General features: G+C 36.5%; 1 non-coding gene across 1 annotated transcript; it reads right to left on the reverse strand.

The window, feature by feature from the left end:
• Positions 1-44,238: 44,238 nt before the first annotated feature.
• LOC112423323 (U6 spliceosomal RNA) lies at positions 44,239-44,342 on the reverse strand. The gene has a single exon (XR_003013776.1). It is a non-coding gene; the product is annotated as a U6 spliceosomal RNA (small nuclear RNA).
• Positions 44,343-72,089: the final 27,747 nt, after the last annotated feature.

Raw genomic sequence — 72,089 nt, forward strand, 5'->3', positions numbered from 1 at the left:
TGTGTATTTCAAATTATTTCCCATTTTACCTTTATATCAGATATTGTAATATCTGCCATAGCAAAGGCTTGGTAGTCATGTCTCCTCCTCAATACCATATGGTAGCTATTCCTTTCAACAGTTATGCTTCTCTTTTTCACCCTATTTGTTACTTTTAAAATTCATCTGAGAGATTGTGACACTTTACATTAAAACAAGGTGGAATCAAGTAAATTATTCACCTTGTGGGAAGGCATTAGCACATGTTGTTATTCTTTTCAGGCATGTTTTCCTGAGAACACTCTCAAGATTCTTACATTTTTAAGGCATTACTTCTTACCAAAGAAATAAAGGAAAAAATCAAAATTATTAATAAAAAATAATTACTGTCTGGCAGGGGGGATAATAGCTCCTAAGATGTCCATTCTTAATCCCCCCAAACTGGAAATAGGTTGGCTAAATGAGATTTATGATCACAGATGGAATTAAGGTTGCTAATCAGCTGACTTTAAAATACTAAGCTTATCCTGGACTATCCAGGTGAATCCAATGCAATCACAAGACTTCTTAAAAGTGGAAGACAGAAGCAGAAAAAGTGAGTCAGTTTGAGACGTGACTATAAGACAATGGCCAAAGAGATTCAATGTTACTAAATTTAAAGATGGAGGGAGAAGCCATGTCCAAAGGAATATGGGCCGCTTCTAGAAAAGGCAAGAGAAGGCATTATTCCCTAAAACTTTAGAATAAAATGCAGCCTTAATGACAACTTAATTTTTTCCCATGTGATCCACATAAGATATCAAAACTAAGATAACATATTTGAATTTTTAAGCTGCTAATATTTTGGAAATTTATTATATTGCTATAACCCAATTTGTTGTTGTTGTTTGGTTTTTTTTGCACCCTGCATGAAAAAAGCCAATACACTGAGACAGCAGTGTTGCAGTAGAGAAAGATATTAATTATTGCAAGGCAGCTAAATGAAAGGATGGGAAACATTTCTCAAAGCCACCTACATAAAAGCTCAGAGCCTGAGGGTTTTTTTTTTTTCTTTTTGAGATGGAGTCTTGCTCTGTCAGCCAGGGTGGAGTGCAATGGTGAAATCTTGGCTCACTGCAACATCCGTCTCCTGGGTTCAAGCAATTCTCCTGCCTCAGCCTTCTGAGTAGTTGGGATTACAGGTGCCCACCACCACACCTGGCCAATTTTTGTATTTTTAGTAGAGTCGGGGTTTTGCCATGTTGGTCAGACTGGTATTGAACTCATGACCTCAGGTGATCCACCCACCTTGGCGTCTCAAAGTGCTGGGATTACAGGCATGAGCCACCACGCTTGGGCTGCCTAAGGTTTATTTTAAGGATAATTTGGTGGGTAGGGTGCCAGAGACTGGGTGCTACTGATTGGTTGGGAATGAAATCACAGAAGTTTCCAAACTGTCTTCATTCACTGAGCTAATTTCTGGGTGAAAATCTTAGGATCAGTAGTCAGCTTCTTAGTATGAGCCACAGGTCCTGCTGATATCAGCTAGTCCACCCAAATGCAAATGTCTGAAAAATATCTTAAAGACCAATCTTAGATTTTGACAATAATGATGACATCTATAGGAGCAATTGGGGAATTTACAAATGTTGACCTCTCGCTATAAGACTCTTAATAAGTAAGGGATTATACAAAGGCAAGTTAGGAAACAATGGCTGGTTATTATTTAACTGTGCCTAAACTTTAGCCAAATTCGGATCCTTGCCATAATCCTAAACTTGTGGTCTTTCATTAGTTTCACAAAAGCAATTTTGGTCCCAGAGCAAAGAATACCTTAGTTTGGAGAAGGGACTGTTATTATCTTAGTTTAAAAGTTAACAAAGGCAATTAGCTTGTGAGGTTAGAAACAAGAAGGAGCCAGTTAGGCAAAATTTCTCTCACTATTATAATTTTTTTTTTCTTTTTTGAGATAGATTCTCCCTCTGTCTCCCAGGCTGGAGTGCAGTGGTGCAATCTCAGCTCACTGAAGCATCTGCCACCTAGGTTCAAGTGATTCTTGTGCCTCAGCCTGCCAAGTAGCTGGAATTATGGGCATATGCCATCTTGCTTGGCTAATTTTTGTATTTTTTGATACAGACGGGGTTTCACCATGTTGGTCACACTGGCTGGTCTCAAACTCCTGGCCTCAAGTGATCTGCTGCCTCAGCCTCTCAAAGTGCTGGGATTACAGATGTGAGCCATCATGCTTGGCCCTCACTGTTATAATTTTTGCAAAGGCAGTTTCAATAGCAGTAACAGGAAAATAGTATACTATTCACAGTTAGATAATAAAGCAACGGTAGCTGGAGATGATACACCCTCAGAATAATGTATCTAGTTTTAAAAAATGATAGCAAGAGTTATTAAGATCTGTTATGATTTGTGTTCTCCAACTTTCCTGTAAGTATAAAATGTGAGAAATAATCCAATAGCACTTGATGGGCACTCAGGAGTATTATGATTTTTGAAAAGGTAAAATTGTGTTTTTTCAGGCAAAACAGAATGAGCAGAGTATCCAAGGTATTATTTTAATCACTAATTAATATGGGAACAAGGAAGACTTTATATCCTGCTAGAATAACACCTGTTAATTCATGATATTTAGAGGCAAATTAGCAAATAAATGTTAGAATAATGTTGCTGAGTTAGATGTAACCTAGTCAGTTTCCAATAAGCCATTAGTCATTTGGATCATCTCTTCTACCAAAATGAAATTAATGCATCTCTTTCATACAAAATTCTGCAATTTAACAAGTCACTCTACTAAATCTAGAACATTCAGTAAAGAATAATATGATAAACTATACTGTTCCCCTGACAGTCCTTTGGGGGTGCCTTTGCATCTGCATAAAAAAAATAACACAACTTTTGCTTTATTTCCAAGTTTAAGCTAATTGTTTCTAACAGGGCAATAAAACATATTGTCAGTTGGAAAACATGAAATATCAGATAGCTCTATTAAACTCAGGAATTAAAATAGAAAAAATTAGAAACATAATAAATCAACAAATATAGTAAATAGAAAAACAAAGTAGTCCTTTAAGTAATCACATGGCATAAGAAAAGGAAAAGATCTATACTAAAACTGGAAAGAAAAGGTTAATGGCAAAAATATTTTTATTCTTAAAATAATATTTTATAATTTGTTCTGGTTTTCAAACATACAAAAAAACAGAATCTTTGGACAATGGTATAGCTGAGATAAAAACACACATGATATTCCCTTATCCATTTTTAATACATAGAGATATTGATAAAATATTTTATCAAATATAAATATTTATCAAATATAAATATTTATCAAATATAAAATATGCATAGTAAGTCTTGAAAGTAAAAATATAAACAGCAGTGTCCCAAGGACAAAGAAGAATCCCATAGTGTTTAGTATAAATTGAAGTTAAACTGCCTACAGAGAAACTGAAAATAAATGTCAGCCTTCGGGACTAGGGATTGTATGTTTTTGTGGGGATGATAGTCAGTGACACAGAGGTACTACATGGAAAAACTCTTGGCAAATTAATAAAGGAGTTGAAAATGTACTTCCTCTCTGTAAATTAGAAACTCGTGATTCCTGCTTATCAGCGCAGAGACATAGTTTGAATAAAAATGTATACACCATACCATAGATGAAAACCAAATCAATAATTAAAGATTAGAATTCCAAGTCACAATTATATTTGTCTTAGAGGTGGGATGGCTGGTAGGGCTGAAAAATAAGCTGTAAACCTTAACACATTAATAAAAATAATCCATGCTGAAATGGGTAAAACTTATAGTGTTCAGGCAGATGTAACTATGAGGTAGTAGTCCTATAGGAAAATAGAAATGCCTCCTCAATCCAGAACAAACTTGGGTCTGTGGCCAATGATAATCTCTAATAGGACTACGACTATAGAAAGAAACATAACATTTGACAGACAGCAAAAGTCTATGAATAATGTAATGCCATTAACAGTTATTAAACAGATAAATTCCTGTGGGACTAGAGACAATAGATCAATCTGAAAGGGATAATTATATACTTTTATTTAAAACATTCAAAGAAATAAAGTAGGAAAGGCATCCATAAAAATGTCAACAGATGTATAAAAATAATTACACTGGAATCTTGGAAATGAGATTGGGCCAAATGGACCAAATAGACATTTACAGAACTCTCCACTCCAAAACAACAATATACCTTTTTCTCATCTGCACATGGCATATACTCTAAAATCAACCACATACTTAACCATAAAATAATCTTCAGCAAATTCAAAAAATTAAATTTTTACCAAACATACTCTTGAACCATAGCACAATAAAATTGATATCAGTACTAGGAAAATAACTCACAACTATATAATTACATAGAAATTAAACAACCTCCTCCTGAATGACTTCTGAGTAAACAATGCAATTAAGGTAGAAATCAAGAAATTCTTTTAAACCAATAAGAATAAAGATAGAACATACGAGACTATCTGGGACAGAGTTAAGGCAGTATTATGAGGAAAATTTATAGCACTAATTACCCATATCAAAAAGTTAGAAGTATCTCAAGTTAACAACCTAACATCACACCTAGAGAAACTAGAGAAACAAGAATATACCAACCCCAAAGCTAGTGAAAGACAAGAAATAACCAAAATCAGGGCTGAACTGAAGGAAATTGAGACACAAAATAAGACGCAAAATATCAATGAGTTCAGGAGTTGGTTTTGTGAAACGAGAAATAAGATTGATAGATCACTATCTATACTAATAAAAAAGAGAGAAGAATCAAATAAACACAATCTGAAATGATAAAAGGAACATTACTACAGATCTCACAGAAATACAAAAAACCTTCACAGACTACTATGAACACTTTTATTTCTATAAACTAGGAAATCTAGAAGAAATGGATAAATTCCTGGAAACATATAACCTTCCAAGATTGAACCAGGAAGACATTGAATCCTTGAACAGACCAATAACAAGCTCCAAAATTGAATCAGTAATAAAATGTCTACCAACCAGAAAAAGCCCAGGAACAGATAGATTCACAGTGGAATTCTGCCAGATGCATAAAGAAGAGCTGGTACCATTTTTACTGAAACTATTCCAGAAAAAAAAAAAAAAATGCAGGTGGAGGAAGTCTTTCAATTCCTTCTATGAGGCTAGCATCATCCTGCTATCAAACCTGGCAGAGACACAACAACAAAAGAAAACCTCAGGTCAATATCGTTGATGAACAGATATACAAAAATCCTCAACAAAATTCTAGCAAACTGAATTCAGCAGCACATCAAAAAGCTAATCTACCACGATCAAGCAGGTTTTATTCCTGGAATGTAAGTTTGGCTCAATATGTACAAGTCAATAAATGTTATTAACCATATAAACATAACTAAAAACAAAAATCACAAGATCATATCAATAGATAAAGAAAAGGCTTTCAATACAATTAAACGTCTTTCATGTTAAAAAAAACTCTCAACAAACTAGGCATTGAAAAAGTATACTTCAAAATAATAAGAGTCATCTATGACAAATCCACACCAACATCATACTGCATGGGGAAAAGTTGGAAGCATTCCTCTTGAGAACTGAAACAAGGCAGGAAGCCCACTCTTACCACTTCCATTCGACATAGTAATGGAAGTTCTAGCCAGAGCAACCAGACAAGAGAAAGAAATGAAAGGCATCCAAATATGAAGAGAGGAAGTCAAACCATCTCCGTTTGCAGATGATGTGATTCTATACCAAGAAAACCCCATAGTCTCTGCTCCAAAGCCTCCTGATCTGATAAATAACTTCAGCAATATTTTAAAATACAAAATTAATGTTCAATAATTAGTAGCATTTCTATAAACTAACAACATCCAAGCTGAGAGCCAAATCACAAACATAATCTCATTCATAACAGCCACAAAAAGAATAAAATACTTAGCCGTACAGCTAACCAGAGAAGTGAAAGATCTCTACAATAATTAGAAAACTCTACTCAAAAAAACCAGAAATGACACAAACAAGTGAGAAAACATTCTGTGCTCATTCATAGAAAGAATCAATATTGTTAAAATGTCCGTACTACCCCAAGCAATTTACAGATTTAATGTAATTCCTATTTCCTTAAGGCCACACATGTTCCTCTTCCAGAGTACAGTTTATTTAATGAGGCTATTTTGAAACATTCTCTATTTACTTTGAAACACTGCTTTTTAACCTATAAAAAAATAGTTATACATTGAAAGGAATTTGCAAAGAAATGTGTAGGCAGGTCCTGTGGACCCTTTCCCTCAGCCTCTTTCAGTATTAACATCTTATAGCAAACTACCTAAACATGAAATTAGCATTGGTATAATTCACAGTGCTTCTTTATATTTTACCAGTTACACATGCAATCATTTGTATGTTATTTTGTGTGTGTGTGTGTGTGTGTGTGTGTGGCACCCACATAGCAACTACTTTCCTTCTCCCCCTAGCCCTTGACAGCCCCTAATTTATTCTCTATATCTATAATTATTTCATGAATGTTATATAAATAGAATCAAACATTCAAACCCTTTGAAACTGGCTTCTTTTCCCCTAGTCAACCTAACTTCCTTGAGGCTCATTCAAGTTGTTGCATAGATTTTTAATTTGCTCCTTTTCATTGCTGAGTAGTATTCCAGGATATAAATTACTGCAGTTTGATTAGAAACACGTGTCTTTTTAAATTACCGTCATTCCTCCACATAACTTTTACTTAGGGCAGTGTTTTAAGTCCAAAACCATTAAGCATACAAAAAATATTGGAAGGTAAGAAAGAATTACTTGCCTACCATGTTTTGGTGTGACCCTAGAGTAGCTATTATCTCTAAAGTTTCAAATTCTATAATTTTCCATCCTATATTTTAGAAAAGTGTGTTAATTTTAGAGCTGAGTATTCTGGAATATCTGATTTGATGTTGTTTGAATGTAACCAAAATATCAAATTGATTGCTTTCTTCCTAGTTGATCAGCTAAATCCGTTTGCTTGAATGACCAATCTAATTGGTAGTAATAGTGATGGATCAAAGTCAAATTATCAGAAGTTGATTTGGTCAAGAAAATAAACAGAGTTATGGACACAAATTAAGTTTTCCAGTTCTCCATACTAGGTTTATCAGACCACAAAATCAGCCATTAAATTAGATTAGTTTTATTAGGTGGGTTTTAGCTCAGCAAACTTTTTCTATAAAAGGCCAGATAGTAAATCTGATCTTTGCAGGTCATATGGTTTCTGTCATAACTACTCAACCAATCATTGTAGAGGGAAAGCAGTTATAGACAATAGCAAGCAAATGTTCATAACCAGATTTGGCCTATGGGCCAAATAGTTATATATAGTTTGCTGAACCTGATATTAGGCTATTGCATTGTGCACTGTTAACTGCAATGGAAAACAAAAAGTTCTCTCACATAGTTTCCATATATTCTGACCTCCAATCTAATGTCATAAATACAGAAATGTTTATGGAGTGAATAGGTATTGACTGTGATATTTGAGATATTATATAAAATCTCATATCTTGTTATCATATTTACAATTTGTTTTTTATTTTTGCCTTTCATTAACTTATTATTTAATTGGGATGAAAAGATACAACTCAATTAAAGAACAGTAAAAGGTCAAATGATAATGCAGATAACAAGGTTTATAAATACCCAAGGCAGGGAGAGGTCAGCTATAGTGAATAGACCAAGGGACACTGAAATGAAAACCATAGCTTTGAGCTGGTCCATGAAGGATAAATAACACCTGGACTGGAAGAAAATATACAGCAGGCATTCTAGAAGGACTCTGGGTACAGCTGTGTGTAAATCTTGAAACAGTGCCTTGCACAAAGTTAGTGAACAAAATTGTGTTTTTTTGTTATAGTATTAATACCATGAATATGATAATTATGGAAGAGTGCCATCCAGTGCACCTAGAATTGAGTGTATCATAGGATAGTTGCTACTCCTATAGAACATAAACCCATGCATTTTATTCTCATTTCCGGTTCCCAAAAGGTCTGCTGTTTATTTGTGGTCATGGCTCACACCAGACAACAAGTTTACACAATTTATAATATCCTGTTTAGCATAAGATCCTGAGAAGAAATCAATGTAATTTTATTTGATTTAGCATGTAAACCTCATTATTAGTGACTTAATGAATTTATTGTTAGTGTACCATGCAAACACCTGACCACAAAAATCACATTCTTTCAATTTATCTACTTACATTTATGCTTTACATTATCACCAATTCATAATCCCCGTAGGTTTTTGTTGATTTTTTGCTCCCCTTCTTACTTTCTCCAGCAGAAAAAGCAGCTTACTGCCTAACAGAAGAAGCCTGGACTAGAGATACAGGGAAATAATGATGGAACATTTTTCCTTTTGGTTTACTGCCCTTGATTCCCTGTGCTTTGTTAGAACTCGAAGAAAATAAGGTCTTTCTCTTGTTCTAAGTATTCAGAGCCTGCATTAGTCCATATAATCAGAACTATGCCTCTGTATCTGTGATGGGAGGGCAGTAAGGAACATAAAATTCTTCATTGTGGACCTTTAAGTTTCATCCTAGACATAAAAATAGAAGGGCTGTGTACTTTTTTCATAGTTCTGTGTTTGTCTCAAAACATTACTCTTCTCAGTATACAGTCATCCCTCCATATTTATAGGTTTCATATCCATGGATTCAATCAACTGTGAATCAAAAATATTAGGGAATAAAAACAAAAAAAACCACAATGTAACAATAAAAATAATACAAATAAAAACCCACACAGTATAACAATAATTTACAAAGCATTTACAATGTATTAAGTATTATGTTATCAGTTTGTTCTCACATTGCTATAAAGAAATACCTGAAATCGGGTAATTTATAAAGAAAAGAAGTTTAATTGGCCCACATTTCTGCGGGTTGTACTGGAAGGATGGCAGTATCTGCTTCCGAGGAGGCCTCAGGGAGCGTTTCCTCATGGTGGAAGGCAGAGTGGGAATAGGCGTCTTACATGGCAGGAGCCGGACCGAGAGAGAGCGGGGAGGTGCCATATCCTTAAACAACCACATCTCCCGAGAGAGAACTCACTATCGCAATGACAGCTCCAAGCATGAGAAACTGCCCCCATGATCCATTCACCTCCCACCAGGCCCCACCTTCAACATTAGAGATTATAATTCGACATGAGATTTTGACAGAGACAACCATATCAGTTATCCAGAGATAATTTAGCGTATACGGGAGAATGTGCATCGGTTGTATGCAAATATTTTGTCATTTGTTATAAGGAACTTGGGTATCTGTGGATTTTGGCATCCACGGGGCTCCTGGACCCAATCCAGCAATGATACTGAGAGACAACTGTATACCTGTACCACCTCCTCTTCTTCCCCTGTGTAGTCTCCTTTGTGCTATCACCACCACCACCACTATAGAGGAGGATTATGGTTAGGAACCTAGGGATAAAAGATGCCTTAAGACTTGGTTTCTTCCTCCCCTTAAGAACTATTCAGCCCTGGTGTGAGACAGAACTTACATGTAAAAGATCTATTACAAAACAAGGTAACTGAGCTAGGTCAAATGTGTATTACAGTCAATATGTCAAAAGGCAAATGCCTGACTGAATGCTGTAACTGTTGGGATAATTTTATGCTCTTTTTTGACTCTCTGCCATTCCTTGGCCTAGATTACATTTTCTTTTTATACTGTCAATTTGATCTTCCTCCAAGAAGCTTTCCTTCTTTCCCTCTCTCTTCCCATTTATGCTAGGTACTACTCCTATGTTCTCTTACAGCACAATAGAAAGACCCCCATTAAAATACTTACTATTCCCTAATGTTTATTTATATGTCTTCCTGAATAAACGATAATATTTTTGAAAACAGAAATGGCAATTTATGTCTCATTCTATCCCCAGCACAGTGCTTCAGACTGGAAGCTACTCAATAAAGAGTGATCAAGTAAATGAAAGCCTTTGGATGAAGAAGAAATTTCTTTAATGTGTGGCTACATAAAGAACGATGAACAATGAATATTTAGCAGGACACTTATACAGAGAAAAGAGGGCAGTTATGCCTGCTGGACAAAGAGAACTGGGTAAAAGTAACACAGAGTAATGAGTAAGAGCTTTGAGTCTCAGATCATTTAGACTTGAGTTCAAATTACAGCTGACAATTACCAGGAATATGTAATTCTTCTAGAGGTAACTCCAAGGTCTGAGCCTCATAATCTCTATACTGAGAATAAAAATGATATCAAACCCATGCTAAATATTAAAAATGCCTTTAAAGTGCTAAGGAAAATATATGATGGAAAAAATATTTCACCTCTGTGGGTAAATAAGAACTTGTTCTAAGTCACATAGGCCATATGCCATTGTCACGACTGCATCCATATTGGGTTGCACACCCCTGTCCCTTACATGATGCCTCCAGCTAACAACTTCAGAAGGGCCTTTTCAGATTCCTTTATGAATTACAATGGATTCTCAGCATTTCTAAAATATCTGCCACCACACCAAGAAGCCCCATTTGAAGTACAGATTTCTGGAGCACACAGGTCATAGCTAGAGCTCCAAGTGGTACCAAGACAATAGTGATGAGGAAACAAAGCTTGAATATCTTATATTTAAGTTTCCACCAGTTTCAAAGAGCAAAGCCAAATGGTGAGAGACTTGGTGGGTGACGGGCCTAAGCAAGAAGGATGAGAGATAGGAGCCAAAATGCAATGTGATCATGCCCGTCAGTTCCTTCAGTACTAGGAGGGGAATGGTGACGGGCGCCAGGAAACAGGAGACATTGTTCATTTTCTGCACATGAAAAAATGGGAGTCTTAGCCTCCAAACACCTGTGCTTTCCCAGCTTGCTGTCAAAACTGGTACTGGATGAAAATCCCATTGTACACTAGGTTCGAGGGAAAAGTGGACTCAGCCAAGATTTCAGGCTTCCACACATGGTAAACTTTTGGCTTTCCTGCACTTTTGAAAAGAGTACTGAAATATGGAACAGATATGTCCAAAATGCATTGGTCCACCCTCAAAATTATTCAAAATAGAAAATTACAACAACAAAAGTCAGGAAACAGAATTTAGAGAGGAAAATGACTCCTTGATCTGTGTAAAGGCAGTAGGAATGAAGCTGCATGATTTGCTGAGAAAGCAGCCTGCTCTCAGCAAAACCAAAAAGCAATGTTGTATGTTGCCTTGGCCCAGGCATCAACAGAAGTTCATGGGTCCTCATCGATGCACACAGAACTATGCCTTTTTAACGTGGGTTTCAGAGGTGAGTGCTGCAGGAGCTCAGCTCAGGGCAAGATGGATGAATTCTGAGCAGCAATAATGGAATTAGACCCCAAGGGATGGTGCAGGTGAAACTACAGGGAGAAGAACTCCATAAGCACAGGATAACTTGTGAGAAAGCTAAGATAGAAACAAATACAAGATTTGTTTCCAGGATTGACTAAAAGCTGAAGAAGCTCACTGGGAAACTTTGGAATCCTGTTTGCTGCCCATGGGCACTTAATCTGATTCATCTCTTCCCTGACATTACACCTATTTCTTATAGGAACCAATAATTTTATTTGGATCACAACTTTCCCCCCCTACTTTGTCCTTTTGGATTAGTTTTGGACACTCACTGTCATTTTATTTTTCTTCAGTCAATATGAAATAGTGAGAGATCTGGAATATGGAACCTGAGACCCCTGGTTTGAGTATTGACTATGACTCATGTGCTGAATTCTCTGAAGTTCAGTTTCTTTATCTGTAAACTTAAACATATGTATTCTTAAAACATACAAGAATAATACATTCAAATATGTGTCAACCAGATTCAGCTCTGTCATTTAAAACCCAAAGACACTTAAGCAGGTTAATTTTCTCTTTGTTTAAATTTCCTCATCTATAATTTTGAAATGATAATATTTTCCAGTTTGTCTCCAATACTGGTTAAGATGACTAAATAAAATGATGCAAATGAAAGTGCTTTGAAACCCACAACATATACAAATGTATGCATCTACTTAGCACATTGACTTACATCAGTTTTGAGCCTCCATATCTTCAACTGTTTAATTCGTTGCTTGAAAGAATGGGTATTCCCAATACCGATTCCCCTCTTATCCACATGCCAAATCACAGCTCAGTGTACACCTCTTCCTTGATGTCTCCCTAAGCAGCTCAGAGCCCAGTCATATGTTACAGATGGATTCTTATAAGAGACCATGTTATCTTATCAGTTAACACCAGATGATTTTCTGTTTGTTTGTTTTGTTGTTGTTGTTTTAAATAATGCTTTACCTCCCTTCTTAGGAAAGCTGCTGTTTCTCTCCTTACATGCACCTGGGCATGAAGTTCACTGGCCCCTTGATCTAGTGACCATGTGGTCTGGGTAGTAGCTAAAGGAATGTCCTGAACTGGAGAGGAGATTTTCTGTGAGGTCCAAGAGGAGACATTCAGTCATTAGCATATGGTTTTCCTGCTGATTACATGCAGTCATGCTTTCCAGTAACTTCTTTGCACAGCCAGAGCAGTCCATACTGACTTGAGACAGAGTCTCCAGAGATTTAAATTATTTTAAAACACCCACATCTTTTATGCTTTTTCACTCTGTTTTTTCCTACAAATACCTTGATGTTGGTGAACGTCCACTTGAGTTTGCCAACTTTTCTGATTGTTGCTGCATTTTGTTTTTCCTGGTAATAGACTACATGCCCACAATTGCTTGCTACTTATAGGAGGGGTGACTTACAGGGTGTACACAGATCAGACAGTGGTTGAAAGTGGTCATTTTGATTTGCAGAGTTGCATTCAGATGGAAAAATAAAACTGGACCCTTGGAGATGCCTGCTTTAGGAATAAAGACTCCTGGGTTGTCCAGTGATCAGACACCTGCCCTTTGATCATTTCTCATGTGACTGCCTAAAGGACTCATGACAAATTAGTTGGAGACTCGGTAGCAGTGGTGGAGTTTGAGGGTCCAGGGAGTGCAACTCATTGCCTAGCTGACCCAGAACATCAACTTGATTACAGCTGACATAAATTGTCTTTTAATTGCATGGGATTCTTTTCAGTTAAAGAAATATAAATTCTCTCTTTTTTTCAAGACCAGTAAGTTAGTCTACACTGGAAGTTGTGCCTCAGATTCATGAGCTGGAAGAGAAACCTGTTGTCCTCTGGGAATGTGTCTATTAGAGGAAAATTAAACACCCAAGTTTGTGCCCAAATTACTTCTCAGCAGCTGCTCCTACACTGTGCACTCAAAGTGGGATGGCTCAAAGGCCCAGCATACCTGGGATTTCAGTCCTGGTGCACATCTTAAAAGTGCGTTCTTTCACTCTCAGAAGTGCTCTGGTTCAGGAAATAAATTATGGAGTCATCCCTACACTAGGTGCTTATCTGGATAGCAAAGGAAACTTTTCATGCCCAAATGACAATCTCTTTACCTGGTTTCTTTAGGTATGTCCATACATCATCAGCCTGGACTTCACTTATTTCCTTCAGTGACAAAATTTGGTCTCGATAGCCGAAAGTAATTCCTTTTGTTCAGAACACATAATTAGCCTTAGAAATGTATACAAATTATTTAAAAATGGATTTGTAAATATGAAAACAGAGCAGGAGAGTTCATGCAAATGTGGTGAGATGTAAACCATTAGTGGGGTCAGATGAAGAGTATATAAGTATTCATTATATTGGTCTTTTAACTTTTCTGCAGTATTGAAATTCTTCAAAATGAAAGAAGCGGGGGCAGTCTCCTTGAGCTCAGAACAGCCTACTCTGGTCAACAGGCACCGGGGCTTGCCTTAAGTAGCTAATAAATGATGCACTTCACCTCTGGATCATATACAGGGATATGTGTATAATAATATTTATACGGATTGATAGCAGGGATCAGACCTCCTGCCTCTTGTTGATCTCTTACAGTTTTGATTGCAGAGTTCATGTTATGTATCTTGAAATGACAATAAAATTGATTTCTGATAAAAAGCATTTTTGGGAAATTCAACAATGTGTGTGTGATCAGTTCTGCTAACATAACCATATTTAAATATGTACTAGTATTGTTTTAATTTCCCAAATTCTAATTCCCAACTTCCTTAATTTCTATAGCTAGTTTTTTACTTATGAAACATTATAACGTAAAAGTAACACAATGAAACTTGTGTTTCAAGGGAAGTGGGGGACCTTCTCATAAAGCTGTACTGCAAGCTGTTATTCTTATAATGAAAGAGGCAAATAAACTAGTTTTATTCAACCCAAAGAACTTAAATTAGTATTGAAGAGAGTTGAATGTGAGGAACTGAGGCAATGGGTTTGAATATAAATTAAAATTTACTAACACTGTGAAAGAAATGATGTTGGCAATCTTCCAAAATATTTGTTCATAGCAGGTATGATATTAATGAATACATAAATTTATGTACACTTTACAGTTAGCATTTTATGAAGTGTTACTTGAAGTAATTATCAGTTCAGCACCGTGCGCCAGCTAATAATATTTAATAACAATAATAATGCTTTGTTCTTTTGCCAAAGATTACAATGGGTTATCAAGCAATTCATTATCCTATAACATCTTGGCTGTGTGGAAACATCTTCGTGACTTGATTTTGCATACGAAGAAACTGAAACTCTAAGGTATAAGGAAAAACATTCTTAAAAGTCATTAAAATCCCAAGAACAAATAAAATTTTAAGGAAAAACAAGGTTTCCTTAGGTACAGAGCAGTTGCTTTTTGGAGCTCCGGATGAGCCACAATGCTCATTCTCATTGCTGTTTGGAAAACTTCACTGAATTTCTTTTATTGTAAACTTGATCTATTCCAATTACAGTTGGGAGAGATGAAAAAAAGGACAAAAAGACTTCAATAATTTGTACATTGAACATTGAATACACAAATTTTTTTCTCTATTACTATCTCAGAAATACAGTGTTTTTTCTTTGACCTCATGATTTTCCTGCCTTTGAAGCATAGATTTGTCCATGAAGATTCTGTGAATGAAACATTTACTTCTGTCTTGTTGTGTGTGTGTGTGTGTGTGTGTGTTTAAAACACCTATATGGTGTAATAATTGACATACAATGGACTGCACATATTTAAAATGTACAAGTTCTAACGTATGTATACACCTGTGAGACTATCAACACAATTAAGATAGCAAATATATCAATCACACCTGAACATTTCTTTTTTATTTTGGTTTATTTTAGTTTTAGTTTTGGAGAAGGAGCTTCACTCTGTTGTCCAGGCTGGAGATCAGTGGCACAATTTTGGCTTACTGCAACTCTCCCTCCCATGTTTAAGCAATTCTCCTGCCTCAACCTCTCCTGTAGCTAGGACTACAGGTGCCCACTAGCACGCCTGCCTAATTTTTGAAATTTTAGTGGAGATGGCGCTTCATCCTGTTGGCCAGGTTGGTCTCAAATTCTTGGCCTCAAGTGATCCTCCTTCCTCGGCCTTCCAAAGTCCTGGGATTACAGGTGTCAGCCACTGCACCCGGCCACGCCCAAAAGTTTCCTTATGACACTTCATAGTCCCTCCCTCCCACCCCTCCCTAACTCCCCAACCCTAGACAACAACTGGTCTGCTTTACATAAATTAGTTTTCATTTTATAACGTTTTTAAAAAATGGAATCTCGCAATCTGTATCTTTTGTTATTCTTGGATTTCTGTCACTTAGCCTCACTATTTAAGATTCACCAGTGTCTATAGATGTCTTAAGACTTCATACCTTTTGTTTCTGAATAGCATTTTAGCATATAGATATATTATAATTTTGTTGTCCATTTACCTGTGTATGACATTTGGGTTGATTTCTTTGAGGCTATTACAAATAAAGCTATTATGAAATTTCATGTTCAGGTCTTTCTATAAACATAGGTTTTCATTTCTGTGTAGTAAACACTTAGGAGTGGGATAGTTGAGTTATGCACTAAGTGTATGTTTACCTTTTTACAAAACTGCAGAACTGTTTTTCAAAGTAGTTACAACAGTTTACATACCCCCCAGAAGTTTGCGAAGGTTCCAGTTGATTTAAATCCTTGCAGCACTTGATGTCATCAGTAGTGTCAATTTAAGACCTTTTAATGTGTGAGGCAGTGTCTAATTGTGTTTTCATTTACATTTCCTCATGAATGATGATATTGAACATGTGTTGTGTGCTTATTTGTCATCCCTGTATTTATTTGGGATAAGTTTCTGTTAAAATCTGTTGCTAAATTTTCCAGAGGGTCTTTTTTTTTTTCTTATTATTGAATTTAGAAAATTATATATTCAGGATACAAGTTATTTATCAAAAATGTGATGTGCAAATACTCCCTAATGTCTTGTGTTTTTATTCTTTTAACATTGTCTTTCCCAAGGAACAGAAGACCTTCATATTAGTGAAGTCTAATTTATAATTATTTTAAGTGAGTCAGACTTCAGTTTTGTTATCTAAGAACTCTTTGCTTAAACCACAGTCATAAAAATTTTTCTCCTATGTGTTCAACTAAAACTTTTATAGTTTTAGCTTATGTTTAGACCTATTAGTTAATTTAAGAAAAAATGTGGCAACAGGTATGGGTAAAAGTTTATATGTTTATGTATAGATATTAAATTGATCTAACAACTTTTTAAAAACACTATAATTTCTCCACTGAATTGCCTTTGCATCTTTTTAACAAATCAATTGTAGCCATATATGATTGTATTTTTACAGTCTTTATCATTTTCTCTTTCTTTTTATTTTGTGGCAGGATCTCACTCTGTCACCCAGGCTGAAGTGCTATGTCATGAACATGGCTTACTATAGCCTGGACATCCTGGGCTCAAGCAATTCTGCATCAGCCTCCTGTGTAGCCGAGACAACAGGCATGCACCATCATGCCTGGATAATTTTTTAATTTTTTGTAGAGACAGAGTCTCACTTTGTTTCCCAGGCTGCTCTCGAACTCCTGGCCTTAAGTGATCCTCCCATCTCAACCTCCAAAGTGTTCAAGGGGTCAGATATTGCTCCCAGCCTATCATTTTCTAATGATTTATTTTTTATTTCTTGCCAACAATTCGTGGTCTTAAACACTGTAGCTTCATATTGAATCTTGAAGTCAGATGTATAAATCTTCCAATTTTGTTATTCTATGTTGTGTTGATTATTTGAGATTTTTTGCATTTATACATCAATTCTAGATTAAACTTCTTAATATCTAAAAATGAAGCCCGCTAGGATTTTGTCTGAGATTGGATTGAATCTACAATATATAATTAAAGGACAAGGAGCTAATATTGAATATTTCAATTTGTGAAAATTGTATATATTTCTCCATTTATTTAGGCATTCTTTAATTTATTCTAGTGCTATATTACAGTTATTAGTTTATAGATTTGCACATTTTCTTTTCTTAGTCTTCATGGAGATAGTCAAATGTCGCCAGTGCTGACTATATTGCAAGTTGTCATAGCAGGGTACTGGGAAAAGTTTTCTTTTCTTTTTTTTTGAGACGGAGTCTCACTCTGTCACCCAGGCTGGAGAGCAGTGGCCGGATCTCAGCTCACTGCAAGCTCCGCATTAGCAATAATCGCGCCTCAGGTAAACCTGATTGGCTATAATACTGCCACTGCACAAAGCTTAGCACATCTTTTGTCAGATTTTCTTCTATGTTTACACATTGTGTATGCTATTGTAAACACAAGTTTTGTAAATTTTTCTATTTCAAATTGCTCATTGCTGTCGTATAGAAATATAATTGATTTTTTATTACTATTCTTTTATTCTAAAAAGTTGACAGAATTACATATTAGTGATAGTACTTTTAAAAAATTAGATTCTGTGTGATTTTCTAAATAGGCAATTATGTCAACAGCAAATAAAGACGATTTTATTTTTTTCATTTTCTGTTTGGATATTGTGTGTTCCTTTTTTCTGACTTTGTTAGACTTATGAGAAACTCCGCAAAAATTTTGAATAAACATAGGGAGAATAGATATCCTGGTTTTGTTCCTGATCTCAGTAGGAAAGAATTCAGTCTTCCTCCAATAAATAGAATGTCAACTATAGGTTTTCCAAAGGTCTGTTATATCAGCTGGAAGGTTCCATTATTTTCCTAGTCTGTTGCAAGTTTAAGTCATGAATGGGTATTTGATTTTGTCAGCTTTCGTTTATGTGTGTCTATTAAAGATGACACACATTTTTTCTTTATTCTATTAATATAGTGTATTACATTAATTGATTTTTGGATGTTAAACTAACTGTTCATTCCAGGAATAATACAACTAGTTCATGGTGTAAATCCTTTTGCGTATTGTTGAATTTGGTTTGCTAATTTTTATTGAGAGTGTTTCATCTCTAAATTGGTCTATCGTTTTATGTATTTATTTATTTTTGATGTCTTTGGCTTACATTTCAGGGTAATGCTAGCTTCATAGAGTCAGATAGGACTTATTTCCTCTTCACAGATTTTCTGAGTTTGTTAAATTTTCTCATGAAGCCATATAAGCCTGAGCGTTTTGTGGTGGGAAAATCTTAATTACTATTTCATTATTTTGGTTTTAGATCTGTTTAGAATTTCTAATTCTTCTTGAGCCAATTTTGCGATTTGTTTTTTAATTTTTTCATTTAAGAAATGTTCTATTTCCCTTTCACTGCCTTCTTTTTGTTAAATATTGTTTAATATATTATGTTAAATGTTCTGTTGATTTTTTTTGTTTTCTTTTTGAGATGGAGTCTTGCTATGTCGCCCAGGCTGGAGTGCAGTGGCATGATCTCAGCTCACTGCAGGCTCTGCCTCCTGGGTTCATGTCATTCTCCTGCCTCAGTCTCCCGAGTAGCTGGGACTACAGGCACCCCCCACCACGCCCAGCTTTTTTTTTTTTTTTTTTTTTTTTGTATTTTTAGTAGAGATGGGGTTTCACCATGTTAGCCAGGATGGTCTCGATCTCCTGACCTCATGATCTGCCCACCTTGGTCTCCCAAAGTGCTAGGATTACAGGCGTGAGCCAACGCTCCCAGCCATCTTCTGTTGATTTTTAAATTATTGCTTCGAGTTATTTTTTCTAGTGGTTGTTCTTGGCATTAAAATATAAAATTTTGTGTACATTATCCTGATTGTTTTCATAAAGTTGTTCATCATATTCCTTCAAAACATTTTTAAATTTTGGAGATTTTGGAAGTGATGTTACCTCTTTCCTTTTCTGATTTTGATTTCCCCTCTTACTTTCTTGTTTAATTTAGCTACATATTTATCAACTCTGTTGACTTTTTTTTGAGAGTGAATTTTGGTTTCATTTATTTTTATTTTCACTATTCACTTATTTATTTATTTATTTATTTTCGAAACAGGGTCTCACTCTCGCCCAGGCTGGAGTACAGTGGTACAAATATGGCTCACCGCAACGTTGACCTTCTGGGCTCAAGTGGTGCTCCCACCTTAGCCTCCCAAGTAGCTGGAACTACCGACACTCATCACCATGCCTGGCTAATTTTTTTACTGGCTCTCACTATGTTACCCAGGCTGGTGTCAAACTCTGGGACTCAAGTGATCCTCCTACCTTGGCCTTCCAAAATGTTGGGATCTATTGATTTTTATTTTCACTCTAATTTTCCTTGTAATTTCTTCTTTGACTCATTGGCTATATAGAGGGTGTTGATTAATTTCCACATTTTGTTAATATCCCAAAATTTCTCCATTATTGATTTCTAATTTGATTCCATTGTGGTTGATAAATATACTTTTGTAGGCTTTTAATCATTTTATATTTATTGAGGTTGTTTTATGACATAAAATAGTCTATCCTGAAGACTGTTCCTTATGCACTTGAGAAGAATACGTATTATTTTCCTGTCAGGTGGACTGTTCTCCAGATGTTTGCTGAGTATTGCTGGTGTATAGTGTTACTCAAGTCTTCTATATACCTACTAATCTTCTGTCTAGTCATTATGGAGAGTCAGTTGTTTGAATTCCAAACTATTAATTTTGAATTGTCTGTTTCTTTTTTCAATTCTGTCCATTTTTGCTCCAGGTATTTTGGGGCATTATAATTAAATGTATACATATTGTTAACGGTTACATCTTTCTGATGAATTGACATGTTTTATCATTATGAAACATGGCTTTTCTTCTCTGACGGTGTTTCTTGTATTAAAGTCTATTTTATATAATGTTAATATAGCCACTTCAGCTGTCATAGAGTTACTGATTTCATGCTTTACCTTTTTTACATCATTTTGCTTTTTATTTATGTATTTGAATATAATGTGTGTCTATTATAGACAGTGTATATTTGGGTCTTGTTTCTATCAAATCCGACAATCCTTTCCTTCTACGTGTTGTACTTGGTTTATTTGCTTTTCATCTGTTAAGTATTGCCACAGTTGGATTTATGCCTGTCATTTTTCTATTTGCTTTCTATTGATTGATTGATTGATTGATTGATCGCTATAGAGTATTGCTCTGTCTTTAAGGCTGGAGTGCAGTGGTGTGATCATAGCTCACTGTAGCCTTGACCTCAGAGGCTCAAGAAATCCTCTTGCCTTAGCTTCATGAGTAGCTAGGACTACAGGTATTTATCATGATGGCTTGCTAAATTTCTATTTTTTGTAGAGATGAGGGTCTCACTGTGTTGCTTAGGCTGGTTTTGAACTCCTGGGCTCACGCGTTCCTCCTACTTTGACCTCCCAAAGTGCTGAGATTACAGGTGTGAGCCACTGCAACCAGCCTCATTTTAAAAATATTCCTCTGTTTCTCCTTTACTATTATATTTTGTGATATATAAATTTTTTTTCTAATCTATCATTTTAATTCCTCTGTTGTTTGTGTTAATATTATTTCTTAGTGATTGCTCCATAATTACAATATGCATCTTATCTAATCATAATCCATTTAAGAATAGTACCAACTTAATTCCAGTAAAATATAATATCTTTATTTATTTACATACCCTTTTCTTCTTCTCTTTACTTTGTGCTATTATTTCACCAAACATGTTATAAACCCAATACTATAATATTATAATTATGTTTACACAATAATATTTTTTAATAAAAGGAATTTTTAAAGTAATGTATTTTTATTAAATTACACAATATAGATTATTATGTTTACTGTTTATGGCTTCCTGCACATTCCCTCTTGAATTAGAGTTACTGTCTAGTGTTACGTTCCTTCAGCCTATAGGGTTTCTGTTAGTTTTTTCTTTAAGTCATGCCTGCTAGCCATGAATTACTCGAGTCTTTCTTCATCTGAGGATGTCTGTATTTCATCTTAGTTTTATTTTATATATATATATATATATATATATTTTTTTTTTTTTTTTTTGAGACAGTGTCTCACTCTGTCACTAGGCTTGAGTGTAGTGGCGCAATCTCTGCTCACTGCAACCTCCGCCTCTCAGGTTCAAGCAATTCTCCTCCCTCAGCCTCCTAAGTGTCTGGGACTACAGGAGTGCGCCACTACACCTGGCTAATTTTTGTATTTTTAGTAGAGACAGGTTTTCACCATGTTGGCCAGGATGTTCTCAATCACTTGACCTCGTGATCTGCCTGCTTCGGCCTCCCAAAGTGCTGGGATTGCAGGCGTGAGCCACCACACGCGGCCATTTCATCTTATTTTAAGCAGCTATGCTGAATATAGAATACTTGGCTGACATTTCATTGAAGCACTTAATTTGTCATTGCATTGGTTTCTGGCCTATATTATTTCTGGCATAAGAACAGTAATTAATGATATTTTTGTACATCTGCGTATATGTTGTTTTCATCTTGTAGTTTTCAAAATATTTCCTTTGTCTGTGGCATTCAACTTAACTATAATGTGTTAAGATTCTTTGTGTTTATCCTGTTTCAATTTATTCAACCTGAAATTTACTGAGGTATTTTGAGGTATAGAAACCCACACTGAAAGAAGTAACAAAGCTTCTTTTTTTCTCACCCATTCTTTCCCTGGCTGAACTGGAATACCGACAAAACTTGAGAGATTTGGGAGTGACATAAGCGAATCTTGTCAAAATTGCCATGAACTTGTCCTGTTTTTGCATCATGACGTAGCAACTATATGAGCAGTAAGTTGGGGAAATAATTTGTTACATATTATTATAATTTTTTTCATCTCTCAGGAAACAATGTCCTCATTGTCCCATGTTAACTGTTCTCAGAGTCATTGTTTTGTATATTTTGTTAATTTTTTGGGGGTAGGGGGACAGGAGGATAAATATGGTGCTTGTTACTCAATTTTGCTGTAACAGAGTTTTTTTGTTGTTGTTGTTGTTGTTTTTTTTTTTTTGAGACGGAGTCTCGCTCTGTCGCCCAGGCTGGAGTGCAGTGGCCGGATCTCAGCTCACTGCAAGCTCCGCCTCCCGAGTTCATGCCATTCTCCTGCCTCAGCCTCCGGAGTAGCTGGGACTACAGGCGCCCGCCACTGCGCCCGGCTAATTTTTTGTATTTTTAGTAGAGACGGGGTTTCACCGTGTTAGCCAGGATGGTCTCGATCTCCTGACCTCGTGATCCACCCACCCGTCTCGGCCTCCCAAAGTGCTGGGATTACAGGCTGGAGCCACCGCGCCCGGCCGATAGAGTTTTTTTTTTTTTTTAAATTAATAAACTTTATTGTATAGAGCGGTTTTAGGTTCACAGCAAAATTAAGCAGAAAGTGCAGGGAGTTTTCATATACCTGCTGTCCTCACAGGTATATGAAACTCCCCCAGTATCAACTTTCCACATGACAGTAGTGGATTTGTCACATCAGTGATGAACTTTCATTAACACATCATTATCGCAAAACGCCCAGAGTTTAAAATAGAATTTACTCCTGGCGTTTTACATTCTGTGGTTGTAAATAAATGTATGATGACAAGTATCCATTATTATAGTATCATATATAATAATTTGACTGACCTAAGACTCGTCTGTGCTCTACGTGCTCATCCCTTCAATATTTTTGTTTTTTGTTTTTAAGAGACAGAATCTCACTCTGTCACTCAGGCAGGAGAGCACTGTCACTAGCATAGGTCACTGCAGCCTGAAATTCCTGGGCTCAAGCAACCTTCTTGCCCCAGCCTCCCAAGTAGCTATGACTACAGGCATATGCCACCATGTCTAGGAAACTTTAAAAATTTTTTCTTGTAGGGATGGGATCTTGCTGTGATGCCCAGGCTAGCTTCAAACTCTTGGCCTTAAGTGATGATGAATCTCAGCCTGCCAAGTACTACTATGACAGACGTGAGCCACTATTCTCAGCCACTTTAATTGTACTATCTCCATATTTTGACATTTCCAGAATATCATGTATTTGGAATTATACAGTATGTTTTTTTTCAAGATTGTCTTCTTTCACTTAATAATATACATTTAAGGTTTGTCCATACATTTTTATAGCTTTACAGTTTTTTTTTTTTTTAGTGCTAAATAATACTTGATACGGTTTGGCTGTGTCCCCACCCAAATCTCATCTTGAATTATAACTCCCACAGTTCCCATGTGTCATGGCAGGAACCTGGTGGGAAGTAATTGAATCGTGGGGGCAAGTCTTTCCTTTTCTGTTCTTGTGATAGTGAATAAGTCTCATGAGATTTGATGGTTTTAAAAATGGGAATTTCCCTGTACAAACTCTTTTTGCCTGCTGCCATCCATGTGAGACGTGACTTGCTCTTCCTTGACTTCTTCCATGATTGTGAGGCCTCCCCAGTCACATGGAAGTGTAAGTCCACTAAACGCTTTTCCTGTATAAATTACCCAGTCTTGGTTATGTCTTTATCAGCAGTGTGAAAATAGAAAAATACAATATTTAATTGTCTGGATGTACTACAGTTTATGTATCAGTCTACTAAAGGACATCTTGGTTGCATTCAACTTTTGGCAATTGTAAATAAAGTTGCCATAAACATCCATGTGCAGGATGTTGTGTGGATGTAGTTTTCAGTTCATTTGGGTAAATGTCAAGTGACACGATTGCAATATCATAGGTATGGTAAGAGCATGTTTACTTTTTAAGGAAACTATCAAACTGTTTTCCAAAGTGGCTATACCATTTTGCATTTCTACCAAAGATGAGGAAGTTTCTGTTTCATCACATTCTGGCCAGTATTTGGTGCTGTGTTTTGAATTTTGGCCATTCTAATTGGTGTGCAGCATCACCTCACTGTTGTTTGAGTTCGCAATTCCCTAATGACCTAAGATGTTGAATATCTTTTCATATGATCATTTACTTTATCTATATCTTCTTTGGTAGGATGCCTGTTCAGACATTTTGCACAATTTTTAACTAGGTTTTTTGGGTTCTTACGGTTGAATTTTAAAAGATATTTGTATATTTTAAATGACTCGCCTTTATCAGATCTATCTTTTGCAGATATGTCCTCTCAATCTGTTGCTTGTCATCCAATGATCTTGATAGTGCCTTTCTCAAAACAGAAGTATTTTAATTTTAGTTAAGTTCAGCTTGTCAATTTTTTCTTTCTTGGGTCATACTTTTGGTGTTGTTTCTAAAAAGTTAACACCAAACCCAAGTCACCTAGTTTTTCTCTGATGTTACCTTCTAGGAGTTTTATAATTTTACATTTTAAATTGAGCTCTAAAGTTCATTTTGAATTAATTTTTGTGAAGATCATAAGGTCCATATCTAGATTTACGTTTTATTTTTGCCTGTTATGCCTAGTTTCTTACCACCATTTATTGAACAGATTATCTTTGCTCCATTGTCTTGACCTTTGTCAAAGATCAGTTGAGTATATTATGTGGGTTATGTCTGAGAACACCATGCTGTTTCATTGACCTGTTCTTTTGTCTTTTACCAATACCTCACTATCTTGACTACTGCAGCTTTTCAGCAAGTCTTGAAGTTGGGTAGTGCTGTCTTCTCATTTTGTTCTCCCTCAACATTGTGTTGGCTACTCTGGGTCATTTTCCTCTCCATATGAACTTTAAAATCAGTTTGTCAAGATTCACACACACACACACACACACACTAAACTTGCTTTCATTTTTTATTGTAATTATATTGAATCTATAGATCAAATTGGGAAGAATTAACATTTAAACAATATTGAGTCTTTCTACCCATGAACCTGGGATATCTTTCTATTTATTTAGTCTTTGACATATTTCTTCAGAATTTGGTAGTTCTCCTCATGTAAATTATATACATATTTTGTTAAATTTATGCAGAAATATTACATTTTGAGGATGCTAATATAAATGGTAATGTGTTTTTAATTTCAAATTCCATTTGTTCATTGTGGATATATGGAAAAGTAGTTCAATTTTGTATATGAACTTCATTTCCAGCAAACTTGCTATAATTATTTATTAATTTCAGGAGGCTTTTTTGTTGATTCTTTTGGATTTTCTACACAGACAGTCATGCCATGTGTGAACAAATATAATTTTATGTCTTCCTTCCCAATCTGTATTTCCTTTTTTGCTTCCTTCCCTCCTTCTTTCCTTTTCTTGCCTTTTCTTTTCTTTTCTTTTTTCCTTCCTTCCTTCCTTCCTTTCTCTCCTCTCCTCTCCTCTCTTCTTTTCTTTCCTTTCCTTTCCTTTTCTTTTCTTTTCTTTTCTCTTTCCTTCCTTCCTTCCTTCTTTCCTTCCTTCCTTCATCTTATTGCATTACGTAGTACTTTTGGTATCAAGTCAAAAAGCACGGTGAGAGGCAGTATACTTGCTCTTTTCCCCATGGTAGTGGGGAAGCTTCGAGTTTCTCATCATTAACTATGATTTTTTAAAATGTTCTTTACCAAGTTGAGGATATTTCCCTGTATTGCTAGTATTCTGAGAGACATTTTGTTTTAAGAATAGGCGGTGTTAGATTTTGTCAAATGCTTTTTCCTGCATCTATTGATAAGATCATGTAATTTTCCTTCTTTAACCAGGTGATTACATTAATTAATTGTCAAACATTGAACCAGCCTTAAATATTTGAGATAAATCTAACTTGGTCATAGTGTGTAAATCACTTTACACATTGTTGAATTTGATTTGCTAATATTTGGTTGAGGATTTTTGCACCAATGTTTTTGAGATATATAGATCTGTACTTTTGTTTGTTTTTTCTTATAATTTTTTTGCCTGGCTTCGGCATTAGAGCCATGCTGGCCTCATAGAATGAGTTAGGAAGTATGACCTCTGTTTCTATCTTCTGGAAGAGAATTAACATAATTTCTTCCTTAGCTGAGCCTGATGCTTTACTTTTGTGAGGTTATTATTAATTTAAAAATAGATATGGTCCTATTCTTATTTTCTATTTCTTCTTGTGTGAGTTTTAAAAGATTACACCTTTTAAGGAATTGGTCCATTTCATCAAGGTTATCAAATGTGTGGACACAGGTTTGTTCATAGCCTTCATTTATTTACCTTTTAATGTCCACGTGATGTGTAGTGATGTCCCCTCTTTCACTGCTGATAGTAGCAATTTGTGTTTTTCCTCTTTGTGTCTTAGCCGTCTTTGTTAGAGGCTGATCAATTTTATTGATACTTTTAGAAAATTGGCTTTTGGTTTAACTGATTTTATAAAATCCATTTTATATTTTAAATTCCTTTGATTTTTGCTCTATTTTTATGATATCTTTCATTCTTCTTACTTTGCATATTATTTGCTCTTTTTTTATAGTGTTCTAAAGTGCAAACAGATTACTAGTATTAGATCTTTCTTCTTTTCTTTTTTTTTTTGAGTCAGAGTCTTGCTCTGTCACCCAGGCTGCATTGCAGTGGCCCAATTTTGGCTCACTGCAATCTCTGCCTCCTGGGTTCAAGCAGTTCTCCTGTCTCAGCCTCCTGAGTAGGTGGAACTACAGTTGCATGCCACCATGCCTGGCTAATTTTTGTATTTTAAGTAGAGATGGGGTTTCACCATGTTGGTCAGGCTGGTCTTGAACTCCTGACCTCAGGTGATCCACCTGCCTTGGCCTCCCAAAGTGCTGGGATTACAGGTATGAGCCACCATGCCCGGCCAGATCTTTCTTATTTTCTAATACATGTAATCATGTTTTAAATTTCTCTCTAAGCACTGCTTTCACTGTATCCCACACATTTATATATGGAGATTCTTGTCCACGCTTCCTGCTTCATAACTCCCATAATCCTTGTTACTGTCTTTTGTTATAATGTTAGATATGTCAGGACTCAGAAGCAGACCTCAGGAAAAAAATCTCTGTGACCTTCTCCTGCCATCCTTTTACTTATCCCGAGGCAGGACTCTATTCTTCCTCTACCTTGTGACTGTGGGTCATAAGACCCTCATTCCAGAAAGGGTCCCTCCTCATACCCTGCGGTAAGGAATGCTGATGTCATGAAGTTTCCATAAAAACCCAACAGGACAGGGTTCGGAGAGCTTCTGAATAGCTGAACACATGGAGGTTCCTGGAGAGTGGTGTAGCCAGGCAGGGCATGGAAGCTCTGCACCTTTCCCCAGCACCTCACCCTATGCATCTGCTTATCTGTATTTTTTGTAATATCCTTTATAATAAACTGGCAAACCTAAGTGTTTCCTATAGTTCTGTGAGCCACTCCAGTAAACTAATCAAACCCAAAGTAGAAGTTGTGGGAACCATAACTTGAAGCTGGTTGGTCAGAAGTTCCAAAGGCCTGGACTGGTGACTGATGTCTCAGCGGGTTAGTCTTGGGACTGAGCCCTCAGCCTGTGGGATCTGATCCTATCTTTAGGAAGTTAGTGTCAGAGTTGAATCGGAGGGCACACAGCTGATGTCTGCTGCAGAATTGATTGTTTGCGTGCTGGCGGGGAGAAATCCCCACATGTTTGGGGTCACAGAAGTCTTCTGTGCTGATTGTTGTGCTAATAGAAGAGCGGAGGAAAAACATGGTGTAAAAGTTTTTCTGAAACAACATACAAGACTGGAAACTTGAAGTCTTTGCTATTCTTCATGTTACTATTGTTTTTACCTCTGTATTCTCTGCCTTTGAATTTTTTTTGGTCGTTCCCAAGAACTATGTGGATTACCTTCTTTTTCACTAGCATCCATCACCCATCCCAACAGAAATTATTCTGCTCTGGGATGAAAGAAATAATGGATTATTTTTGTGCATCCTGAACTGATTATACAGTGCTGTGAGATTGGAGCAAATTTGGCTATGATTAGATTACATATTTCTTATTTCTGAAACTCTGTAACTTTCCTATTCTGAATTAAAGAATTTATTAATTTAACAATAAGTTATTAAGAATGTGATATGTGTAATGTTCATCCAAGTAGATGCGTTGGATATCTCTTCCAATCATAGCCTTCTTATGTATGTATCTATAATGACAGTGTCTGTCATTAAGTACACGGGAAATTAAGTCTGATCAAGTAATTGAAAAATGAAGAAACAACATTGTGATTGGATAGGAGGATGTAAAGTCATTCTTTTAAAAAATAATAGCATACATCATGGGCATATCTAGCATAAACTTGAAACCCTCTCTTGGCAAAGAGAACCCCAGAAAAACCTAAAACCTGAGTTCCCAGCCACGACTGGAAGGGAGTTCAGACATGCTTCATTATACCCCTCCCTTTTAGATTTAGACACAACAACTGATCAACATTAATATTAAAATAGAGATCATGGCCAGGCACGGTGGCTGAAGCCTGTACTCCCAGCACTTTGGGAGGCCGAGGTGGGCGGATCACGAGGTCAGGAGATCGAGACCATCCTGACTAACACGATGAAACCCCGTCTCTACTAAAAATACAAAAAAATTAGCTCGGTATGGTGGCGGCTGCCTGTAGTCCCAGCTACTGGGGAGGCTGAGGCAGGAGAATGGCGTGAACCCAGGAGGCGGAGCTTGCAGTGAGCCGAGATCGCGCCACTGCACTCCAGCCTGGGCGACAGAGTGAGACTCCGTCTTAAAAAAAAAAAAAAAAAAAAAATAGAAATCATAACTCTGACAGGATAGATTCATTGTGGCATAAGACACCAAATTATAAACAGGACCTAAGGGCATGCCAGACAAGGGTTAAGTCATGCACCCCTACACGTAAAGAATATACTATGTTCTAATTGCCACAAGATTTTTCTTTTTCTCTAACAGCTATACAAGCATTGGTCTGAAGATAAGCAATATTAAAACAATTACAACTTATCCAGCTCACAGGCACTGACTAATTGAATGCCAGCAATAACTATAGCTTTCACTGGACAAGAGACTGATTTCAGTAACTTTCTCCTGATATATTACATACATGAAGGTTGTCAGGACAACCTTCATGAATATTCATAGCCCCTCCTGTCACCTGTTGAATATATATGTTTAGCAAACCTGTATAGCATTAAACTCCCAGCTCAAATCCTCCTCTTTCAAAGTGCGTGTTCCTGGATTTTGCTGGAGGCATGCTTCCTTGCCTATGGTATGGCGACCTTGCAGGCTGTAACCCTTTGTAAAAATTTTAAAAAGTCTCCCCTCCTTTTCTAAATGTTTACATTTTGTGTGTGTGTGGTTTTTTTCAGGTTGACAGTGGAGATAAACATATTTTATTTGTTTATTGTCTATTTTAAAACTCATTAAGAATGTGTGTAGACATGGATATGTTAACATCATCATAGCATTAAATACATTATTTTGAATACAATTTAGTCAAAATAAATTTTGCAACATTTAATGATAGAATATTTTAAAATCAATTCCATTAGATGGTTTTCCAACATATACTAACTGTGAATGATTCTCCATCCTAAATCACCATTTGCAACTTTTATCTGCATTTTGATTTTCTTAATCCAAATGCTTGCTGGGCATATCCACTTTTCCAAATTCATCTTGTTTAAAAGCTAACAGCTTGTCTTCATTCTCAATTTCTTGTCTGCTCCTACTTTGTCATTTGCTAATGGCAATGCTACAACTCAATCATTCAGCATCTAAACCTCTGATTTATTATGGGCTTACGCTTATTGTCAATGTCTGAACTCATAGATCCTAAGATTATTCTCTTTATTGCTTGGATCTTTGTCTTTAAATGGTAGATACTGTAGAGGGGGAAACTGTAGTCTGAAGAAGAGTATGGAGCAAGTCTTCAGACACTGGTACATTCTCAGATCTTGAAAATAAAACAAATTTTTCAGAGCCTAAAGCAGCACTGTCTAAAAGAAATACAATATAAGCCACTACTAGCCACATGTGTAATTATATTTTTTATTTTTATTATTTTTTTCAGAGGCAATTTCTGACTCTGTCTCCCAAGCTGAATTGCAGTAGTGCAATCATAGCTCACTGCAGCCTCAAACTTCTGGGCTCAAGTGATCCTCCCACCTTGGCATCCCAAAGTGTTGGGACTACAGACGTGAGCCACTGTTCCCAGTCATGTTATTTTAAATTTACTAGTAGCCACATTAAAAACAAAATAGAAAAATAAATGGATAAAATTAATTTCATTATGTATTTTATTTAGCCCAATATATCAAAAAATATCATTGCCATATTTAGCCAGAATATAATTATTAATGAGATATTTTAAATTATTTCCTTCAGACCAGGCCTTTGAAATTTGGTATGTATTTTATACTTACAGAATATCTGAGTTTCCACTAGTCACATTTTAGAAGCCCACTAGCCACATCTGGCTACTATATGGAAGAGTGCAGACTTACAGTTTCTCACCTTCTTGAAATGTTGTACTCTAAAAGAAGGAGTCTATGAGAGCAAAGTCTGGAAACTGAACATCAGAAAATGTGAAGATAATGAGTAATTTTGGAGTAACAAATTCTACTTCAGAAGACATGGAATCAGCTCATGTCCACGTCCAAAAAGCAGGTAAGATCTGAAAGATACTTAAACCGAAATGTAGAATCTATATTTCTTCTCTTTAGAGACACCCTCAATTTTTCTTGGAATATTACAAACATACTTCTCAGTCTGGACTCTAGAATCCTTTCTTCAACTGTGTATGTAAAGGTAAATAAATGTTCACACTGAGAAGTCGAGGTGGGTGGATCACCTGAGGTTGGGAGTTGGAGACCAGCCTGACCAACATGGAGAAACTCTGTCTCTACTAGAAATACAAAATTAGCCAGGCTTGGTGGCACATGCCTGTAATCCTGGCTACTCGGGAGGCTGAGAGGCAGGAGAATCGCTTGAACCTGAGAGGCAGAGGTTGCAATGAGTCAAGATCACACCATCGCACTCCAGCCTAGGCAACTAGAGCAAAACTCCATAAAAAAAAAAAAAAAAAAAAAAAAAAAAGAAAGAAAGGAAAGAAAGGAAAGAAAGAAAGAGAAAGAAAAGAATCATAGATCATTTACAGATCTTCATTTTCCTTCTGTCACCTCCTCATAAATCTTGAACGTCTTTTCGTATTGTTACATAGAAATCTACCTTATTTATTTATGTATTTATTTATTTATTTTTGAGACAGAGTTTCGCTCTTGTTGCCCAGGCTGGAGTGCAATGGCACGCTCTTGGCTCACTGAAAACTCCTTCTCCTGGAGTTCAAGCAGTTCTCTTGCCTCAGCCTCCCTCAGTAGCTGAGATTACATGTGCCCAACACCACACCAGGCTAATTTTTGTATTTTAGTAAAGACAGGGTTTCACCATGTTGGTCAGGCTGGTCTCGAACTCCTGACCTCAGGTGAGTCACCCACTTTGACCTCCCAAAGTGTTGGGATTACAGGTGTGAGCCACCGCGCCTGACAATCTTTCTAATTACAGCATTAAATAATATATCTTTTCTCCCAATTCAGACCAATACTCTCTCAATAAGTATTTATATTATTTTGAGGTTTCCACAACTAAATGAATGGGAACTATACACATTCTTGTTCACATTGGGAATCTTCCATGCCGAGTAAAACCTTAAAATGTGATTTGCTTATTCAAAGATTGTGAACATTTAAGTTTGTGTTAGTCACTGACAAATTGCCTTTCCAAATAGTTAAAAATGTTTACACTTCACTCACATAGAATTATGTGTCCATCTCCTTACACAATGCACTGCACTACAGGTTATCAGTCTTTACATAGTTTTGCCAATCTAGCGGCCAAAAATGACATCACATTAAAATTTTTTAATTTTTTTCACTATGTCAAAGGACAAACAATATTTTTATAATTCCATTAGAAATTAAGGCTCTTTTATTAAAGAATTGTACAGCTTTATATTAGATTGCTTTTACACTTATTTCAACAGTGTTTTATGAATATTAATACTTTGTTATAAATCTTATAATACTTTATCATAGATTGTCACTTGTCTTTCATTTTTGCTTATGATATATTTTGCTGTAAGGCATTTACATTTTATGCATTAAAATACATCAATCTTTTTTTCTTTTATGGCTCAGGATTTTGAAACTTGATTGGGAAAACTTTTCCTACCCTAAGAGTCAAAGTTTTCCACTATTTTGTCTAATACTTTTAGAGATTTCTTTATTTGGGTCATTATTCCATTGAGAATTATTGTTTTAAATATGATGTAGAGACTTTATTTGTTTTTTAAATGTACACCCAATTTTCTTGACACCATTTAAGTTGTTTTGTGCTGTTCTTTTAATGATGTATTATATAATCTTAGACTTGCGACATTTTATTCTCCAGTAAGTTTATGTATTTTCTGCATGTTACATTTCTCTGTGGTCTCCATAGCTCACAATTAAATTGCACTTGGCTCATAGAAAATAATAAATATTTGCTCACTGACACAATAACCAGGTTGATTAAATTCTGAATATTAATAATAGTAATGCTTCACATTTACATAGCCTTTTGTCATACGCAAAGCATTTACACACATATATTTAATTCTCATAATAACCCTGTGAGTTAAATGGGGCAGGTCTCCACTTTACAAATGAGGAAACCAAGGCTCAGGAAATGAAGTGATTTGTTCAAGGTCACACTGCTACTGTGGGATGAGTAATGAGCCAGAAAACAATTCCAAATCCAGTGCTTTTACTCTTATTCCCAATCAAACCTGCTCAGCGATCATGCACATTCAGTCATTTATTTGTTTTCAACAATTATTAATTGAGGACAGGAGCAGAGACTCTTAGTTGTCAATCCAACATCCCTCTTTTGCCTCATTTGTAAAGGAATCCTATCCTCATTATGTTCAGGTATGTACCAGTTTCATGGCAATGTTCAGAGGAAAGGTGGATACTGATAATCCCATTCCCCTTCCAGGTGACTAATTAGGAAAGGTATGTCATTATTTTTGATCAATGGGTTTTATGAGGAAATCTGCTTGGGTTAAGGGGTTTCTGAATCTCTTCCTTCAATCTAAAAAGAGGGACACCAGATATAACCGATCTCTCTGCAGCACAGACCAGGACTGAATGTGACACCTGGAGCTTCTATGGTCCTCCTGCTGCTGAGCCAAAGAGGAAGTCGCTGTGGAAGAGAGCAGACCAAGGGAACTGTGGGAGGGGTGCTGTGGCCTAATCACCTCTGAGCTTCTCATAATGCAAAATAAATATCCTAAGGGTTCCTGCCAGTGTGGATCCAGGCATTTTATAAATCGTAAGGGGAAAATATTCTAACAGATGCAAAGACTCACCGAGTGCAGACAATAGAGAGACTGGAGATGCAGAGATCACTAACAATATGTTTCAAAGAGTATGCTTTTCGTACAGGGCTGCTGAAGACCAAGACCCTTACTGGAGAGTCCAGTGCTTCCACTCAATCTGAAGTCGCTGGAGCTTTAGGAAATGTGGGAGCTTTTGTTTTGTTTTGACTTTCATCTTCTATGGGACCTGCACCTTGTTTAAATTGAAGAAACACTGTTTTGTAATATGTGTCCTCTTGAAAGAACTTGTGTTTAGCACACACCATACACCAAAGCCTTTATATTTATGCATTGTCTGCTAAAGACTTTCTTTCTGTGAAAAGAAGGCTCTCTGGAAGGGCGCGGTGGCCCACACCTGTAATCTCAGCAATCCGGGAGGGCAAGGTGGACGGATCACTTGAGCCCAGGAGTTCAAGACCAGCCTGGGCAACATGGTGAAACCCCGTCTCTACAAAAAATACAAAAATACAAAAATTAGCCGGGCGTGCTGGTGTGTCTATGATCCCAGCTACTATGGAGATGACTTGAGCCCAGGAGGTGGAGGTTGCAGTGAGTGGAGTTCGTTGACACTGCACTCCAGCCTGGGTGACAGAATGAGCGCCTGTCTCGGGAAAAAGGAAAAAAAAAAAAAAAAAAGGCTTTCCAAATTTGAGACCCCCCTGAGATATAAAAGTTGTTGTTAGAGTCTGAGGGTCAGAGAAGCTCTTGTTGAAATCACAGCTTTCACTTATCAGCTGTGTGATCTTGGGCCACTCTCATCATGTCTCTTAACCTCAATTCTCAACTTAGAAACAAAAAATAATAGTAACCTTCAAGCAAAGCTGTAGGATTCAATAAGATATCGCAGGTAAAGTTTCTGACAGAGCTTGGCCCGTGAAAAATACCTAAATGACATTTTTCTCCATTTTAAAAAATCGGACCTGGTCATTAGTGGTGTACAACGCAGTTGGTGTAGTAGACTTGTAACAGGCTCCCAGACCCCAGAGGCCACACATTTTTTGGGGTCACCCCTCTTGGTTGCCTCTGGGCCCACTGACTGCTTGGTGCTGCTCCAGGGGTGGTGAAGTTCTTTGCTCAATACTCTTTTCCAGGTGAGTCACTTGTGTTCCCCCAATTCATATGTTGCAATCCTAATCCCCCATGGTTGTAGTAGGAGGTGAGGCCTTTAGTAGGTAATTAGGTCGTTAGTGTGAAGTCCACAAGAAGGGGATTACTACCCTCATAAAAGAGACTCCAGAGAGATTTCTCACCTTTCTATGAGGATACAAGATGTCAGTCTACAATCCAGATGTAGTCCCTCACCAGAGCCTGACCATGCTGGCCCCCCGATCTGAGATTTCTAGCCTCCATAGCTGTGAAAAATAAATTTCTGTTCTTCATAAACCACTCCATCTAGGGTGCTTGGTTATAGCAGCCTAAACTAGCAAGGTTGGTGTACACTTTCTCTGTTACAGTCACCCTACAGCACTTTTCTGAAATCCCTCAGGGAAAAAAACAATGTCCAGAGTGCAAATATTTCCCGCTGCAAGACCTCAAGAGATGGGGACTTGTAGCAGACACTCAGATCCCAGAGGTTACACATTCTTGAGGTCACCCCTCTTGGTTGCCTCCGGGCCCACTGACTGCTTAGTGCTGCTCCAGAGGTGTTGAGGTTCTTCGCTCAATGCTTTTTTGGTGGGTAAATCAGCCGGGTTTTCTCGCTGCTGTTGCATGTCACCTGCCTGATGTCCTCTCGCCCCTCAGAACTGCCTCCTATTATTACCCTCCTGCTACCCTTTCCCCTGGTAATTGTTGGTGGGTGCCCTCCATCTGCCCTTTCCCCCTGGCTAATTGCCTTCTGATTCTCCCTCCCCCTGGTCGCATGCCTGGCTCTGCCCTCCTGTCACCCTTCTTACCTGCTAACCTCTGCTTGATTTGCTGCCTGGACATAGGCAGGCTGGGCCTTTCTGCCCTTCATGCTGCCTGCTGCCTGCTGGTTTCCTGCACTGCTCCATCCACCTGCTGTGTGCCTGGGGTCACCTTCCTGCTGCCTGCTCCACCTGTCCCTGAGTTGGTTGATTTTGCCCCCTGAAAAAGCACAGATGGGATCTCTCCAGCTTCCCTGTGATTGTCTAACGGGGAAGTGGGATGCAAATGACTGCGCAAAATAAACAGAAAGAAGAAAAGCCAAACCAAACTGAACCATACCAAAACAAAACAAACATAAACACCCAGATAGGGATTAAGAACCCAGACTAATTTGGCTAAATAAAGTTATGTCTGTCTCAGAATCCAGAACATAGATACAAGACAAAAAGAGGGAAAACATCCTGGGAAATTGATTAAAATAGGTGCAACACTGAATGTAAAGTAGTCAAATTTTGCAGGTAAGTGCTGAGGAGTAAAGATTCTTCTTCCACATCTAACTTCACAAGTAAGCATTAAGCTTTGTTCATTGGCAATGATTGCCTTTTCCTGAGGGCTAATATACTTGAACTCAAGGGGCCTTTTAAAAATGCTGCCGAATATTTGCAATTAATATCTGTCATTTAGCCTTTCATATCTGTTTTAGATGTCCTATTGGCACTATAAGCTCAGAAATTCCCTTTTGGGGTGGTGTTTTTCTTTGATTTTTTTCTAATTGTTTGTTTAAACTGACACTAAACACTCACAAATTCGGCACAAGTACAAGTTAATAGAATATTTATTGAGAACTTTACTCCCAAAGACGGAGTTTCTTTTAGAGCAGAGAAATTCCTCTTTTGCTAAAAATTAATCGTGTCACCCAGAATACATTTCTTTTTTTCTTTTTTTTTTTTTTTGAGACAGGGTCTCTCTCTGCTGCCCAGGCTGGAGTGCAGTGGCAGGATCATAGCTGACTGCAACCCCAAACTCCTGGGGTCAAGTGATCCTCCTGCCTCAGCCTCCTGAGGAGCTAAAACTATAGATGCACGCCACCAAGCCTGGCTAATCTATATATATTTTTAATGTTGTAGAGATGAGATTTTGCCATGTTGTCCAGGCTCGTCTTGAGCTCCTGGCTTCAAGTGATCCTGCTGCCTCAGCCTACCAAAATGCTGGGATTACAGACGTGAGCCACCACACTTGGCCATTTTTTGTTTTCTTAATTTTTGAAGTTTTATTTTGTTTTTAATTGATACATAATAATTGTATGTATTCATGGGGTACAGTGTAATGTTTCAGTACATCGTGTAATGACCAAATCAGGCAATCAGTATGTCTATTATCACAAACACTTGTCATTTTTTGTGGTGAGAATATTCAAAATGTTTTCTTCTAGCTATTTTGAAGTATACAATGTATTATTGTTGACTATAGACACCCTACAGTGCAATAGAACACAGGAACTTATTCCTCCTATTTAACTGTAGCTTTGTACTCATTGACAAACGTTTCCCTGTACTCCCCTCCCCTTATTCTCCAGTCTCTGGTAATCACTATTCTACTGTCTACTTCTATGAGATCGATCTTTTGAAGTTCCACAAGTACATGAGATCATGCAGTATTTGTCCTTCTGGACCTGATCTATTTCACTTAATATAATATGCACTAGATTTGTCCATGTTGTCACAAATGACAGAATTTTGTTCTTTTCATGGCTGAATTGTATTTTACTGTGTATACATAGCACATTTTTCAAATCTATTTATTCATTGATGGACATTTATGTTCATTCCATATTGTATTAGGCCATTCTTGCATTGTTATAAAGAAATACTTGAGACTGGGTAATTTATAAAGCAAAGAGGTTTAACTGGCTCACAGTTCCACAGGCTTTATAGTAAGTGTGGTGCTAACATCTGCTCAGCTTCTGGGGAGGCCTCAGGAAGCTCACAATCATGGCTGAATGCAAACAGGGAGCAGGCACATCACATGGCAAAAGCAGAAGCAAGAGAGGGAGGTGGGAGGTGCTACATACTTTTAAATGACCAGATCTCTGAAGAACTCATTCACAATTATGAGGATGTACCAGGAGGATGGTGCTAAATCATTCATGAGAAATGATCCAATGATGATTGCCCCCATGATCCGCCCCCCATGATCCAATCACCTCCCACTAGGCCTCACATCCAACATTGCAGATTATAACTGAACATGAGATTTGGGTGAGGACACAGACCCAAATCATAGCACATACCTTGGCTATTGTGAACAGTACTGCAGTAAACATGAGAGAAAATATTCAGAAACTATGCATCTGCCTATGGATTAATATCCAGAATACATGAGAAACTCAAACAATTCAATATCAAAAAGCCCCCATATAACCCAATCAAAATGGGTCAAAGATTCGAATGGACATTTTTCAAAAAGAGACATACAAATAGCCAATAGATGTATTAAAAAAAATGTTCAACATGACTAATCATCAGAGAATTGCAAATCAAAACTATGAGGTACCACTTTACCCCAATTAGAATGACTATCATTAAGATGACAAAAAATAACAAATCCTGAGGAGAAGCTGAAGAAAGGAAAACTCTTATAGAGTTTTAGTACAGAAATGTAATTTAGTACCATCTTTATAGAAACAGTATGAAAGCTCCTCAAAAAATTAGAAAGAGAACTAGCATATGATTCAATAATCTCATCACTGAGTATTGATCCAAAGAAAATGAAATCAGTGTGTTAAAGAGATATCTGCCCTCCTAAGTTTATCACAGAGATCTTGTGTATTTGAGTGTGAAGGTGCCTCGGAGGTCACATGTCAGGTCTCTCGAGAGAAGAGGTAGGCATGAACACTGCTTTCAGATGTAGTATGTAAGGCTTGTTTATGGTCTTCGTCTTTATGGCTGATGGGTAGTTCTTCCTTTACGGCCTTCTCAAGCAGGAAAGATTTGAAGATGCACATGTCCTCATCCACAAAGATTGCCCTGTTACTCTCACTTGGTCCAAAATTCTACTCTAAAATAAAATGTATGTGTTATCTCCAAAAGGAAATCTTGTCATCTTTCTCCTCACATTGACAATTAGATCAACTAGATGATTATTGTATTATTTAGTTCCTAAAATTTCTTTTCCCTGTCTACAATCCTTTGTGGAGTAATATTAACAATGACAACTAGTCCTAGGTTGGTTTTCCTTGGCCTTGGTTTCCCCATTTTTACACTACAGCAGAGGTCAGGGGAAACCATATATTCTCTGTGATTCTACTGAGCTTCATGATATGGGAAAACTTTTGTATTCTAAAATTCATGAGACTTAAAATTATCAAGTTAGTTCCATAATATGTCCATGGTCCCCACTGATAATGATAGGTTACCAACAACCATTTTTGACAGAATTCCTAGTTCTCATATACTAAAATATGAAGAAATAAGGCTGTAGAAAATCCAACAGTTTTGGGGGAAGATAAATATTCATAAACATTAAGCTCCAACAATATGATAAGAGATGTAGAATCTATTGATACGAATAGAAAGTCTGGGGGGTGGGGAAGAAAACTTTAACAATATCAGACTTATTTGGTGGATGGTAACCAAGCTCTCAAGAATGCAATTGACTTGCCTAGTGTTAGTGCTATTAGAGCCTTTGCTGTCTAGTTTTATTCCATTGTCTCATAACAATTTCTTTATGTAAGATTTTTGCATCACCCACTTTTACTCAGTCCTCAGTATTTGGGCTAGTGATAGTAATAACTATTGCAATAAATCAAGAAGTGTTGCTGATTTGGCAGATGTGAGAAGGAAAAAAAGTGGAATTTTACTCCTTGGCTTAATTGAATAAATGCAAGATCAGGTCACAGTCCATATCATGTGAGCAATGTGAGTGCTGATGTCTTCAAATTGACATAAGAATCATTTAATGCCTATCCCCCATCTCACAGTAATTAAGCACATTGCCTCCATTGCTCAACACTATTTCAATTTTCCACCACAGGTATTTTTAATTGTCTTGAGTCTTAAACCAAAGGAGAAAAATGAAAATAAAAGAGCTAAGAGCTTGTTCCAGTGAATGACTGTTCAGAGAGAAAAAGAGAGTGGAAAAATGACACCTATATGCCATACTTTCCAATTCAAATTAGACTTAGAGAATTTTAGGTATGTATGTATGTATTTTTCTATTTTCTCTCATTCTTTTTTGGACAGGATCTCGTTCTGTTTTCCAGGCTGGAGTGTATTGGCGCAATTGGCTCACAGCAGCTTCAACAGCCTGGGCTGAAGTGATCCTCACACCTCAGCCTCCCGAGCAGCTGGGACTACAGGTTCATGCCACGACAGCCCACTAAATTATATATTTTTTGTAGAAATGGGGCTTTGCCATGTTGCCCAGGCTGGTCTTGAACTCCTGGGCTGCAGCAATCTGTCTGCCTCACCCTCCCAAACTGCTGGGACAACGAACGTGAGCCACTGTGACAGGCAGATTTAAATAATTTTAAAACTCTTGTGAGAGTTTCCCAGTCCCATCTAGTACAAAAACCTTCCTATGACCTTTCTCCAAATGGTATTTTAGACTTGGTTTGGATATATCTAATGTATGAATCTCATTCTTTCATTAGGAAGGTATTTTCCCCCTCATTTTTAGCAACTCCTATAGATAAAAATTGTCTGATTATAACTCACTTTCATGTTTCAAGTGTAGCTTCCTAGTTCTACCTTCTAGAGAGGCTGAGTTGGAGCCTGGGCCTTGGGGAACCCTCTGAACACTTTAAAATTAAAGTAATTTTTCTTTTATCATTTCACATGGAAGGACATGGAGAAAGGTAATTTCTATTTCTATATCCAAAACACATATGACAGTCCAGATTACCTAAGCTGGGACCTTGTAGCACTGTATGTATGCTCCCATGGAAACCTTGCTATAAATGCTGGCTTCATCTTTTGATGCTATTATGTTCTTATAATTAAGGTACATCATTGGCTAAATTGGCTTTTGTTGGTTGATCTAGGGACTGAATCATTACTAACAATGAAAGGTATTACATTATTTCCTGTACAAATGCATTCTGAGCTCTATATACGTGGTTAATCTGGGGGCTATCACAAATCCCAAGAAGGGAACTGACTTGATTCCAGATTGGCCTGATCCCTGCACAAAGCAGAATTGTTATTTCTCAGGATTTAGTCATTGTATGCACATTTATTAATGCTACCTTAGGGTTTATCTGTGTTACACTTTAACCTGTATTAAAGTAATGGTCTACTATATATTCAGGATTTTTTTTTTTTTTTACATTTCTTGCCTCTAGCCTACTGGAGGCTTCCTTCAAATACAGAGTAACGGACTGGGCATGGTGAGGTAGGAGGATTGCTTAAGGCCAGGAGCTGCAGACAAGCCTGGGCAACATGGCAAAACCTCATCTCTACCAGAAAACAACAACAACAACAACAACAACAAAAACACAAAAATTATCCAAGTGTGGTGGTATGCACCTGTAGTCCCAGTTACTGAGGAGGCTGAGGTGGGAGGATCCATTGAGCTTGGAAGGTCAAGGCTGAAGTGAGCTGTGATCAAGCCACTGCACTCCAGCCTGGTGACACAGCAAGACCCTCTCTCAAAAAAAAAAAACAAACAAAAAACAAAAAACTAATTCTGCAGATAACTAAGCAGAATTCTTCCCTGTCTTCATGGACCTGCCTGACAAAAGAAATTCCATAAACAAGGACATTTGGAGAGAATGACAGCAGTGTGTATTGAATTACAGAGTTTTCTAAGAAGGGACTTCATGTAGCAGGAATCAGAAGTGTAAAAGTTTAAGCCATACGCAGGCTTTGTAAGAAAGGACGATTGAAGTGTTACCTCGGGTAAGTGCCGCAGAAACAGGCTGGAGATTAAATTCCAACCAATGATTAGGCAGCATATAGATAAGAGTTCCAATTAATGAGTTTTTAAATGTTCTTTTTTCAAAACCAGTTTTCCACGGTTTACATAAAGAATGTAGACATAAACTGTGCAGTAAATACTCGGTCTTTACAGGCTTGTCTTGCTCTTTAAAAAGACCTACTTAGTGGCTAGCACCTGTCTGGGATCTGATAACTTAACTTTTAGAAGATTTTTGTCATTACTAACTGATGTCTGTCTTGGATGCATGAGGTAACAAGTCCTACCATATCACCTCGTCTAAACTCTTTTTGCAAACGATGTGATTTATGGTGAACACCGGCTTTCCTTCTGGGAGTGTAAATTTTGGTAATCATGACTGGTGACACAGGCAAAGAGGACCAATGGGATCAACTGCTAATAAAACCTCTGTACTCTAAAGAACACTGGGAAAAAGCACTGCACACGTGCTGCTGTATTTCATTGCTAGAGGGAGAGTTCATTGTGTAACCACCCTTATCCCCTTCTCCCCAACTCCGTGAGAGAGAACTTTGGAAGCCTGTGCCTGAATTCTGCCTGATGCATCTTTTCCTCTGTTGATCCTTCTGTGTACCCTTTTGTTGTAATAAAACACAGTGATGACTGCAATTTCCTTGGAGTCTTGTGAGTCACCAAACATGTGGGTGGTCCTGGGGCTCCTTGAAACTACACTGAACAAAAACAGGCAAATAAACTCGAAATATATACAAAAGTATGACTAAGGAAAAAAGACCATAGAGTCAACCACCGCTCAAGTTAATGTTATTATCAGGCTTCACTTGAGTATGCAGTCTGACTCAGATTTTTGGCAGCAAAAGCAATAAGAAACATTTGATTATCACATTTGCAGAAAGGACAAAGCAACAAATTACTTGGGATGTGACATGGTTTGTATGTGCGTCCCCTCAAATCTTGAGTTGAAATGTGATCCTCCATGTTGGAGGTGGGCCTGGTGGGAGGTGTTCGGGTCATGGGGCCAGATTCCGCATGAGTGGCTTGGTACCCTCCTAGCGACAACGCATTACTGCAAGATCTGGTTGTTGAAAAGAGTCTGGGACCTCCCACTTCCCTCTCCAACTCCCTCTCTCACCATGTGACACGCTGGCTCCCCTTCGCCTTCTGCCATTATTGTAAGCTTCCCGGGCCCCCCACCAAAAGCAAGTGCCAGAAATATGCTTCACGTACAGCCTGCAGAACCATAAGCTAAAATAAGTCTCTTTTCTTTATAAATTACCCAGCCTTAACTGATATATTATAGCAATGTAAAACAGACTAACGCCAGGTGATCATTTCTTAGCAAGAGAACCCTAAAATAATTTTTTTCATGCAGAAATTGTTATAGGAAGTGTGTCCCCTCTTGACACGCTTGTTTCTATCAGCTTCTGTAACAGTGATCTCTTAACTTGTCTCCTAACTCACTGGCAATGCTGTTTCTCAGTTGTCTTCTCTGTGTTCTTTCTCTCTCCAAACACATTCCTAGAATACAGTTGTCCTGAAAATGGTACTAACTATAAACTTACCAAAAGATCAATAGAAAGAAACAGTTTATCATAGACAGCTAAGTTTATTAGACTTACTGTAGTCTAAGAGAAAACACTATCTTAGTAGTATCTCAAAATGGAAAAACTTAGGAAGTGGTCATAATAGGACCTTGACTGAGTGATGTGGGGAGTGATCTTGCAAGATGAACTGGCTAGAACTGGGCAGAGATGATGACATAATAGTTTCAGATTGGTGGGCCTAGTGAGGTGAGGATCTTCCAGTGAGCCCGCACAAGAAGCTGTTTCAGTTGGTTCATGACGTTATTTTCCAGGAGTAAGTACAGTCAATCCTCATTATTCACAGATTGATCATGGGTGGATTTGCCTAGTCACTAAAATTTATTTGTAAGTCCCAAATCAATGTTTGTGGCACTTTCATGGACATTGGGGATCACATTCTAGACGTATCAGAGTGGGAAAAAATTGACTTGCTTAATGCACATGTTCCCAAATAAGATTGAACAAAGCAACACTCTGCCTTTTGTTTCAGTTCTTATACCGTAAGTACCTGTCCTCTGTGGTCTATTTAATGCCATGTTATTTTGCATTTTTGTGGGTTTTTTTGTTAGTGATTTCTCTGTTTAAAATGGGCTAAAGGCATAGTGCTAAAATGCTTTCTAGTGTTGCCAAGCCCCAAAAGGCTGTGATATGCCTTAGGGGGAAAAATATGTGTTACATAAACTTCCTTTAAGCATGAGTTATAGTGCTGTTGGCTATGAACTCACTGTGTTTTTATTATTATTATTATACTTTAAGTTCTAGGGTACATGTGCACAATGTGCAGGTTTGTTACATATGTATACATGTGCCATGTTGGTGTGCTGCGCCCATCAACTCGTCATTTACATCAGATGTAACTCCCAATGCCATCCCTCCCCTTCCCTCCTCCCCATAATAGGCCCCAGTGTGTGATGTTCCCCTTCCTGTGTCCAAGTGATCTCATTGTTCAGTTCCCACCTATGAGTGAGAACATGTGGTGTTTGGTTTTCTGTTCTTGCGATAGTTTGCTGAGAATGATGGTTTCCAGCTGCATCCATGTCCCTACAAAGGACACAAACTCATCCTTTTTTATGGCTGCATAGTATTCCATGGTGTATATCTGCCACATTTTCTTAATCCAGTCTGTTACTGATGGACATTTGGGTTGATTCCAAGTCTTTGCTATTGTGAAAAGTGCTGCAATAAACATACGTGTGCATGTGTCTTTAAAGCAGCATGACTTATAATCCTTTGGGTATATACCCAGTAATGGGATGGCTGGGTCATATGATATTTCTAGTTCTAGATCCTTGAGGAATCGCCATACTGTTTTCTATAATGGTTGAACTAGTTTACAATCCCACCAACAGTGTAAAAGTGTTCCTATTTCTCCACATCCTCTCCAGCACCTGTTGTTTCCTGACTTTTTAGTGACTGCCATTCTAACTGGTGTGAGATAGTATCTCATTGTGATTTTGATTTGCATAAAAATATGGAATGCTTCATGAATTTGCGTGTCATCCTTGCGCAGGGGCCATGCTAATCTCTGTATCGTTCCAATTTTAGTATATGGGCTGCCGAAGCGAGCACTGAACTAACTGTTAATGAATCACCAATGTGTGTGTGTGTGTTTGTGTATAGGCTTACAGGAACTAACCCTGCCTTTCTTCTAGGAGCAATGTGTTCAGTATTCACCTACTCAGTGTTTACAGTGACTTTATGTAACATAACCACTACAAATAATAATTAATTTATTTTTTGCCAAGTTTTCTTAGTGCCTTATCCCAGTATTTAACACAGGGACAATAAAAGCCGCTGCTTCCAGTTTTCAGTTGCTTTTAAACCATGCCATTAATTCCCTTTGCCTATAAGTGCTATGCAGTGTATGGCTCGGCATGGCCTTTTGCTTGGTCATTTCTTGCAATGAATAACTCTTTTTTTTGGCTCCTAGGAAGGTGATTTCAATGGAGTAGAGCTCAGAATGTGTCCAGCCATCTCTCAGGCACTGGTTTTTGTGATTCACCGTGCATTGGGCACCACTAAAGATGTATTCTATCTCATGAGCCCTGCTTCAGTAGCAGCTACAGATTTCACTCCTGCTCTTTCAGAGGTGACCAAACCAGGTGCCAGGTGACTACTAATTCTGCAGATTGGAGCTTCACCATTCTTTTGAAATTCTTTTTATGGCACAAGTCCAATTGTATTTAAAATTCATTCATATTTTGATGAAAAACATCAACACTACAATTTGCCAATGAGAAAAATAGTTCACAATGTTTAAATATAATTTCAAATCTTAAAATTGTTTCTATAGCTGTAAAAAATGATTTGACATTTTTATCTCCAATTGAATGAAGTTCCTCATCAAAGGTGACTATAAATAATTTGAAGACATCATCACTGAAAAGCAATTACATGGAACAATTACAACCTCATATAAAAAGTTACATTCACAGAAGCTCAAACTTTTCAGTAAAAAGGTAAAAACATTTTACATGCAAGTTTTACACAAATTACATATTTAATATCTTTCTTGATACTTTGTATTTACTGTTTTAAATTTTAGTGGCTGTGCTCTTTCTCTTCTTAGAGACCCCCTACCTGCCCGCCCTCCCGCCCACTGCCCTTCTGCTGAGGCCGCTAGTCCCTTCCTATCTGACATGTTGCCTGCTGATGGCTCACAGCTGAGTCTGTCCTTAAAAACTGTCTTCTTCCGAAGGGCGCTGCCTTGGCCAAGCTTATATCCACTTCCTGGAGAGCACTTTATAGGCAATGACGAGTTGATGTGGGAGTTACAAAGGCTTGGCCCTCATGCCACAATTTAGAAAAAGTCTGAACAGCCATCCCAGTTGCCAAGGCCTCTGTCACACCACATCCCACTTCACCTCTGCCTCATTCTACATTTCTAACTTCCTAACAGGTAGTAATCCTGAGAGCACGCCCCAGTAAATCTCCCACATCCAAATCTTTGCCTTAAAATCTGTTTTCCATGGAACTTGACTCTAACGACAAGAGTGAACTTAGTTTTCCTAAGCCCCATGCAGTCCAAATTCACCCAAACTTACCATAGTGTCCCCTTCAGATTTTGTCATTTTTCTATAGGTTGTCATTTTATACAAAAATTCAGGAAATGTTTTTTTAAAAGGTTGACATAATACTTTAATCTTTTTTAAAAGGGAGGCTCAATAACTGTGAAATCCCATTTCTATAAACCAAAAGAGCTCTTTTTGCCCCCAAGAGGAAAGTGCTATATGCTGTCACAGTGTCTATATTATGAGGAGTCCTATGCTTACACTAGTTCCCACACACAAGCTTTCATACTTGCGACATGCCAGAAAATCTTTGTAAGTGTCTAAGGAGTCAGCTTCTGGGTCTTCACCTCCAGGAGACTGGGGTACTTCTTCTTTCTAGTCGTACAGGTTGGGCAGAGCTCTTCACATAGCTGGCACCAAGAATTTCCACTGAGGTTCTTTTTGCCACCTGTCAGGTGGCATCTCTATATCCCAAGTAGGATTTGAGAGGATACACTAAGGTACTATGCTTTTAAAATGTATTTGAAATAATTTAATGTATCATGTCAATAAATATTTAACCCTGGAACTATTTTTTATACCAACAAATATCCTTATGGGCATATATTTCAGAAAAGTAGACACAAGCCAAGCCCACACCAGGTGTTAAGAATGGGCTCCAGTGGAGATGTGCTTGGAGGGATGGACTCTGGCTCAGGATGTAGAGTAGCCCCTGGAGGTTCCCAGTTAGCTTAGGTGCAGTGTCAGTGGATGGTGGGGTTCTGAGAGCTCTCCACATCTGTGGTAGGGGCACTTGTTAAGGCTTGGTGATGAGGACAAAAACACTAAGCTGCAGGGTCTAGGCAGCACCTGTTAGTGCTCAGGTCAGCAGCTGTCTCTATAACAAAGCACTTTCAAAAGCAGTTACCATGTGTTTCACACATCAGCTATTAGATAACACCAATCCTCTGGCGACTTTATGGCAAGAAGACACTCAAGAAATGTTGTTCTAAACAAAGGAGAGCCAAAGAAATCTTATTCATTCCTATGATGTTTTAGTACTATCTACATGCTGATGACTTCTAAATGACTAGATGTAGCTCAATTTTTCCTATGATTTCCAGTCTAGAGTTGCTTATTTAATTTTTTTTTGACATCTCCCTGTATATTTCTCATATGCTTTCTGGATGTGATATGTTCAAACTGGAACTTTTGATTCTCTTCCCAGGACTGGACACCCCACCAACTGCCTAGCCTATTAGTCTTTTTCACAAGAGCGAAAATCACCACCAGCAGCCATTTGCTAAAGCCAGAAATATGGAACCAAGGTCTCATTCCTCCCTTTCTTTTATGCCCTTCCCTCACTAACCTATGAGCAGGCTTTGTCCATAGAAAACAATAAATTTCCATCCTTCTGTTTTCATTCGGTCACCACAGCTCTCGCTAGGACTCTTAGAGCAACTTCCTTAATGGGCTCCATTCTTCTGGCTCATACTGCTCTGACGTTCCTCCATAGAGCAGCAAAGCTGATTTTAAATGGTCAATTCAGTTTGGCATGTTCCATGCTAAATATCTTAAATTAACTACTTTTGGCCTTAAGATAAAAATAGAAACCCTCCCAATGACCTATAAGGCATCCTTATCTGGCACCTGCCTACCTTTCCCACACATCTCCTGCCACTCTACACTAGTCTTCTCCTGGTCCCATGAATACACTGAGCTCCTTTCCTTCTCCTAAGGTCTTTGCACATGCTTTTCTTTCTGTTTGATGGGCTTCTACCCTATGCCCAGCACGCTTAGTAAGTGAGTATCATCCTTGAGGCTCCATTCAGAATAAATGCCATTCCTTCCTCAGGTGGCCTTCGTCCATCATCATCATCTCTAAAAGTATTCCTTATTCTTATTCATGTTCTCTCTCTTTTAGCCCATTTTCATTTTCCTTCATAGACTTCATCACAATTTGAAATGACTTCTTTTGTTTATTTGTGTATTGTCTCTCTGCTCTATTACAACGTAAGCTCCATAGGGAGGGGGTTTGTCTGATCATTTACAGCCACATTCCTAGTGCCCAATAAAAATCTTGGCACAGAACTGGCATTCAATAAGCATAATTTGGATTAATGAAGTGAGGAATGCAGCTCATGCCTATGTGACATACTTAATCTGTAGATCCTGGTTTAACTGTCCTAACTTGTAAACTAATCAGGACAAGACAACTCATACCTTGAACATGATGTTTCTTACATATAATCACACTAATTTGAAACTTTCTTTTAGCAAGAGGCACAAAAACCTTTACAGAAAAATATATTTCAAAATATAGAATTTAATCGCACTTCTGAGAAATCAACTGAACATGATATTTTCTCATCGTTTAAACCTTGGTTGGGATTTGAATTTCAGAGAAGAGATTTAGTAAATAGCAGACATCAACCAAGCAAGGAAAATATATCATAATATTAAAGAAAAAATGGACTGATTAAGTACAGCTATAATTTCCAAGTCAACTGTGTCTTTTGACTACGATCAGCAAATAGTTATTTAAGTACGGTCAGTCGATCAACATTCTCTATGAATCACTACTATCTGCAAGTCATTGGGTAAATTACTGAAGATACCAACATGTAAGACAAAGGGTCTCACCTCCAGGAGCTCAAAGTTAAGTAGATGAAATACTCATAATCACTTTTAAGCCTCATCAGAGCTATTTAGAAAATTCTTCATCTGATCCGTAAAATCTGTTCAACCTAATAATAAGCCAGGATTAAGCCTTTCTACATGCAAGGAATTACATCCTCCTGACCTGGACCTGATTTAAATCACAAAATTATGAAATTTAAGCAGATGCTGTCATAAGATAAGACTCTTGGGGACTCTGTGAGGGTGTCAATGCATTTTGAATATGGGGAGACGTGGAACACTAAGGGCCAGAAAGGTACACTGTAGCAGACACACTCTTAAGTGATTCCTGGGGTTCAAGAGCTTGTGTAATCCCCTTGAGAGTGGACAGGATCTGTGATTTGCTTCTGGCAGAGTGATAGAATGGATGTGATTACATGTATGTGATTACCAGATTATGTTACATAAAATTATAGTGCCCATCTTGCTAGAGTATCTCTCCCTCTCTCCCTTGCTGGCTTGAGAAAGCAACTATGTTGGTGGCCCATTGACAAGGTATGAAAGGTACTGTCTAGGGTTAGAGAACATTGCCAACCATTGTCTGTTGGCAACGAGCAAGAAAGTGAAGCCCTCTGTCCTACAATAAGAAACCAAATTCTCCCAACAATCTCATGAGTGAGGATGTACACCCTTCCACAGTCAAGCCCAAGATGAAACTGTAGAACTAGACAACACCTAGTGTGCAGCATGTGAAATCCTGAACCAGAGAAGCTAGGTAAACTGTCAAGACTCCTGAACCACACAAATTATATGTTTGGTTAAGTATGTGTGTATTAAGCTGCTTAGTTTGTGGAAATATAGTTCTGTAGTAATAGACGCCAACAGAGAATTGACCTACATTGTTTCTGGATTTTCCTTTATTTTCTCTGACTCCTGGGCCAGGTATATTTGTGTTCAGCTATGTAACTAAAAGTTACCTACGTAACTAAAAGTTTCAGCAGAATACCCTCATCACCAAGGTCGTAGGAAGCAAGAGTAGTCACAATTTTCAGGCCTTTTGGTGGGTTCTAGCTATCTTCATAGGGTTCCAGGGCTGCTCATAATCTTCAGAATCCAGCATTAGACATTAGAACAGCCTTGTGAAGCCTGGTTACAGGCTTCCTCTGACACTTCGAGAAGGCTGGTTACTTTTAGGCTTCCTCTGATACTTTGTATGGCGGAACCCCAACTAATAGAGTATGTGCTAGCATGGAGTTGGCATGGAGTTATGGGCTGGGGAATACAACATTGATGAAACATGGTTTCTCCCCTTGACGAATAGGCCGGAGGGAAATACAATTATACAAATTGAAAAAAAAAATCAACACAAGATGGTAAGTTGAAATGAATTGCAATATAAGTTGTTTTGTAGCTGTGATGGAGAAATGATCACAATGACATGGAAACTCAGAAAATGATGCTCTTAATTCCTATGGAAACACAATGAAAGACTGACAGAAGAGACATCGTTTGTGATCCATAAGTTTCATGAAGCTGATTTCTAGGGTTCTGGGGTTGTAGAAAAGTCACTTTGTGATGGATTATGTAAGATCTTGTATGCTAAAACAAGGAGCATGATATTTTCCTGCTAATCACAACAAACTATTGAAAGTGCTTCAGGAAGTTAACTCTATAAGAAATTTAGAAAAACAATTGGAGAGAATCGAAGTCTGATGGTAGAGAAAATTACAAGTATGTTACAATAGTCAAGGGAGAAAAAGATTACAGTTTCAACTACGAAAGAGGAATGAAGTTAGAAAGAAAGAGATGGAGACGTTTCTCAGGTAGACTTTTAGAATTCAATTTCTAAAGTAGTGGCTATGGGAAAGATGAAGATTTTGATAATTATTTGGAAATTTATATATTATAAGATAACATGGATGTGATTCCATTAACTAAATCGTATAAGCACTTCTTTATCCTTCAGGCCAGAGAGTTTGGGAAAAGGGTCAGAATTTCCTCTGTTTTCTTCTCTTTTTACCTCCTTAGCACATTTGTAGGGTAACAGGAAGGAAGGGTAAATGCCGGAGAGACTGGAATTAAGCAAGAGTTGGTATATTGGTATATTGGAAAGCAGGGTGATGAAAGATGAAATATCAGGTACAGATTGAGAAATATATTTTTTGGAAAACGATGGCAAATTTTTTGAAACTCAGATGTAAAGAGTTTAATAAGCTGTAGAGAAATAAAAACATTCATACACTATTAATGGGGAAGAAAAATTGTGTAGCTACTCGGAAAAACATTTTGGCAATTTCTCAAAAAATTAAACATAAAGTTTCCATATGACCCAGCAGTTCCACTCCTAGGAATATATCCAAGAAAATAAAAATATATGCTAGGCAATAACGTGTATGAATATTTTCATACCCATATTATTCATAACAGCCAAGAATAAAAACAACTCAAATGTCAAAAACATAATGTCACTCAAGTGACAAAAACATAATGAAAAAAAAAGATTATGAAAAACGTGTTATTCCCTTGCAATAAATTATCATACAGCCATAAAAATAATTAAGTACTGATTCATGCCACGACATGGACAAATCTGAAAATCTTATTTTAAATGAAAGAAACTAGACACAAAAGACCATATGTTACATATATATATATATGTGTGTTTCAATGTATACAAAATGTCCAGATAGCAAATTCACAGAGACAGAAGGTAGACTAATGGTTGCCAGAGGCTGGGGGGAAAAGAGAATGAGGAGTGACTGATAATGTGTACAAGTTTTCTTTTCTGAGATAGTGAAAAAATTCTGAAAATTATATAGTGTTGATGGTAGTATAACTTTGTGAATGTATTCAAATAACTGCAGGATATATTTTAAAATGGTAAATATTATAGTATTATGAATTATTTCTTAATATAATATATATGTATATTTAAAAGAGAATATATGTTGAGAGGCCACCTACTTGATATCCTTCAGTTTCTCTGAAGAACTTGCAATGATAAAAATTCTAAGAATTTGTAGGAATTCTTGTCACTATACGTGCATTAAAGAAAAAAATAATACTTTCTCTCCATGATAAGTCTCAGTAAGTCAGAATTAAGTCATTGGAGGCTGCCTTTTCTAGTATTCACACTCTTTAGAATGTTGTATCACAAAGAATAATATAAGTATGTAGACAATCTTCTTGAGATCTGGAGGACCTGATTCAGTTGGGCTTCAAGGTAAGCCCTGAATAATTCTTTGTTCATGTTTCTAACGTCAATAGGCTAGAATTATCTGTGTTTCAAATCCTGCTCATGTCTTTAGCATAGTCTACAGTATAAATTTTATACTAATGTATGCATAAGATAAATTTGACCCAAGAAACAGTGTTTTAAAACAATAAACAAAGGATCATTGGTCTCCAGGAGTGAATTTTGTTCTATTTTATATATGTTAGTTTTATTTACTTAATCTGTAAACTGGAATTCAGAAGAAGTCTCAAATTCAGTAATGAGTCTCTGACTCTTCCAATTTTGACACTTGTACGATACAAACAAAGCAACCAACAAAGAAAGGATTCAGAAATATGAAGAATGCAAATCCAGATTTCCTACCAGGGCTCTCAGATTTGATTTAAAATATCCTAGCAGGATCACTTTAGTTCATACTGATATGTAGATTCATTGCCAGATTTAAGACTTAGGAAGAAATAATAGCTAGGCCATGGGGAAGGATAAAAACTCACTGCCTTAATCAAGAGAGAGGGAAAGAAAAAAAAAATAAACTGATATTTTCTAAACACCAAGTGAAAATTTAAACAAACAACTTATCTTCTAAGGATACTCTGTTCAATATTCTTCCCTTGTGCTATTTTAATATTGCCGTTAAAATAACTGTGTACCTTGTTTTGTCACCCAGAGAACAACCTTCACGTAGCATTCTCTGGGTACAGAACAGTGTCATAATGAATCACTTCCTCCTCATTAATGTCTTTTACTAAATGTATAAAACATTATACTTCTCATTAATGTCTTTCATTAAATTAAAAAACCCTGAATGCATATATTTCTATTAAAACCAACAGGATCCTAAATTCACAGAAACTTTTGCTAAGATGCATGCCACACATTTGTATCAGCACACCCTAATCATAGCAAGGCAGAAATAGTTTCCTTTTAGAACATCAAGACAAATTGTGCAAAGGGGGGAAAGCAGTTTGGGGAATGGGCTATGAGGACCCCCAAATCCCCTCCTGTACATCTTCTAGTAAGCAAAGGCCTGTTTCAAAAACACTATTGATGATAGAGAGTTTTTTAATTACTCCTTCACCAAGTTAAGTACTCCAGTCTGCTTTATTCCTTGTATTTCCACATAGGAGGTACACTGACCCATCTTGCATTTGTCAGAGTTCACACCATGTTCATCTCCTTTTTGGCCCAGTTCACCTGGTACTTGCCTGCTCACCCTTTTCAAAAGCTGGCAGATAGGGATCTTAACAGCAACCTTAATTGTTCAGGATTTCAGCTAGCCTTAGATTGTGGCACCCTCTGCTTCTCTTGGACTGGAATTATTGCAATTATAATTATGTGTATGATACGTACATTATAGAGTAACATCCCAGAAGACAGGGCCAAATCTGGCTTGTTCAGCATTGTATCTGGTACATGGAGGTGCTCAATATCTGTTGATAGACTGGCATGGACTAGAAGAGCAAACTGGGTAGCTTGTTGTCTATGTGCATCATATCACCAAATTTCTGGCACTCCCCTCACTCCAGGATGGCCTAATTTCATGTTGCCAAGGAGTGGGAATGCTGTCAGATAATAGGATCAGAATTCCTAACCCTAAAGATGGATAGTGGCAACCACCTTCTACAGGGTAGAATACCAGTTACTACTAGATAAGAGATTTATGCTGTGTCCTTCTCACTCTTCCCTATTCATTTTTGATAGTTGTTTTTATGATTTTGTTCCTCATCTAATTCAAGATTTGTCCTATATGGTTCCATGACAGCAAGACCTAACCAGAAGTTAATGAAGAAGCAAAGATGAATTTGATATCTGAGGTGGTACATCCATGGTTTCTGACTATGATCATCCCTCAAATGCAATTTTGCATAAATAAACCAGGTTCTGGTAAATAATTGATCTCTGGGAGCTTGACTTCGTTTTTCTCTTTCCTATAGACAGGACTTACCAATCCCAGGTTGATAAGCACCTAAAATAGGACAATGGCCCAATTTTTATAGACATGCTTTCTATTTTTAATGGGTGTTAGGATTTAACAGCACTATAACTTTCAGAACAGTTTTCTTCCTCACTTTTTACAAATTTTATCCTTAGAATTGAAAATCCTGCTGCATTTCAGTCCTTCTTATAGCTGCATTGATTAGTCTTCTAGGAAGCGCAGCTGTGGCAATAATCCTGTCTCTGCATCTTTGAAAGCAGGAGGGAAGGCAGGAGATAAGAGTTGCCACAGGGAGTCTATATTTAATCTACAACTGGCTTATCCAAGTGTCTTATTGCTCCCCGAGGGTCTCACCACATGCACTATTGTGAGAAAAAAATGACACAGATGGAAGGAAAGAAAAGTTCACCTAAGATTGGTCTTCAACTAATTAATTCAGTTCAGAATTGGCACAGAAGTTTTTGCTTTACTAGTAATGCAGACGGAAGGAACTAGATCTTCCTTAGACCAGCACAGCTTACCTTTCTGGCTTGCCCGTGGCTGATGTGGGGGAATGGCTGGCCATTTTTTTGGCAACAGTCACTAAAGCTACCGGGAGGCATCTATAAATGTTACCTCCAGTAGTTCCATCAGGGAAACCCCACTGATCCATACTGCAGATTTTGATGGACATTAACACAGCAGAACAAAGTAGGTATCTGAAACAATTAGAAAATCAATTATGAAAAAAGAGATACATAAATAATTAAAACATAAATAAACCTTCAGCCTCTAAGGGAGGCATAGAGAACAGCTACTCTTGTTTAAACACAACTTTTATTTTCATTCCATTGCTTACAAGAATACAGTGATTTTCTACCTTATCTACCTGAGATCAAACCAAAAATATGCCACCTTTGCAACCTCTATCATCTGGTCTCACTTTAAATCTTCAGGTACTCTAAACTGAATCCTCAGTCTTATGTCACTATCATGAAATAACACCACATTGTACCTACTTGAAAATCATTGTTCTATTGCCTTCGCATTGAATGGCCTCCTTCCGACTGTGTGGCCCTCTGAATTTCTTAAGAATGAGCTAAAATATATCTTTTTCTAAAACTTCCATTTTTTTTTATTACCACTTCCTTCTCTGAACACCTTTAGCATACCTTATTATTATTGTCATTCTATCACAGAATTGGAATGCAATGAACGGGGAGGTTGGGGACCAGGTAGAAATAGGCTAATATCAGCTAAGACTGTATAATTAATGTGTTCAGCCTAACCACTAGATGCTATCTACATTGTTTTTGAACAATGAAGGATTAAATGAGTAGTTCTCAGTTCTTTCATTTTACTAGGCAGTCACCACCATTTATGCACGACCAATTTTTCATGTTATATTTATATTTTATTCTCCTAGAGAAAAGGTAACACGTATTCAAAATCACTGAGTAAAACTTCCTTTAGAAACTAACATTCACCACCATCATTCCCACTCAGTCCTAGGAATGATCACAAACTAACGGAACAGATACAATAGAATTTTCTTTGGGGCCAGCAGAAGCTAAACAAAATGAACAGTTGACACCTGAATGTATAAAATTTACAAAACACAGGAAGGGACTAAGATGATAGGCCTTGCCATTTTAGTCATATGAACTTCCATACTGATTATTTTGTAGGGAAGGCTGACACCTACCTGAAAAAGAGAGGGACAGATACCCTGCATGAAGCAAATCTTATAACACTGCTAGAAGAAAAGATTGCTAGAAGAGAAGGGTGAGAGAATGGTGCCTTTCTTCTTGGTGAAGTGTGAAAGGTTCACAAAGTCAGGCAAGAGATCAATACATTACACTTCTCCCCTTCCCCTCAGTTCAGATTTGGGGCAATTGTTTAAATTATTAACTATTTAGGGTAGCGAGTTGGGAAATCTATCTGCAGAAGACCATCTAGTAGAACACAGCGGAAGCTGAATCCCTGACTTTCTTGTCTTTTTGTATCACAGAGATCCTATCTTTGGGTGCACAAGAAGAGATTATCTCCAGCTGTGTGAATACTAAACTGAAAATACAAATAAGTTATTTGTTCAATGCTATTTAAGCTGTAATTCCATAGAAATTCTCTTGCTGTAAAAACTAAAGCCAGATGTTCTCCCACCAAATTCAATATTAGCAGGTTTTATTAGTTTTCAAAAATGAGTCAGTTAATAGCAATTTTTCAAGATTCAATTTTTCTCCTATAAATCTTAGTTAAATATTTAATGTCTGTCATAATTCATCTTAGTACCAAAAAGCAAGTAAATAAGTAAAATAAAATAATAAGACGCCAACATTGAAAATTGCTGATCCTACCAGTAGCTGATTTCTAATGTAATCTAATGAAAAAAATGTTATTTAAAATATATGCATAAGTGTAATATACTCAGTTTCTGATTGGTAGTTCATAAGATACAATGGTATTACCAAAAGAAATACCATGGACTTTGCCAGATGATCAAAGTTAAAAATTAATGCCCAGGATTTTATTAAGTATATATAATTTAGATGTTGGTATTATCTATGGATTATTTAGAAGTAGAAACCAAAATAGTTTGCATGTGTGTTTCTGTGTAGACAAAACCTGAGTTCATATCAGTCTCTCCTTTCTAACCACTATACTGTCAAAAACATTCTTTAACATCATAATTACCATCATTAACTAAAACATAAATTTGTTTGACCAAATTCTATGTTTATGAAACAAAACAGCTAGTCTTTCTCTTTGATTGAGGTTCTCAAACTTCTATTTCACTTTTCTTTCGGTATAACTCACTTGAATGATGTTTTCTCCTCTCTTTCAGATGCCTCACCTATAAATTGTTTCATTTGTTTCTTTAATAAATAGTGATGTATAAAAACAATACCTATTAAAAAGTCTCTTCCAATTTTACCTAATCCTGTGATTTTGTGTAAAGAAAATATAGAACCAAACTGAAAAAAGAGGAAAGAGGCATGTGTGGGTGAGCATTATATGATGTTTTCTCTACATACACAATTGCACTTGTACTGATGTACCCTCCCTTACTGACTACTCTTCCCTTTGATTTCCATGAACTTAAACTTATTTGTTAACATATCTCTGCCTATTCTTAGTTTTTGCTGGTATTTTATTCTCTTCCACCCAAATATGAGATACTGGAATTCCTTGATGCTTTCTCTAAGCCTTCTTCCTTCTCATTACACATTTTATTCTTAGAATATTACATGCATTCTCATGAGTTGTATTATTACTTATTATACATTCACACATCTAGTCTCAGATCTTAAACTCACTGGTTTGTTCAACATTTAAACTTTTCTTCTCTCTTCATCAAGCATTCCTTATTACAGTAAGTATTTTTTGACCGTGAGACTAGTGTAGGAGCTACCCATTATTCATTTACAAATATTCTCTAGTTTTTCTTTGTAATGATAAACACATTCATGATTATTTAATATTTAAAACAGAGTAAAATAATTAATATATGATTATTAACAGCCTTCTGCTTTCTCTTCTCAAAGTAAATTTCATTTTTGCTTGCCTACGTTTCTAAACTTGTTATCTGCTGTTTTTAAAAATGGATAAAGTGGAGAATTGGGGAAGTGGGTGAAGCAAGCTTGATTTATATTGTTGAGGGCAGACTTACTATTGAAAAGAAAAGAAAATTTGTTGTTATTGAGAGTGAGGGAGACATATTTCAAGGCAGACTGCTTGGTTGAAGATAGTTTGGGGGAAAGTTTGGAATGGGATGAAAGAGACATTGGTACATCTACTATAGATGGGAGCTACTGAGAAAATAAATAGGCTCAGCTTTCTTTAATTCTGAATTTACTTACTTGTTTAATGCCTTTCTTTTCTATTCAACAATAAGTCCCACAAATGGAGAAACAATGCCTATCCTCCTCAATACTATATTACTACTACCTATCAATAGTCCTAAATTATTGGATGTACTTAATCAACATTTTTTATTGATGGTTGAATTAGTTAGGGTTCTTCAGAGAGAGAGAAACGATGGGAGATAAATAAGTACATAGATAGATAGAAAGATGGATAGAGAGATAGATGACACAGTTATAGATAACAGGGGATTTACCAGGGGAATTGTCTTACAGAATTATGGAAGCTGAAAAGTCCCACAACAGGCTATTTGCAAGCTAGGGACCCTGGGATGCTTTGAGTGTGGCTCAGACCAAGTCCGGAAGCCTCAGACCCAGGGGAGTTGATGATGCAACTCTCAGTCCCAGGCCAGAGGCCCAAGAATCCAGAAGCTACTGGTGCGAGTCCTGGACTCCAAAGGCCACAGGGCCTGGAGTTCTCATATCCACAATCAGGACAAGAAAGGTTTCACAACTTCAGAAGACAGAGAAACAGGAAGAATTCACCTTTCCTCTGTCTTTTTGTTCTATCTGGATCCAAAGCAGATTGGTTGGTGCCTGCTTTCATTTAGAGTAATCTTTTCCACTCCATCCATGTACTGACATACCAATCTCATTTGGAAACATTCTCACAGGCACACCCAGAAATAATGCTTTACCAGCTCTCCAGGTATTCCTTAATCCAGTCAAGTTGACACCTAACATTAAGTAACACAATGGTTAACGATCTGTATGCATGTTTCTCAGCTACTTAATATGCTATAACCATGAGGTTCCGCATATACTATGAGACACAGATGAATGAGAGAAAGAGTTTTGACTTCTTGAGGTGAGGTTATACACATATAACCTTACTAGGTTTCAAATAAGATTTAGATTGAATGATACGATTTTTAAAACTTTAAGAAAAGTTCATTTGTGCGTGAGTAGTCAGAGAAGGCTTCTCAGAAAGAATAAGAGATGAATCTAGAAAGAACAAAAGTAGAATGAAAGAAACTCTTTTAAAACCCTTTTCTAGGGAGGAGATAAAATTTTATCTATTATTTCAGGAGTCTGCACTTAGAGTTCAACATTTCCACATTTGTTGTACATTGCACCAAAGTCCAAAGAGAATTATTTTGTCTTAAGTCATGGAGTACAGGAATTAATGAGAGGACTTTTAGTATATAGCAAAGTTGTAATTTTCTTCTAATGAAATAATCTTTCTAGGCTTCATTCATCTTTTGTGGAAAGATTTTTCTGTAAAGGACCAGATACTAAATAAGCTATTTAGTAGAACAATTTTCTAGGTTACATACTCTCTCTTGCAACTACTTAGCTACATACTCTCTCTTGCAACTACTTAGCTCTACAATTGTGATATGAAAGAAGTCACACACAATATGTAAACAATCGGTGTGGCTGTGATTCAGTAGAACTTTAAATACAAAAGCAGATGATGAATCAAATTTGGTTTATGGGCTGTCATTTGCAGATCTCTGGTGTATAACAATAAACATTTTATGTGATAGTTGTATGAAATAAATAATAAATAAAAACTGCTTAGCACAATGCCTGGCACATAGTATAAGGTGAATAAATTATAGCTATTATAGTCATTAGGCCAAATGTGTTTTATAAGATATTCATTTACTCATTAATTTAATTGTTCATCAATATTTACTTAGTCCTTATTGCATGTCATGTGCTCTATAAGTAGATATAGGCATGAAAGATAATTATAAAAAGGAAAGTCATCCATTTTAAATAAATCAGGAGGATAAAAATAGCACAAAGAAAATTCTGCTCTGGCCATGAAAGAAGAACTGGGACTATAGTTGTCTTTCCACCTTAAGTAACTAGATAAGTAGATACAAAATATAAAATAACCATTTTCAGACACTAGACAACAGGCAGCATAGAACCATAAATTATTTTTTAAGAACTGGAACAAATAAGTTGAGTCATATCATTACCCTTTCTTTCTTCGTAGAGGCCCTTTTAAAACCTTGGTGCAAGAAGGGGAACCTCAAGAAAATAATAGCAGTCTTACTGAGTTGAATATACAAATGTCAGAGGGCTTGGAAGGTGGATTGGCTTGAATTTATAGGACAGAATATTATAAATGAAGGAGGTATACAGAAAAAAGCTTCAGAAATCTGAAAAATGTTCCCTTGAGCTACTGAAATGAAGGTGTGTGTGTGTGTCTTTGTGTCTGTGTGTGTATGCACATCTCAACTTATGAGGTCACTACATGCCTAATACCAAATGCTTTGGATCATACTCATTTTTCTTTATTTCTTTTATTAATGATCAGAGTTGGAAAAGAAAATTACTATATCCTACCCTAGACTGCAACTATTAGTTTGCTGCAAAAGTAAATGTGGGATTGTCATTAAAAGTCATGGTGAAAATGGCTATTACTTTTGCACCAATCTAATAGCATCTAGAGGCAGCCATGCTGCTATATCTTGATAACAAAGAATGTGCCTCTAACTGTAATAAGAGCTTATAGAGCACAAGAAAACTGTTGAGGAGTTCTAAGTGTGCTGATTAGTCATAAGAACATTGGGCTAACTTTACCATTGTTGAAATTATTATCTTAATAATAGCAAGTTAACATATTCTAATGCTACATCATAATGTGTGTTCAGGTAATTAGTTCAATTCATCCTCATAGACTTAACAGATCCAAGATGAACACATTTGTTTTTTGACTCCTTTCTGTCCATAACACTGTGCTGCCTGAGCACTTTCAAGGAGAAAGTTTATTCTGCTTCAATTATTTTCCAGGTTATCCTAAAACGTATGACATTTATATGTAACATATACAGTCTAATGTTATCAATATCCATACTCTTCCTCACAGAATTTTGATAGCTACTCCTAACATCATATTTTAATTGTAACTTTTTATCCTGCACCAATATTACTTTTATTATAGTTTTTCTGTATATTTTTCCCACACATTTTTCCTTTGTCCTTTATTTTTACTTACGTCTTAATTCAAGAGGAAAGTCTGAAGTACATCATTATTTCCTTTAATGAAGGCCTGTCAGTGGCCAGCTTCCTCTGTTTTTGTTTGTTTGTGTGAAAATGACATATGTTTCATTCTGATTTTTGGACGTTAATCTTAATGTATATATAATTTTAGAATATACGTACTTTTCAGTATATTGAAGACGTAACATTCTACTGTCTTCTTGCTTCCATAATTAGACAGAATGCAACTACCAGCACAACTGTAACTCCTTTAAGATAATCTGTCCTTTCTTTTAACTTGACAGCTTTAAATATCTTATTATATTTATTGTCCTATAGTTTCAGTAGGATTTGTACAGGTGTAACTGTTTTTATTTATCCTGCTTGGAATTTATAGGACGTTTTAAACAGGATTTTTTAAATCCTTAGATTCAATCTTCACAAATTCTGAAAAATTCATAGCTACTGTCTTCTCAAATGTCCCATTTCATTCATGATCTCTCTCTTCTTCTTGAATATTAGATAAATGTTAGGCTTTCTCAATCTGTCTTCCATATCTGTTAAACCTTATTTCATATTTTATATCTGTTGGTCCTTCTGTGCTATATTATAAATGTTTTTCTTACAAATTAACTTCTATTTTGCTAATTCTCCTTTCATTTTTGTCTAATCTGCAGTTAAATCTTTCATAAAGTTTTTCATTTTAATTGTATTTTTATTTTCTAAGTTTTATTTTCCAATTTTTTCATCTTCAGTATTCTTTATCTTTTTAAATGTTTAATGCCATATTTTATTTATATAAATATACATTTTTAAAAAATCTCTGGTAATTCTAATCTATATACTTCATGACTGTTATTTCTCCTGGTCCTCACTTATGGTGTCTTATTTCCTTGAGCATAATGGCTCATTTCCTTTGGAAAATTTTGTGATCATTTAAGGTCTGAGGTGAAGATATGTGCCTCTAGAAAGCATTTTCATCTGTTTTTGCAAGCACATGTTGCAGCCATCCGCCTAAAATCACCTTAAACTAAATTTATGGCTTGAGCTTATTAGGATCACCCAGAATTTAGGAATTTATGCCCCAATTTTACCACTCCAAGTCGTGGTTATGAACTCTTAGAAATATAGTTTATATTTGATCTCAGATACAACGTATTGTCTTTTTCAAGGTATTCTCTCCTGTGCATATGTGCTGTGTGGAACTTGAGAATCATTTATTTCTGGTTTACCCCTAAATGGAAGGTAAAGTACTTTGGAGTCTAAGATATTTTTGAAGAAGTATGGTGCAATTAGATGCCCTGCTTTCAACAGGAATTAAGCTTTGGTTTCCGCTTTTTATAAAAATAAATTCACTTTTACAAAGACGCCTAGCTGTGAAGTCAGACTTACTGGCTTCAGATCCCAGTTCTGCTACTTACTAACCATGTGTCCTTGGGAAAATTACTGAACTTTTCTGTGTTTCAGTTACCTCAACTGTAAGACTGGTGAAATAGTAATATAACTTCTATAATTCTTGTATTAAATGAAATCACATGTGTGAAATATATTTTAAAAATTTGAACATATAATTATTCAATTAATTTTAGATGGATATAGTTTTTCACCCAAAGTGATTTCTATGCAACTCTAGTTGAAGTGTTGCATTTATTAAAATAATTTTAATAATTTTTTTTTATGTTCTGTAGGCAATAAGATAAAATTGTTATAACCAACACAGCATGGTACTGGCATAAAAACAGAAATATAGACCAACAGAACAGAATAGAAAATCCATAAATAAACCCACACACTTATAGTCAACTCATTTTTTACACAGAAACCAACAATATATAATGGGGAAAAGACAGTCTCTTTCATAAATGATCTTGGTTGGATATGCATATGTAGAAGAATGAAATCAGATCCTATCTTTCACCATTAAAAATATCAACTCAAAATGGATTAAAGCCTTAAATGCAAGACATAAAACTTTGAAACCACTAGAAGAAAACACTGGGGAAATGCTATAAGACATTGATCTTGACAGAGATGTCAAAAGCACAGGCAACAGAAACAAAAATAGACACACAGAATTACATCAAGTGAAAAAGCTTCTGCACATCAAAGGAAACAATTAACAAAGTGAAAAAGACAACCTAGAAAATGGAAGTAATGTTCTTAAAGATGAATTGTCCATCCAAGTAGAAGTAAATAATCACAATATATAAACAATTCAAACAACTCAGTAGCAAACTATAAAAATAAAAAATAAAATAAAAAACCCTCAAGTAATTTGATTAAAAACTATGCAAAAGTCCTGAATAGACATTTCTCAAGAGAAGACATGCAAATGGCCAAGAGGTATATGAAAAAAGGTTCAACATCACTAATCATCAGGGAAATGCAATTCAAAACCCTATCACATTGAGGTATCATCTCGACTCAGAATGGCTATTATCAAAAAGAAAAATAATAACAAATGCTGGAGACAATCTGGAGAAAGGGGTCACATGTACACTGTTGGTGGGAATGTAAAGTTGTACAGCCATTATAAAAAACAGTATGGAGGTTTCTCAAAGAAATGAAGAATAGAACTATCATGTGATCCAGCAATCCCACTGATGGGTATAGGAACCAAAGAAAAGAAATTACTATACTGGAGAGAGATCTGCTCCCCATATTTATTTCAGGACTTTTTGCAATAACCAAGATATACAATCAAGCTAAATTTCCATCAATAGATGAGTGAATATAAAAGATTTTGCATAGAGAGATATATATGTGTACCATTAGATTATGCAAAATAAAATAGTCACAGAAAGGCAATTACGGCGTGTTCTCACTCATACGTGGGAGCTAAAAAAAGTGGATCACATGGAGATAGAGAATAGAATGTTGGTTACCAGAGACTGGGAAAGGAAGGAGGTGGGGAAATGAAAATAATTTGGTTAATAGGTAGGTAAAAAAAAATGAGTTCAACTATTTGATAGTACAGTAGGGAAATTACAGTTTTCAATACCTTTTTGTATATTTCAATATAGCTAAAAGAGAAGAATGGTAATGTTCCAAGACAAAGAAAAGGCAAGTATTTGGAACATTAGAGTGAAAGGAGGGCAGGAGAGAAAGAAAGAAGGAAAGAAAGAAAGAAAGAAAGAAAGAAAGAAAGAAAGAAAGAAAGAAAGAAAGAAAGAAAGAAAGAAAGAAAGAAAGAAAGAAAGAAAGAAAGAAAGAAAGGGAGGGAGGGAGGGAGGGAGGGAGGGAGGGAGAGAGGGAGGGAGGGAGGGAGAGAGGGAGGGAGGGAGGGAGGGAGGGAGGAAGGAAGGAGAAAGAAAGAAAGGAAGAAAGGAAGAAAAGGAAAGAAAGAAAGAAGGAAAGAAAGAAAGAAAGAAAGAAAGAAAGAAAGAAAGAAAGAAAGAAAGAAAGAAAGAAAGAAAGAGAAAGAAAACACAAGTGTTTGAAGTGATGGATGTCCTAACTATCTTCATTTGATTATCCCACATTGGATACATATATTAAGCTATCCTATGTATGCAAAAATGTGTACAATTATTATATACCAATTTTAAAATGTTTAAAAGAAGGGAAAATATTTTAACAAAAATACCTATAAACACTTACAGGAAAACAGTCCATCCATGCAGAAAATATGTTTCTGGATATATTTTTCTGGATTAAAGTATTATAGAAACAAAACAGGTTAATGACCTGTCTTTTCCCTAACCCTATGTAACAAACCACATAAGCAAACAGGAGCAGCATAGATTCACAAACAAACAGACCTTCACTCATATATATGCTTTAAATGATTATGTGGACATCTTGTTGTGGACTGGAGTTTGCTTATTCTTTTCTCTTTGCATCTGTGAAAGAATATATACATACACACACATATGTGTGTGTGTCTTTATATATAAACATATATATATATACACATTGATACATATGTATAAATAAAGAATGATTTTGATGTCTTTGCCCAAACATGGAGAACATTTGAACCTTAAGCTATCAGAAATTATAGACATCTACCCTTCAATATGGGGATTAAGGAAGATTTTGTTTTATTTTATTGTGATTATTATTATTACTTTTGGTCCCAGCCTTGAAATCGCCAAGGGATAGTTCTAACACAGCTCTGGCCACAATGCCCTGGATGCCCTCCTCTAGCATCTGCCTTTAATCACAGACAATATGGTTTGTGTTTAGAATCGAATGACTGTCATCATCTAGCACTAATGTTCTCTGTCACAGGGACTTAACAACCCATTTGGGGAACGCTCTCAGAGACTTTCAAATTCAATATTCTCTCCAAACTCCTGGCTTTTCATTAACTGTGCCATGTGGGTTTCCAAGGCGTGATGCCCAATGGTATTATTTTTCCAAAGAGGTCATAGGAGAGAAGTGTTTTTTTTATCAAGTGCATATTTTAGCACATCTAAACATGCAAACCCACTGTAGGCCCTCTGTAGAAGTCTGCATTCACAGAGAGCCAACATTCAGGACTCAACCTGATTTTACAATAGAAAGTGCACATGCTTTTGGATTGCATAATATGCAATTACCCAGCACATGATTGAACTGAATTACAAACTGTTGTTGATTTTCTTCATGGAGCTTACTTAACTCTTTGGTATGTATTTTCTCATTAGTTTTCCCCTGATTTATTCATGATATTTTTATGTATATAAAGGGCAGATTGTTGAAGTTCACATTGCAATGCCAAATTAGCAGTTGAAAAATTCACAGTTATGATGTGCAAATGATTCTCTAATGTTCTGAAAGTATGCTCTAGTCCTTACTCCAGTTGTGAAGCTGTCAATTCTATCTTTACAATATTTCTCGCATCTACCCTCTCTTTACCTTTCCCATGACCACCATTTCAGAACATCATCATCACTTGCCTAAAAACTGTAATATTTTCTAATAATTTTCCCCACATGTAGGTTGATCCCTTTGAAGCTTGTACTTCTTAGAGCTGCAAGACTGATCATCTCAAATCACTCTCCTGGTTATGTTACTACTATGTCCAAGAGGAAAGAGAGAAAGAAAACAAGATAAAGGAGAAAAGGAGGCTCAATGAGAAGGAAAGTAATACAGAGAAAGGTGACAAGAGGGCAAGAAACTTTCTATGGTGGGGGGAAAATAGGGAGTGCAAACAGAAAGGGAAAAGGTTAGGGAAAGAAAGAAAAAGTAGGGAGAGGGAGATAACTGTACATGTGACCATGGGAAATTGGCAATGTTCTGTTCTGTTGGTTTCTGTCTCGTATTACCTTTTGTTAATAAGATCCAATTTTATGCAATTGGAATATAGGCAGATGATGGTTTCTGCAGTTACACAGTTCAGTGGCACATTTTTATTTAATCTTCCTAACTAGGTACTTCTCCACCTGTGTATCGCTCTGCTCATCTAAATGAAAGGCTATTGTCCCTGCACCCAAGCACAAGACAATATAATTAGGCCAATTTCAAATATTTATGGGAAAAAGAAAGGCATTCTTCTTCCACCCCCTCTCTGCAGGAGCCATTATTGATTGGATGGTGATGAATTAGTGAGATGTGCTGTAAGGATTGGTAGGGGTACAGAGGACATACATTGTTAGTACCCATTATGCCACATTCATTTTAAATCTAAGATATTCAATGACAGAAGAATGCTGTTTAGCAGCTTTAATTTTCCCACAGTATAAGAAATTGTCTGGTTTAGGATATGGAAAAAAATAAAGAGATCACTCTACACATTGAAAGTGGATATGATGCTTCTTCTTTTATGATTCTAGAGGCCAAGTCACAAAGAAAAACCATATAGCAGCTTTAAAATTCTGAGTTATATGATAAAGATTTAGTGTCTCACAAAATTAAATTGGAATAGTAGAAACCTTAATAACTACTTCTAAGAAGTTAAGGAAAGAAAGAACTGAAAATGTTATAGGAATACAGTAATATTTATAGCAATAAAACATACAAAACAATAAAATGTTTGAAACAGGGTCAGCAAACAGTTTATTTTTTAAAAGCTATGAGCAGAGAAGTTTAGTGATGTGGCTTTACAAATCATTTCATCAAATTGTATTTCAAAGTAACATAAGCTGAAACTAAGGGTTAGAATATAGAGGGGAAAAGAGCATACTTCTTTAATTATAATAAATATTGCTATTTTTGTCATCTCCTTTCTAATGACACAAATTTCTGAACATGGGATTGAAAATATGTTTATTCTTTTTTCAATATGTATTTATTATTCTTATAGAAAAGAGTATAGCAGTTACTCAATTATTATTGTTTGCATTAATAAATGACAACTACATTTGTGAGTTGCATAGTGTCCTCACCATTCTTAGGGACCGATAAAATATGGGATGAAAAGTTTGTTATTTATAACAGTGATTAGCTTAAAACATCGGTTGAATTGTGTTTTTGTATCTAAAATACATGTGAAAATTAAAGAATGGGAAAGCTTTTGCTCTTAAAGGGATTTTTTTTGTTAAGGAAGCACATCTTGGCATTAGTGTTGGAAAAGAGTACTTCTTAAAATATAAATGATCTGTTGGTTGTAACTTACAGTTAAAAGTGAGTCTACAGCAACCAAGATGTTTTTCAATAAGTGAATCGATAAACTTTGGTGTATCCATGCAATGGAATATTATTTAGCAATAATAAAAAAATTAGTTATCAAGCCACGAAAAGACACAGAGGAACTTTAAATGTATATTGCAAAGTGAAAGAAGCCAATATTTAAAGGCTACATACTGTATTATTCCACCTACATGACATTCTGGAAAGTAAAAAACTATAGATAAAGTAAAAAGATCCATGGTTACCAGAGGTTGAGAAGGACAGGGAAGAATAAATAGGTGGAGCACTAGGGATTTTTAGGGTAATGGAACAATTCTGTATGATTCTGTAATGGTGGATACATGTTTTATGCATTTGTCTAAACCCTAGGACTGCACAACACCAAAGTAAATCCTAAGGTAAACTATAGACTTCAGCTAATAACAATGAATCAGTGTTGGTTCATCAGCTGTAGCAAATGTACCATACTTATCCAAGACATGTGACAGAGGAAAGTGTGAGGGTGAGAGAGAGATTATATGGGAGCTCCTCATACTTTCTACTCATTTTTTTCCTATAAATCCAAACCTCTTTTAAGTAAAAAGGCCTATTATTTTATTTTAAAGTAAAGTTACAAAATAGATATGGCAGAATAACAGCCAAGACTCTTCCTTAGTGAGCCTGCTCCACGAATGAGACCCAGGAACAAAAAACGATAAAAAAATCAATAAAATTAAAAGTTAACTTTTCAGAAAGATAAACAAAATAAACAAACCTATAGCTGTAGTACTTAAGAGAGAAAAGAGTCAAGTAAATAAAATCAGAAATGAATAATGAAACATCACAACTGATACCACAGAAATACAAAGGATCATGCGACTGGTATAAACAACTCCACATAACAACAATAATAATAATATGACCTGGAAAATGGAGAAATTTCTAGAAACATATAACCTACCAAGACTTACTCACAAGAACATAGAAAATGTGAACAGAACAATGATGAGTAAAAAGATTAAATCGGTAGTAAAAAATCTCCCATTAAAGAAAGGCACAGGACCAGCAGGGCGCGGTGGCTCACACCTTTAATCCCAGTACTTTGGGAGGCCGCGGTGGGCGGATCACAAGGTCAGGAAATCGAGACCATCCCAGCTAACACGGTGAAACCCTGTCTCTACTAAAAAAAAATACAAAACAATTAGCCGGGCATGGTGGCAGGTGCCTGTAGTCCCAGCTACTTGGGAGGCTGTGGCAGGAGAATGGCGTGAACCTGGGAGGTGGAGTTTGCAGTGAGCTGAGATCGTGCCACTGCACTCCTGCCTGGGTGACAGAACGAGACTCCATCTCTAAATAAATAAATAAATAAATAAATAAATAAATAAATAAAGTGGGGAAAAAAAAAAAAAAAAAAAAAAAAGAAGGCACAGGACCCTGTGGCAGCAAACTGTTGTATTCTTCCAAACATTTAAAGAATAATTCATATAAATATTTCTCAAACTCGTTCTTTCCATTTTTGTATTATTTTTATATTTATTTATTTTTCTGAGCCAGAGTTTCACTCTGTTGTCCAAGCTGGAGTACAGTGGTGGGATCTCGGCTCACTGCAATCTCTAACTCCCGGGTTACCTCAGCCTCCCAAGTAGCTGGGATTACAGGGGTGCACCATCACACCCAGTTAGTTTTTGTATTTTTAGTAGGGATAGGGTTTCACCATGTTGGCCAGGCTGGTCTCAAACTCCTGACAAAAAGTGATCCTCCCAACTTTGCCTCCCAAAGTGCTGGGATTAAAGGCATGAGCCACCACACCTGGCCTCACACTCTTTCAAAGAATTAAAGAGAAAGGAGTACTTCTAAGCTCATTTATGAGGCCAGCATTAATCTAATACCAGAACTACAAAAGGACAATGAAAGGGAAAAAAATGCAGACCAATAGGCTTGATGAATGTAGTTGAAAAAATCTAGAAGAAAATATTAGAAAACCAATTTCAATAGCACAGTAAAAGAATCATTCACCTAGATAAAGTGGGATTAATCCAAGAAATGAAAAGTTAGGGCAACAAATTCAAATCAATATATGTGATATACCACATTAACAGAATGAAAAACAAAAGCCAGTTGATCATCCCAATAGATTATCCCAATAGATGAAGAAGAAGCATTTAACAAAATTTAACATATTTTCATGAAAAAAATTCTTTTAACCAATTATGTATAGAAGAAATGTACTTCAACACAATAAAGGCTGTGCATGACAAACCCACAGCTAACATCATACTCAACAGAGAAAAGTTGAAAGTTATCCTCCACAGTTAGGAGCAAGACAAGGATAACCACTCTCACCACTTGAATTCATCACAGCACTGAAAGTCCTGGCCAGAATAATTATGCAAGAGACAGAAATAAAAGGCATTCAAATTGGACAGAAAGAAGTCAAGTGTCTATTTTTTTTTTTTTTTTGAGACGGAATCTTGCTCTGTCTCCCAGGCTGGAGTGCAGTGCCGCCATCTTGGTTCGTGGCAAGCTCCGCCTCCCAGGTTCACACCATTCTCCTGCCTCAGCCTCCCGAGTAGCTGGAGCTACAGGTGCCCACCACCACACCCGGCTAATTTTTTGAATTTTTAGTAGAGATGGGGTTTCACTGTGTTAGCCAGGATGGTGTCAATATCCTGACCTCGTGATCCACCCGCCTTGGCCTCCCAAAGTGCTAGGATTACAGGTGTGAACCACCGCGCCTGGCCCCATATAACTCTTAGAACTGATAAATTTAGTAAAGTTACTGGACCCAGAGTCAACATACAAAAGCCAGGAGGATTTTTAATCACTAATAGCAAACCATCCAAAAAAGAAACCAAGAAAAAAAATCTGATTTATAATAGATACAACTATAAAATACTTAGGGATAAATTTAACCAACAAGACAAAATACCTGAACACTGAAAACTAAAAAACACTGATGAAAGAAGTAGAAGATACAAATAAATGGAAAGATATCCCATGTTCATGAATTGGAATGACTAACATTGTTAAAACGTCCATACTTCTCAAAGCAATCTACAAATTCATAGCAGTCTCTAAAAATTCCAACGAGATTTTTCACAGAAATAGGAAAAAAAATCCTAAATTTTATGTGGAACCAAAAAGGACCCTAAATAGCAAAAGCAATCTTAAACAAAAAGAATAAAACTAAAGATATCACTCTGCCTTACTTCAAAATATGCTACACAGTTATATTAATTAAAACAGCATGTTTTGGGCATAAAAAGAAACTCATAGACCAATAGAACAGAATAGAGTCCCGAAATAAATCTATACATTTATGGCCAATTGATTTTTGACAAAGGCACTAGGAACACACAGTGAGGAATGAACATCTCTTTAATAAATGGTGCTGGAACAACTGAATATCTACACCCAAATGAATAAAATTAGACCTATATCTCTCCTTATATAAAACATTAATGCAAAATGCACTAAAGGCATAAATGTTATACATGAAACTATATAATTACTACAAAAAGGCATAGGAAAAATGCTCCAGGACAATTGTCTGGACAAAGACTTTTTGGATATGATCTCAAAAGAAGCACAGAAAGCAAAAGAGAAACAGACGAGTGAGATTACATCAAACTAAAAAGCTTCTGCACAACAAATAAAAATATCAAAAGAGTGAAGAAGCAACCTATGAAATGGAAGAAAATATTTTCATATCAATTATATGATAATTCCCATTGAAAATATATAAGAAACTCAAACACTTCAATAACCAAAAAAAAAACAAAAACAAAAACAAAAAAATTCAGAAATGGGCAAATAACCTGAATAGACTTTTATCAAAAAAAGATGTACAAATGACAAACAGGTATATAAAAGATGGTCAACATCACTAATTATCATATAAAAATTAAAATAACAATGAGATATTACTGTACAGTTATTCAAATAGCTATTAAAGACAAAAGATAAGTATCAGTAAGGATGTAAAGAAAAGGCAATTCTTGTGCACAATTGGTAGGACTATAAATTAATGCAATCATTATTGAAAACAGTGTAGAGGTGCCTCAAAAAATTGAAAGTTCACTACCATATTATCATCACTCCCACTTTTGAGTATATATCCAAAGGAAATAAAATCTGTATGTCTAAGAGATATCTGGCCTCCCTTGTTTATTGCAGCACTATTCACAATAGCCAAGATATGGTATTAACTTAAGTATTTACTGACAAAGGAATAGACAAAGAAAATGTGGCATAAATACACAATGGAATACTGCCTTAAGAAAGAAGAAAATTCTGTCATTTTTGACAACGTGGATGCATCTACAAGACATTGTGTTAAGTGAAATAAACCAACTGCAGAAAAGCAAATACTATGTGATTGCCCGTATATGTGGAATCTAAATAAGTTGAACACATAGAAACAGAGAGTAGAATGGTGGTTAATAGAGGTTGGAGAGTGGGGAGAGGTCAGGGGGAGATGTTAGTTAAAAAATACCAAATTTCATTAGATAGGAGGAATGAGTTCAAGAAATTTATCTCTTTTTTTTTAAAAATTGTACTTCAACATCCAGGATACATGTGCAGAACGTTCAGGTTTGTTACATAGGTATACGTGTGCCATGGTAGTTTGCTGCACCTATTGACCTGTCCACTAAGTTCCCTCCCTTCACCCCCTACTCCACAACAGGCCATAGTGTGTGTATTTCCCCTCCCTGTGTCCATGTGTTTTCATTGTTTAACTCTCATTTATGAGTGAGAACATGCTGTTCCTATGTTAGTTTGCTGAGGATTATGGCTTCCAGTTTCATCCATGTCTCTGCAAAGGACATAATCTCATTCCTTTTTATAGCTGTGTAGTATTCCATGGTATATATGTACTACATTTTCAGTATCCAGTCTATCATTGATGGGCATTTGGGTTGGTTCCATGACTTTGCTATTGTAAATAGTGCTGCAGTAAACATATGTGTGCATGTGTCTTTATAGTAGAATGATTTATATTCCTTTAGGTATATACCCAGTAATAGGATTGCTAGGTCAAATGAACATCTATTTCATAACATGGTGAATATAGTTAATAGCAATGTATTACTGAAAATTGCTAAGATAGTAGATTTTGAGTGTTCTCACCTTAAAAAATGAAAAGTTTGTGAAGTAATG

This window comes from Macaca nemestrina, chromosome 19, assembly GCF_043159975.1.
Source record: "Macaca nemestrina isolate mMacNem1 chromosome 19, mMacNem.hap1, whole genome shotgun sequence".
Taxonomy (NCBI): domain Eukaryota; kingdom Metazoa; phylum Chordata; class Mammalia; order Primates; family Cercopithecidae; genus Macaca; species Macaca nemestrina.